This window comes from Lutra lutra, chromosome 16, assembly GCF_902655055.1.
Source record: "Lutra lutra chromosome 16, mLutLut1.2, whole genome shotgun sequence".
Lineage (NCBI taxonomy): Eukaryota > Metazoa > Chordata > Mammalia > Carnivora > Mustelidae > Lutra > Lutra lutra.
In genome coordinates, this window is record NC_062293.1 from 48,336,217 (window position 1) to 48,406,552 (window position 70,336).

At 54.9% G+C, this 70,336-nt stretch overlaps 1 protein-coding gene and 1 long non-coding RNA gene across 2 annotated transcripts; one reads left to right on the forward strand and one right to left on the reverse strand.

Moving 5' to 3' along the window:
* Window positions 1-28,005: 28,005 nt before the first annotated feature.
* Window positions 28,006-56,843, reverse strand: MAP2K3 (mitogen-activated protein kinase kinase 3). The gene is made up of 12 exons (XM_047707841.1): window positions 56,618-56,843; window positions 41,708-41,774; window positions 41,247-41,295; window positions 40,124-40,237; window positions 39,805-39,924; window positions 38,361-38,477; window positions 37,070-37,121; window positions 35,541-35,668; window positions 34,964-35,041; window positions 30,552-30,691; window positions 29,769-29,814; window positions 28,006-29,145 (listed from the first exon to the last, which is right to left on the reverse strand). Exons 1-12 carry the CDS (start codon window positions 56,664-56,666, stop codon window positions 29,062-29,064), a joined length of 1,044 nt encoding a protein of 347 aa, XP_047563797.1. The 5' UTR covers window positions 56,667-56,843; the 3' UTR covers window positions 28,006-29,061.
* Window positions 29,571-48,067, forward strand: LOC125087474 (uncharacterized). The gene is made up of 3 exons (XR_007123443.1): window positions 29,571-29,696; window positions 29,875-29,884; window positions 48,053-48,067. It is a non-coding gene; the product is annotated as an uncharacterized LOC125087474 (long non-coding RNA).
* Window positions 56,844-70,336: the final 13,493 nt, after the last annotated feature.

Sequence of the window (70,336 nt, forward strand, 5' to 3'; positions counted from 1 at the left end):
GGCCCTGGCCAAAGCTTCGTGCATTATCCTTCTTGCCTTGAACACCCAGAGCCGCCACCAGTGGGGGCCACGACGTTGGCAAGCGGTCTAAGTGACAAGCCTGGCTGCCCAGGGTGGGTGAGGCTCCGGGGTTGTGCCTGGCTGTGTCAGGGGCCACACACCCACTCCCAGTGGGTAGGAGCAGAGCCAGAGCAGACCCCTGTCTGTGTCCGTGGCCAGCTCATGTCTCCTCCCTGGGCCTTGCCTACAGATCTGGGAGGGAGATAGGCATCAGTGTTCTAGGAAGCTTCTAGCTGTAGAATCTCCAGGGGAAAGCTATAATCTACATGGAGAGAGACCGGAGGTTAAGGGGTGGCTGCTGGTACCCCCTGCCTGGGGTTCAGTTTCCAGGCCTGCAGCTCTCCAGCTATGGGACTCTGCCTCCCCTCAGATGGAGAGGGAGGCAGGCTCATGCACTGGGTCCGAGGCGGTGATAAAGGGGCAGGCAAGGGTTTGGATCTCCACTCCGCCACTTTGCAGCCCTCCACCCCTCAGGCCCTGGTTGCCTCAGCCAGCCAGCCTCTCTGCCTCAGTCTCCCCATCTATGAAATTCAAATAATCATCACAACTCTTTTGTGGGGTGTTGTGACTGAGTGAGTCCATTAGAGCAGTGCCTGGCCCTGCTGTGTCTGCTTCTTACAACAACCCATTCCTCAGGTGAGGAAACAGAAGGGCTGGCTGGAATGTGGAAGGGGGTGGGGGTGGATAGCACAGACTGTAGGCCACCTGAGCTCAGCCCAGGGTCCCCCAGGAGTGGAAAGTCAGGCCAGCAGGGCCAGGAGGGACGGTGGCTGAGGGAGCGAGCCGGAGAGGGAGCTGCCCTCCCACCACACAGGAAGACGGGAGAGGGGAGTGGGGAGTGGGGCAGGGGGGCCTGCGCCAAGCGCAGATTCAGCCTACCAGCCACACTTTATAAATTTTGCATCATCTGGGCTATGAATAGCTTCCTCCACAGCAAGACAGACAGTTCAAAGGGAAAAGAAGGGCTTGAGGCAGGGTGGGGGAGGGGTAAGAGGCACCCCAAATCCGTAACTCCAGTTCCGGAGACCTGGTGGATAGGAAGGCCCAGATAAGGGTGTCAGAGGATGGGCAAGGTCTCCCACCACATCCCACAGGGATCAGGTGAGTTTCCAAGTGCAGCAGCTGAGGCCACCCACAGGTCCCTCCGGAGCCCTGGCAGCCCCTTGAAGGCTGCCAAGTCTGGGCCCAGGAGGATTCGGCCGGGGGCAGGGAGGAGGCCCAGAGCCTGAAGGGGTACCTGAGTCCACCTCGAGATTTCCCCAGCCTCCTCCAGTCCTGTGAGGCTGCAAGGCCATTTCTCAGAAAGGTGCCCCAAGGCCGGAGGAGGTCACCCTCCACCAAAGGTCACACACATTGGCCTGGGCCTGAGGTGAATTTGAGAAGTGGTTGGCGGAACTGAGAGGGAGGGATAAGTAGACCAACTAGAGGGGCATGGGCTGGGCCCCAGGGAGTGAGGGCCAGTGGGGTGCAGAGAGGGGACTTGGGGAGACCATGGCGAGGCTGAGGGTGTCATGGCGACTTCAACAGCCTCTGTGGCCAGAGAGCCCAGGTTCACATGTCAGCGTCAGCCCTTCCTGGCTGGGTGGCCTTGTGTAAGACACACAGCCCCCACACTGCTCTGTGCCTGCTTCCCCAATAATAAATGTATAATAAAATAATAGAGGGGGCGCCTGGGTGGCTCAGATGGTTAAGCGTCTGCCTTTGGCTCAGGTTATGATCCCAGGGTCCTGGGATCGAGTCCCGCATTGGGCTTCCTGCTCAGCGGGGAGCCTGCTTCTCCCTCTCCCTCTACCTGGGCTCTCCCTGCTTATGCTCCCTCTCTCTTTCTCCCTCTCAAGTGAATAAATAAAATCTTAAAAAAAAAAAAAAATAGAAGAACCCGCCTCATAGCCTAGGGGTTTAAGATGTGGCCTCTGAGCCCCTCCGTATGAGTTCAAGGCCGAATCCTGCTGCTGACCAGCTGTGGAAATTTGTCTCCCAGGTCAGTTTTCCCATCTGCAGAATGGGCTGATGCTGGCCCCTTCCCTGTGTGGTTGGAAGAGCGCTGGGTGAGTGTACACAGCACTTAGAACAAGCCTGATACAGCCCAAGGGCCATGCAAGACTTCATCCCCATTGTGAAGTTTTGGTCAGTGAAACAGGGAAGATCCCTCACCCACAAAGAGAAAATCACTACAGGGCAGTCTCCACTTGCCACCAGGGGGCACCCCAAAGTGTCCAAGGCACAAGTGCAGTCCCCGCCAGGTTGCTAGGAAAGGACATTCCCCTGCTGGTACCGGCCCCAGTGGGTGAGCACCAGGCACTTGGTCTTGGCTGCCCCCTCTGACATGGGGGAGGGAGGCCGACTATGTCACGTCCTCCTGGGGCTGGCGGGGCTGGGGGGAGCTCGGGCCACCTCTCTAACCCTGTGCCTGGGTGCTGGTCTGTGAACCAAAGAGAGTGGAAAAGAGCCTAGCAGGCGTGTCATTGGGCTGTAGCAAGAACACATCCCTGACAGTTACGACTGCAGTCGTGACAGTCAGCTTTACCGAGCCCTGACCATGTGCTGGGCACATACTGTTCTAAATACTTTACCTGTGTTCACTCAGTCCTCAATGTCATCCTCGGAGGCCGGTGCATCCCATTTTAGACAGGAAAACTGAGGCCTGGGGAGGTGAAGGAACTTGCTCAGGATGTGGGGCCTCATCCTTGTCTCTCCATCATCATCGGCACCTGGAGTTTTGGTCCTGTCTCTTCCACTCAAGCACCAAGAGACAAGGGTGAGATCTCGCTTCTTCTCAGGCCTCAGTTTCCCCAGCAATAATGGGCCTGAGGTAAAGAGAACAAGGTCCTCATGAGATCCCCAGCCAGCCCCTAGCTACCTGGGGAGGTGAGTCCTTGACATGCTCTGCCTCTGTTCTCTTGTCAGTAAAATGGGAGCAGAGGCCGGTCATGCCCTCCGGGCTCAGGGAGGCCCATGGCACCCAGCTCTCAGCACAGCAGCGGGCACTCGGGACGTGCTTGGGACATGACCGGCATGGTATTAGTTCTGGGTCGTGGCTATGACAAGGGGTCTCTAAGACCCCTCCTTGCCTGGAGACCCCAGACAAGAGGACAGGGGGGTTCCAGGCAGATGGGGCCCCTCGGAGTAGACAGGAGACTGTCTGTCTGCCTCCTGTCTGCCAGGACCCTACCTCATGCGAGCTTTTCTCTTCCCTGCCACTAGGTCAGAGGGGACCCCAGGGAAGCAAAAATTAAGGAGCAAATTTTCCCCAAAGGGAATGGTGGCCTCACCAGTCCCTTAGTGCTCTGCTCCCCGAGAAGCAGCTGGTCCTGTGCCCTGAAGCCTTGGGCGCTCCTAGTGCGGGGCTCCTGTCCAGGACTCCGAGGGCCACCTGCTCTGGACTGATGCCTGGCTCTGCCACTTCACAGCTGTGTGACCTTGGGCCGGTCGCTGTCCCCATGTCAGAGCTGGCTTTGGAAGCCCAGGGCCGTGACACACACAGAGCCGCTGGCTGGGACCCCCTGGGCCCAACGTCCCGGCTCCTGCAGCCGGTCAGCTTCGTGGGAATGAGCCCGGGCCCTGGAGCTGGATGTTCCCCAGTCCCCACCTTGACTTACTCTGTGACCTTGGGCAAGCCACTTCTTCTCTCTGTGCCTTGCTTTCCTCATCCGCAAAACACATTTCATGACACTTAGCCGGGATGTTGTCAGGAGAACGAGATGAGGTCAGCCCAAGACAGCACTCAGCAGACAATGCTCGTGACTAATATTGCTGCCGCTGTCACTGTCCCCACTGTCCACCGCCCAGCAAACACCGGCAGCCCATCCAAGCCTCTCTCTGGGGTAGGCCCCAGCCTGAGCCACACAGGACCTTGGAGTTCTCCTCAGAGGGAAGCTTCCTCCCCAGGTGAAAAGGAGCAACCCATCATCGACGCCGCCTATGCCCCTGGGCACGTGACAAACATATCAGAAAGGGAAGGAGGGTCGTGAGACAAACAGAGAGCTTAGTGGTAAAATGGGGCAGAGCAGGGTTGAGGGATCAGGTAGTTCCCAAAGCAGGTCCTGCTTGGGGCCCCAGGGTGTGACTCCTGGATGCTCTCTCCCTGTCCAGACTCTATGTCCAAATCCCCAGCCTCCTGCCTCCGGCCATACCTGCATCCACACCAGCCTTGCTGGCTTACCCGGGAATGTCTCAGCCACCGAATCACTGGGTCAAACAAAGCCAGTTGGGCTGGGACAAGTGCAAAAAGCCAGGCACACTTCGATTCCGATCCCAGACCAACCTCGGCCTATGTGACCTCACTTGCTGTGGGCCTCAGCAGTAATGCAACGTCAAACAACCCAGAGGTCCCCAGAGCATCCCTGGTAAATCAAGGCAAAACCAATGGCAGCTCTCGTCCCCACACCACAGGGCGCTGCGTAGCTGCCAGAAGCCATCAGAGTTCATTCCTCACGTCCCACCTCCATGATCTCATTTCTGTGTTAGGCTAAACCTTCCACTGACTTCTAGCACCTTGGATGCCCCAACCACACAATCTGACTATGTAGACTTCCGACAAACCAGAGGCAGCTACAGAACAGAAACTGAGTCTGGTTTCTTTTTGTGGCTCCAGGGACACCCACCATAAGCTCCCATCTTAACTGATCGAATGCCTGACTCCTGCTTGCTGGTATAAATCGCACACATGGCTCCAAATTATTTGCAGCCACTTCTGTGGAGAGAAAGAATCCATCTCCTGTCCCTTGCATCATGGGAGCTGCAGTGCCAGTAAGGTAAGGCAGACTTGAGGCCAGACCTGGTCTTGGCCTGGGTCTCGGGAAGCCCTGCAGCTTCCAGGCAGGACTGGAGACCCTTCCGCCACGAGGGTGAGGCGAGGCGGGGCCGGCCAGCTGGAGGCCGGGACCTTTTGGGGAGGAAGGCCTAGCTGTCCCAGGTGAGGTTGCATGCAGTGAGCAAACCCAGTGGAGCACAATGGAGCCCAACCCGACCACCAATCCACAGAATTGTCAGCTAAATAAAATGATGGTTGTTTTGCACGTGTGAGTGTAAGAGGCGTTTGTCAGGGTGTCCCAGCTGGTGGCGACACTCCTCAGCCCCGCTTTATCGTGGTCTACTGGGCCACAGCTGCAGGCCTGCCCTCCGTCTGCAAAGGGACACACTGCCCACTCTCCTCTGGAGAGGGAATCAGGGAGGCAGCAGGAGTGGATGAGAAGGCACGCCCAGGGGACAGGCGGCCACGACCGCTCCTGCCAGCCGTTTGGGTCGCATCATTAAAGGCGTCATTAATAAAGATGCATTGTGGAAGATAAAGCTCGTGCCTTCTAATTGCTCCTGACAATTTTGCACCGGCTGCTCATTGACTGAGTGGGTAGCGGCCCCTGCCAGAGAGAATAAAAGAGCTAGCATCAGCCTCCTCCCTATTGACTTGGGGGCCACAAGGAGGGGGCTTCTCCTCTGGGAAGTCAGCTGTGCTCTGAATGGTGGCAGAGGGGAGGAGAGGAGAAGGACTCGGGAACAGCATGGCTCCCCACTGGCTGGCAGGGACTGCCCCACGTGCCGGCAGCCCGGGGACACGGTCAGCAGTGGCTGCACCCAGCACATCTTTGCAACTGCCCTTCCTTCTGCCTGGCACGCCCTTTCCTCTTTCCTTGCTAGAACGTGGCCGACTCGTGTGCAATCCTCAAGGCCCAGACACGTGCATTTCTGTTGGGGCCCTGCTCACCAGCCTGTGGTTTCTGGTAGGATCCACCTCTCTGTGACCCCTTGGTCCCCAGTGCTGACCTAAAACCATCAGTCCAGCACCATCTCTCCTGCCACTGTGGGAGTCTCTGGAGGGCAGAACCCGTGCTCCTTGACCACAGTTAGATTTGCCTGGACCCAAATTAAAGTCGATCACCAGGAAATCAAACTCAGGCACCATCTCTCATGGCACTCATCCCCGAAAACATGTTTCTGAGTGTCTCTTCCTACCCCCTCAAACCCCGCTGTGGGTGGGAGTCACTGGTTGAGTCCAGGGGGATGGGATTCGTAAAAACTCCTGGACCGTGGGCCCCACCTCGAACCTAAAATCCACCTCCACCGGGATGGGGCTCTGGAATGTGTACTGTAAGAAGCCTTGCCCTCTCCCCATGCCCGTGACCCCCAAATGAGGCCGGGGCTGGGACTGGCTGGGCTGGAACAAGGGTGGCCTGTCTCACTCAGCCACACTCATCTCTCTCCAGGCCTCCAGGAGACCCTGCTTGTACCTCACCTCCCCGCAGGCCAGTGCCCACGGCCCTGCCAGGATCACGGGCCCCGTGCTCATCGCGTGCCCCACTCCTTCTCATTCCTGAAGCTTGGATCCAGTGTCACCTCCTATGAGAGACCTCCTGCACAGCACGGCTGCAGGCTGGAGAGCTGCCCCTACCCTCTTCCCACCCCACGTGCACGTCTGTAGGGCTGTGTCATGATGACTATTTATGTCTTCGATGTCTGTCCACTACCCGGGGCAGGCGGGGCTCAGTGCCGTGTCCACGGTCTGTTCTCAGCAGGGCCGGAGGGGATGTGCCAAAGAGGTAAGTGAATCAGTGACTGAACGGCCGAACTGAGAAGCCCCCGAGATTGCAAGCAGGAGTGGAGGCCTCGGAGCGGAGGCTGAGACCAGTGAGATTTGGGGGGCGGGGGGGAAGCGCTCAGCGGGAGCCAGGAGCCAGGCCCGAGGGAAACAGCAGTGCCAGGAAAGTTGCTCTAGAACCAGCCTGACCTGAAGGGTCATGGTTAGGAGCTCAGGTAGTGATGCAAAACTGCCCGGGCTTGGATCTTTACCCCGTGCCATCCCGGCGTGGGAGGCATCAGACCAGGGTCTCGCCTCCCGACAGCGGCAGCCTGGGCTGTGGTTCTGGAACTGCGGCCCTCTGTGGAGGGCGCTCAGCACACATCTGGCCGCACACAGGTCACAGTGGGTGTGAGTGGCGGCCACACGCAGCGGCAAGCTCGCCCCCACCCCTGGACAGAGGGCTATGGCACCATTTTGGAGATGAGGAGACTGAGGCACCAAGAAGTAAAGTAACTGGTCAGACTCCCATCTCGGGCCAGAAGTGGAACCCGAGCGCTTCCCCGCCATAAGGCAGGAGGGCACTGGAGTCTGGCGGATATTCAGCTTGCAGCTCTGCCCCGCGCACACGCACTCCCACACACGCACCATGGGACCTTGGCCATGTCATACCTTCCAAGCCTCAATTTTCCATCATCAAGTCATGGCTCTCTGCCCTGCACTGACTCCCTGGGAAGGCCTGGCCAGCCAGCGGCCTCTGCCCACCACCTCGCCCATTTATCCTCCCTGATGTCATGGGGCAGCGCCGTCCTCTCCACTCACAGCCAGCGAGGTTAAAAATACACCCAAACGATGCTTCCATTGACTTTCCCCTGAGTTATGGGCTGAGGCCTGTGGCTGCCTCTGGCTCTGACTCTGACTCCAGAGGCCACAGAGGAGACTGTGCACAGCCTGAGTGAGCCCGACCAGCCCATGGGGACGACCTCACCTTTCCTACCTGTGGAATGGGCTGACGACGCCCCTCCCCGAAGGCGGCTCACGTCTGCGTGTCTCTGGATGACGCATCTGCAGTTGGCTCCTCCGGTCCTGTCTGGTCCACCAGGCAAAGGCAAGTTACGAAGTGTGACTCAGGACAGGATAAAGGACGTTAGGAATTCTGCCGCTGTGTCACTTCCTCGATGTTCTTCAGGGCTTCAGCCGGAGAGACCCGAAGAGGAGCTGCAACATTTAGTAGAAGCAGTAAAACACAGCCAGAGGGTCCTCAGAGATGCTGGAGAGGAAATTGTGCCTTCTATAATGCCCAGGCGGGGCTGAAGCTCTTGGAAATGTGAGGCCAGCGCACCTGCCAACACGTGAGGTGGGTGTCCCCCTCACTCCCATCCTGAGAAAATAATCGGGAGTGTGTGAGGCCACACCAGCCTCCATAATGCCTCTACCCCGCCTCCCCCAACACACACACCCCCTCGGTGACCCTCTCATCAGCTGCCTCCCTCCTCCCCGGATAAACCAACCCAGACCTTATTCAGCCAAGGGCAAAGTGCCCAGACTCCAGGGCTCTGCTGTCCTAATATTACGATAGCCATTTACATTTCAATTAACTGAAATTGAATTTAATAAAAATGCAGTTCCTCAGTCTCCCTAGCTGCATGCAGTTCCGGTGCTGGGGAGCCACACGTGCCTAGTGACTCCCATCTTGGACGGCAGGGCTCTCTAGAGGACGAATCGTGATTGGCCTGAACCGGCCACGGAATCCCGCTCCCCATTGCCAGCGGTTGGGCTGTGGCTGTCACGTGACTTCTCAACAGTGAGGTGTGCGGGCAGCCTGGGCAAGATGGGCCTCTGGGTACAAAGGGAGAGACCTGGGAGGAGCAGACTCTTCAGATGGTCACCACCCGCTTGCCTCCAGCCTTTGCAGGCTAGTGTGAAAGGCTGCGGTGGCCAAAGCCAAGGTGACCGTCTTGCAGCTCTCAGACAATAAGCCTGAGAACACAAGCCAGCACACTGATCGGGGCCAAACTGAGGGATGGAAAGACATGCGGCTCCACTGAGCTCTTGAACCAGCTGCCTCTGAACTTTCCTTTATATGAACATTCGAGCCACTGTCGTTGGGGATTCCTGTCACCTGCCACTAAACACTTTCTGAGTGACAAAGTAGGAAATGATAGTTGCATTATATTTTCAAGCCTCTGGCTAAGTTGTTCCCTCTATGCCTCTCTTCACATCCATCATGAAGCTGGAAGTGACCACTCTCTCCTCTGATCCCACACTCATCCCTGTTTGCCAGCCCTTGGCACCAGGCACTGGCAGAGTGAGGGCAGGGTCTATAGCCATCTTCACGGAGTGGTACCCCCGGCCCTACAAGAGTACCTGGCAAGTAGCAGGCACTTGATTCATACGTGATGAATAAAAGAACAGATGCTTTATTTTAGCATCCCTACATGGTGAAGTTTACACTAAAGGCTTGCAAAATGAAGGAGTGCATTTCTCAAAGTTCTCAGAACTCGAGAAATTCAGAGCAGGCTGCCTACCCCTACCTCACACCATACACCCAAACACATTCCTAGTAAATGATAGCCAAATGCAGAAGCAAAGAGTTGACATTTGTATTTATTTCTTTACAATTCTACGTGGAGTCCATTGACGGATGAATGGATAAATAAAATGTGGTGTATTCATACGATAGAATATTATTTCACCTTAGAAGGGAAGCAACTTCTGATGCAGCATCCTTCTGATGCTACAACATGGGTAAACCTTGAGGACTTATTATACTAAATGGAATAAGCCAGTCAGGAAAAGACAAATTATATGATTCCACTTATATAAAGCACCTAGAGTAGTCAAAGTCATAGAGACAGAAAATAGAATGGCTGTTGCCAGGGGCTGGGGGGAAGTGGGGGTGGGGAGTTGTCTAATGGGGACAGAGTTTCAGTTTTGCAGGATGAAAAGAGTTCTGGAGATCGGTTGCACAACAGTGTGAACATACCTAACTGTACAGAACTGTATACTTAAATTTTTGGTAAATTGTTCCATGATCAAAAAATGTTTAAATGACATGGAATATATACCCGAAAGGGTATATAAAATGACTGTGTCCAGTTTAAACCAGAATGCTAAGATGAACCAGTGGGAGCACCAGCCATCTGAAGAAACAGCACCTGAGACCTCTGACGTCCTGGGTGTCCCTGCCTGGTGTCACCCCGCCCTCCCCTGTAGAAGAAATGGCCCTTTAGAACGCTGTTCATTTCCTTGCTTCCTCTTATGGTTTTGCTTAAACAATATAGAGCTCAGGTTTGCTCAATTTTAACGCTACATAAATGAAACAAAAAAGCAAATGCTGTATCTCTTCTGTCACTTCCTCTTCTCCCCGAATATTTTTGGGGTGAGGATTTTTACTGTTACGATTTGTTAAGCTTGCATATGTGTCACAGACTCTTTGGTACGCCTCATAAATTTCACAGTTACAAAATACAAACACAAAGCGCTAAATGTGAAGATTGAAGTTCTTTAAAAAATAAAGAAATCTAGGTGACTATTTTTGTCATCTTCAGATGAGGAAGGCCTTTCCAAGCATAACACCAAAGACAGAAATCACAAAAGAATCAGTTGACATGTTGGATGACAAAACAGTTTAAAACGTCTGTGGATAAGAACGCCCTGAGCAGAGTTACAAAGGCAAAACACAAACTGTGAACACTTATTAACAATACGGAAGACACAGAAAAGACCAATATCCCCATCGTATGAAGGGGTCTTTCAGATTACATAAGAAAGGGCTGAACACGCTCCCGCAATGCTGGTCCGAATAGTGAGCGGGTTGGTGAGCGGGCGACATATGGCAGTATGTACCCAAAGTCTGAAGACGAGTGTGTACCCTTTACCCTGGAGTAGCCGCTGTAGGAGTTTCACTGGAGGGAACAGGCAGAGACGTACAGTACAATTCGTGTACGAGATGTCCTTCACAATCGTTTCTACAATCACGGGAAAATGCAAGTGACCTAAATGTCAAACAACAGGGAATGGTTTGAACGATCAAAACCGCTGAAGTCCTGTCTCGGAAAAATGTCTCCCTTCAGCAGGGCGATACCAGTTGAGATAAAAAGCAGGTTATACTCTGATAGACGGATGACTGGAATGCAAAATGGGACACCCAAGTGGGAACACGGTGGACGGTGTCTTCTATCCAACACGGAAATGATACTCTTAGACATTTACCCAAGAGAAATGAAAACATGACCACAAAAGCTTGGGTACACGTGTTCATGAGTTTTATTTTCAACAGTCAAAAACTGGAACTAACCCAAATGTCCATCACGTGACGCGCAGATAAATGCAGTGTACCCATACAATGGAGTACTGGTGCACAGTAACGAGGAACAGACTTTTGGCTGAATCTCAGAGACATCACGTTAAATGAATGAGTCAAGACACCAAAGGCTAGCTACGGTATAATTGCATCTCTATGGCAGACTGGGACAGGCACATCTATACTGACGGAAAACAAATCGGTGTTTGTCAGGAGCTGGGGGTGAGCATGGAGGTCAATTGCAAATTAGTAAGAGCAAATTGGGGGGATGAAGGAAGTGTCCTACGTCTTGATTGTGGTGGTGGTTTATCAAACTCATCAAAATGTCACTTAAAATTGGTGGATTTTATTGTCTATAAACTATTATATTTAGAGACAAATATTTTATTGTCTATAAGTTATACCTCAACAAAGCTGATATTTACCAGTTTTTCTGAGTGTGTTGTTAATAACATGGTTGGTAGGGTTTCAGTCTTGTGTAAAAAAATAGTACGCTTCTCCTAGTCTCAGGAAAGACTAAGATACGCTGTGGTAAGAGCTCCCCACAATCGCAACCAAACTGAGGTTTGTCTCATTCTCCCGTCCCAGTGTCCCATACATTGGAGGACTATGCAAGGCGGGTCTCCTCCACATGGTACACCCAGCATCCAGCCAGCCGCCATCTTGTGGCTCCATCATCGGGACACGTGACTTCCACAATTACCATCAACAGGGGAAAGAGGTGGAAAGAGAGTTGCAGTTCTTACCTGTGTCACCCTGAAATTAACCCAGATCGCATCTGCTAGTAGTCTGAGGCCAGACCAGTCACATGATCCCACCGCAATGGCAAGGAAGACTGGAAACGTGGATCTTCAGTGAGTGCTATTTGTTTCTGCCCTAATATTCCAATTTCCCCTTTTTCTCTCCTCCCTACACAGAACACGCACCCCTTCCTTAAGGGAAAACACCGATGTCCCGCCCCACCATTGCCTCCAGCTGACAGCGTAGGATCTGTGGGCAGCATGCACTCGTCATCCTCTGTGTGGGGCTCCTCTTTGTCCAGAGCCTTTTGAACTAAAACCACAAGTCATATACCCCTTTCCACATATACTCCGTATCCTCCCAGTGCAATAGGGATCAGATAATTAAAATAAGCATTCCCATCTGGAGTTCATCAAGACATTTCAAAATTCATCTAGAATTTCTAAGAAAAAAAAAACTTTGAGAATTTCAGAAAGCATGGCAACCTTGAGAACCTGCCAGGCACACTGTGCAGCCCCTACCTTGAGGGTGAGAAGATTCTCGACTTAAGCCCTGAGTCCTCTCTCTGACAAAATCTCCATGTCCAGGTTCCTCCACAGCCCCTCACTGTACCTTTTGGGGCTCTTTGTCCCCCCACCCCCCTCACTCTATTTGATCTTCCTTCTTGGCCATATCCGGAGTGAGCTTTCTCACTTTCTTGTCTGCTTCCTTTCTCCTAGAAGGGGTGAGAACTCAAACGTTATTTCATTCCATCTGTCAGATCATCAAAGGCTTTTGTAGGCCAGGCCTGGGATTTCATTGGAATTATATTCCCTTTAAAAGCCTAGCAGGTGGGGCACACCTGGGTGGGTGACTCAGTCGGTTAAGCATCTGAACCTTGATTTCTGCTCAGGTCATGATCCCAAGGTCCCGGGACCAAGCCCACATCGGGATCCATGCTGGGCACGGAGCCTGCTTGAGATTCTCTCTCTTCCCCTCCCCTCCCTCGCTTGTGCATATGTGTGCACGCACGTTCTCTCTCCCCCTCTAAAAACTTATTTCTTGGGGCACCTGGGTGGCTCAGTTGGTTAAGCATCTGCCTTCAGCTCAGGTTATGATTCTAGGGTCCTGGGATCGAGCCCCACATTGTGTTCCCTATACAGTGGGGACCCTGCTTTTCTCTGTGTGTGTGCCTTCCGTGCCCCCTGCTTGTGCTCTCTCTGTCTCTGTCTGGCAAATGAATAAACAATCTCTTTTTAAAAAAAAAATTAATTAATTCTTAAAATTAATTAATTAATTTAAACCCCAGCAGGCATCTGTTCTATCTGCCCCAGGTGTGTTCTATGTGCTGAACTTCTTAACAAGAAATAATTCTCACCTATATGCCTTTGCTTTATCACCTCTGGCCTTATTTCTCTCAGTGGGATGGTTGACTCTCTCAGACACAAGAGGTGGGAAGGCCACGTCCTACTGTAATATTGCCCCTCAGTCGCCTTAAGCAAAGGAGAGGTGTTGCGGGTTTTCGGGTCCAAAGCCCTTTAAACACCACCTCTGGCTGTTGGGCCTGGAGAAGCACCCAGAGTGTTACATCAGCCCGACTCTGTCCTGAACTTCAGATTTATCCTGACTCCTGTCCATTCCTCTTGAGCTGATCTCTTCCTCGTAATCCTTGCCAAATGCAGCCAACAATAGCAAAGAAACGTTACCTGCATCTTCTGTTCCAACCTCTTCCCCTAGAACCATAAATCCAGGAGTTCCTTGTTCCTTCCAAATTGTCATTGGAGACAGGTTTGTGAAATACTTAACACAGATCTCCATCTTTCCAGTATCCCATATCAGACTCCTTACTCACTGCCCCCCCCCCCAACAGAGCCCCCTCTTTCAGGCCTTTGCAATGGCGGTATTTCTCCCTCATATCACTTTCTGTGTGAGTCAGAATAGGAGAGGCTGTGTTAATAACCTCCCAAAGTCCAATGGCTTACCACTATAAAGGTTACTGTTTGCTCACGTTTGGTCTGATATGGACGGGTGGGGGAATCCGGGATTCAGGGGTCCAGCCCCTTCCATCTTCGCTGAAGCTGTGTCTTCCAAGATGACCACAGCAGTGAATGAAAGAGACAGAAGGGCATGAATGAATGAAAGAGACAGAAAGAGACGGTCTTGGCTGCTTCAGCCTGGAAGTGATCAGAAGTGACCCATGCCTTGTGGAAGCTGGGAGGACTCACCACGCACTCCCTAGAGCATGTGAGCACAAGTGGCCACAGAAAGATCTGAAGGGAGCAGAGCAGGCCCTGTGAACTCCCAGTACTGATAAGCTAAAAGTCCCTTTCAGGGGAGGACCACACCGAGAAGGATCTGCTGAAAGGAGAAGGTACATTGGGCATAACAGCGACAATAGGAATCACAAAATAGAAGCAAGAAAAAGAGAGAGAGAGAGAGAGAGAGAGAGTGTGTGTGTGTGTGTGTGTGTGTGTGAAAGAGAGAGAGAGAGAAAGGGGAAAGAGAAGGTCTACATAGAGGGGAAGAGGGGTTACAAGACCTTTTTTTTTTTTTTTAACATTTCATAGACACAACGGAAGAGGGAACTCTAGAGCTACGAAGCTTAAAAACAGATTCTGACTCCTCCCTCTTCTGGAAAGTTCAGAAAACTCCTTTCATATAAAAATGAAAATCAGAAAAAGATTGTCATTTAATTCCATACAAAGTTACCTTCGTGAAAATGGAATAACGGGCAATGTCATCACGGGTAATGAGGGCACCCCTAAAATGTGTGCCCATAGAACACACACTCGAGAACATAAAAAACATATCCTAACATTTAAAATGAGTCAACAGAAATTTTCAAAGGAATAAAAGACACAAAAGAATAACAAATAACAAATCAAAATGGAAAGACCGCGGAAAAGATGTGCTAGGACTGAGGGGAAAATTACAAATAAAAGGAAGTCCTCATTAGAGAATGAAGCCCAAATTGAGAAGAATACGAGAGCAAAGAAGCACACCAGAGTCACCTAAGGAAGATAAGTTGTGGGGCGTCAGGAAAAAGGGGAGCGATAACTAGGATTCAAGAAAAAGTATGTAAGCATAGAACAGGCAGAGAGAGCTAACATATGTATAATAGAAGTCGCTGAAGAAAGTAATCAAAGCTGAACTCAAAGTCCACACACTATAATTTAAAAAACAAAAACAAAAGAACAAACCAACAACAACAATAAAATCCTTTTCCTAAAATAACTACCTTGAAACAATGCTGGATACCTAGGAAGATTGGCCCAGAGTATCCACAGAGAGACATATTGTACGGATGCCTTTGGGAATCCAGGCAAGGAAGACACAGTCACTTATCAGGAAGTTCAGGTCATCAGACTGACCTCCATCAACACTTCCTGCCAGAAGCAACTAGAAGGCTTATTTACAAGGAGGGAACCACAGCATGAGCCAAGGAAGGTAGATCCAGGTAAACTGATTCCCAAATATAAAGGTTAGAAATGGTCACTAACAAGCAAGGACCCAAGCCTACTGCTCCTGTGGACACCTTTTGAGAACGCTCCCAGGAAAGAAGCTCAGACAACTGAAATGACCAGACAGACACGAACAAAAGTCAGGCGAGTGGTACACAGACAGACCACGTGGTTCCTTGGACAGCAAAGACCAAAAAATGGTTCTAAGAGCTCCAGGATGGTCTGAAGCAATACAGCCAGCAGATATTTGAGGGAGCACGAGAAGAGCGTGTAAAAGCTGGCATGAGCTCACCGACTGTCCTGCAGTTCATGCCAGCCTGTACAAAGTAGTAATTCAGATCAGATGCTGTGGGAGGAGGATCAGAACAGATTTCAATATCACTCGTAGTGGAGAACCAAGAGACAAAATAGAGGGGACGGAAAGTATTTCATACCGAGCTGAGTAATAAAGGTAACAACAGGAGCAGATATGGGAACTTTCCTAAGGACCAAAAAGATAAAACCAAAGAGAGGCAGAAAATAAAAATCATACTGAAAGACAATTTGTTTAAAAAAAAAAAACTCAAAAAAAACTCAAAAAAAAAAAAAACTCACATAGGTCTAAATGTATCATAAAACAATATGACAGAACTGAGGCTAAATGTATTGACTATATGGTCTTAGCTCACCTATTAATAGAACAAAGGTTTTTAGGTTGGCTAAGAAAGGAAACTCCAATACTATGCTCGAAATCTCTCTGGAGTGCTGGCCAGAACATGTTGTCTAGTGAGGGCCTATGAGGTGGGGGAGAGTGTGGAACGCGCCATTGATCTAATCCAGAGGACTATACGCGCAGATAGGAGCCAGCTTATGTGAGAGAGACAAAAGGAAGAGTGTTCCAATTATCCGTTGTTCCATTACCACCCCTACATTAGGCCTAGAGAGTCATTTTATTATTACATGATTTCATGGGTCAGGAATTGAGGGCGGGTGGGCTGGGTGGCTCGTGTATTTCCCCCTGGGGCTGGTGCAGCTCTCTCACTGGCATCCGGTTGGAGGTGAGCTGGTTGGGAAGATCCAGGATGCCTTTGCCCACGTGACTTGGGTTTGGTGGGGCAGCTGAGAGGTTGAGCATGGCGGGGACTGTGGGTTGCTGGGCTACACGTGGCCTCTCCAGCCAAGGGTCTGGGAGCAGCGAGGGATCCAAGCAACAGGGTGTTGAGTGAGTTGGGTATAGACTCTGTGGTCTTGTACAACCCAGCTCAGAAGGTCCTGAACATCACTTGTCCCCCACTCTGCTGGGGTATGAAGCAGTCGCAAGTCACACAGAGCCAAGGAGGAATACAGAGACCACACCTCTCAAAGGCACGGATGTCCCAAAATTTCTAGCCATGTTTTCCAACTGCCACTGAGGATAAACCATATATTGTTTTAATGACGACCTACAGGGGAGAAACCCTCAGTAAGGGTCATTATCACAATCTCTTGAAACATATGAAGGATCTTTGAATTCATGAGCTCATAATTATGTTTTTAATCCATACTGGACCACCATTAGAAGACCAGAGTGATTAACTATGGCAGGGAATATGCAAGCATGGGAATACTCTACCTTTCCTTTATAAACCATACCACCAGGGAGTCAAATAGTAGAGGAAGCTGAGTTTCTCTCCATAGTAACATAGAAATAAATGAAGTAGTCACAACAGAGTGAGAGCTCACCAGTTAGCAACCACTAATCCTTTAGCAATCCGTCACTGACCGTCAGCAGCTGCTCACACCCCAGAGCCAGTGGGACGCAATGCCTCCTGCGAGAGGAACACAGAGCTCTCTACCAAGAGTTCTTGCCAAAATAAATCCAACCTGAGTCTGACCGAGTGTCCAGACCCAGCTCCCAATCTGCAGGAAGTACACAAACCATGGGACACTCTGCAGGCCTTTCAATCCAGGTTCTTCGATAAATGAATTACCAGGAAAAACACATGGCAGGGCAAGCTGGGGATGAAACAGACTTGGGAGATCTGTCAGCCCGTGTGACGTGGGGACCTCATTCAGATCCTGATTCAACCAGGTTTTGATGCATTTTGATATGTCTGAGACGATTCTAAGTTTAAACAGAGACCGGACATGTGCTGATATTAACCAATGATTGTTGCAGGTGAGGTATTAAATAATGATATTAAGACTATTATTTAGGGACTAATTGTTCATAAGGACACTCTGGAATATTTAGGGATGAAATTATATGATGTCTGAGATGAATGGGGTGACTGCCCCAATAATTTGGGAGGTAAAGAGGTACAACGTTAGAGACAAGACCGGGCATGCACTAAGCACTCTTGAAACTGGGTGCTCAGTACCTGGTTGCTCATTACTTGCTCTAATTTTATCTATGTTTGAACTTTTCATAATAAAAGGCTCTGTGTGGGGGAGCCTGGGTAGCTGTTGGTGAAGCGTCTGCCTTTGGCTCAGGTCATGATCCCGGGGTCCTGGGATCAGGCTCCTGCTCAGCAGTGAGCCTGCTTCTCCCTCTCCTTCTGCTAGTGCTCTCTCGCTCTCTCTCAAATAAATAAATAAAATCTTTTTAAAAAATAGAAGGCTTACGTGTGCAAATTTTTGTACCATAAAAAATTTTATATAGAAAAAAAGGTTGGAAAGATATACATCAAAATGCTAACTGTATACGGAAACTCACACAGTGTTCTGTGTCAAGTATGTCTCAATAGAAATAAATTCTAAAAAATACGAATCATAAATTGTTCTGGCAGACAGCATTATAGGCAAGTTTTCTTTTTAAATTGTTCAATAGCTTCTAAAATGTGTACAATGAACACACAGCACTTCAAAAATCCGGGAAAGGAAAATTAAACCAAAGCAGCACACTCTTCCCAGGGGGTGAAGCTTTCTCTCGGGCTCCGCAGGTGTGCGGGTAACTTGGCAGAACCGGGCCAGGAAGCCATTTGGCTGCACACACTGGGGCCCTTACAGGCAAATGTGCTTCCCTTTGCCCCACTTCTCTTCTGGGAATCGTGCCCAGGGAAATCATCTAAACTCTGAACCGCCAACCAAGCTGCCGGCTCAAGGATGTCCACGCCGGCGTTAGTCTCTTGGAGCGGACTCTTGGAGTCAGAAGCCACATCCAACGACAAGGGATTGTCTCAGGAAAGGGCAGTACATCATGACGATGGAATGCTAGGAAGCCCTCAAAATGGTGATTATTGGTCTGAAAGCCTCGGACTGAATGCTGAGTGATCCAAGGATGCACGTGGGTAAGTCTGTCGCAATTCTAGTTTTGCAAACATTCATGGAAAATGAATAGAACCCAGCGATCAGCCTCACAGAACAGCCCATCATATTTTATTTTAAATGCCTTTGCTCCTGATAAGGGAGACTTGGTTTTCTCGGAGCTCCTCTGGAAACCCTCCGGAGGCCGATGGCTCCCTTAGACCCAACTTGTTCCAGTACCCTGTGTCTCTCACACTATCAGTCTAGCTTTGTCTCTTGCAACCATTCCCACTGCCTATCTAGTGAGACTTTCATGGACACCGTTTCCTTTCCCTCCATCAGCAACCCCCCACCCCAGGCTCCCATGTGTGTCACAGCGTAACTGAAAAGTGGAGAAGCTTGAGGGTTTCCTCACTACTGGCAGCTCCCCTCTGGCCACTTCTTGTCTCTTCCTCCACAACTCCTGACCCTAGGAGGCCCTGGTGCACCGCACATCTCCAGAAAACCTCAAAGCATCCTACAGCCCACCCCCCAGGGCCATGCCTCCTTCCCTGACAGGTCCCGTTCACACATCCACACAGTCCTCAGCAAATTTTCTTCAAGGCCATTCTCGCTGAAAGATGAATGTTGTGCCAGCTTCAAAGTACTATTTGTGCCCTTATTTGTGGTGGGACTTGATAGATTTCCCCCATCTCTACTCCCCCTCCTTCTACAGTCATAGATCCCTGGGGGTCTAGGTAGGGCCCTGGTTGCCTGTACAAAAACTACATTTCCCAGCATCCCTTGCAACTACAGATGACCATGTGACTGAAATATGGCCAATGAGATGTGAATCAATGCTGTACCATTTCCAGGTTATGCCCTTCCAGGGAAGGGATTTGCCACCTCTTCATCTCTTCCCCATCCCTGCCACCCAGAACGTGGACTTGGAGCACAGTTACCATCCTGGGTCATAAGGACAAAGGCAGCAAACACCACTGGAAGAGCAGAGCAACAAGATGGAAGGAACCCAGGCCCTGACACCATGAAGCCGCTTCTGTTGCCACAGTTCACTGTCCCTCGAGCTATTATAGGAGAGGAAAGTAATCATCTGTCTGGTTTCAAGCACCATCAGTTTGGTTTTGCTGTTGTTGTTGTTAATAAGCAGCCAAACCTGGATCCTACCTGATACACTTGCTCTATTACATGCCCCCAAGACAACCAGGCCAGCAAGCTCTCTTATGACAGCTTCTCCCGGAAACGGAGTCCGAGACGAGGACTCAGCGGCAGGTGCTCCATGAAGGAAGTGTTCCGAAAAGCCAGTAAGGGAATGAGGGAAGCAGGAGCAAGCAGGAGAAGCCCAGCAAGGGTGCATTTCCATCCTGGCCAGAGCCTGATCCCAGGGAGCTTTGGAGTGCCCATTATACCTCTCAGCCTGCACTGCCTTCAGGGGCTGGGCTTTCCTGCTGCCGGAATTGGCTGAGGCGACCCAGGGAGGAGGGCATCGACTCTCTCATACTTCCCCTTCACCGTACGGGTTGAAGAAGGCCCACGGGCCATTCTCTGAAACAGGCTGGAGATGTGAGTGGTCAGCCAGAGAGCCCAGAGCCCAGACCCCGCAGAGGGGATCGGGTATATGGTTCCCATAAGGAGGTCTGCAGGCTCTAGTCAGACGCCAACAGTGTGCTCCATGCGTGGGGAGGTGAAGCCTTCCAGAACCTCTGTGATTCCCACCCCGTCGACCTCTTCCCCCGGCCTCCTCACACAGTGGCCCCAGCGGAGATTAACACCAACAACCCCAAAGATACTGCCCTGGGACCCCTCGCCGGGAGTGCCGGTAGACGACAGGAGCCATATAATTCAGTTGCCCAGGAAACCATGCCAGCATTTTTCCCAGAAAAAGCAGCAGGTGCCAGCATGTGGGCCTCAGAATGTGGCGAATCTGAGAGGGGCAGCGACTTGCCCGAGGCCGCCCAGCTGAAGTGCAGGGACTGAGGTGGGTGGGTGAAGGGAGGAGCAATGCTACAGAAAAGCCCAAAGCTGTGAGAACCTGGAGAAGTAGACTCCAGGCTCTGTGGGGAGCCACGAGAGCTTCTGGGGGCAGGATGGCCTCACAGCGGGTAGGGACAATGCCTGGAAGGACTTGGGGTTTCATTCACTGAGCACTTCTATGGACTAAAGCCCCGGCCTCTGTTAGCTTCTGCGTCCCTCAGTGTACTTCACGGGGGCACCCTCTCTCCTTAGGTCCACCCAGTAGCGAACATGGAGCTAGGAATTCCTTGGGAGCAAGGATTCCCAAGGAATCCTGGGAAATAGCCACAGGGAAATGAGACCCAAGCCAGAAGGAGCCACTACGGGTTGTGTTCTCACCACAGTGCCCCCGGGGGCTCCTGGAGCTCTGTCCAGCTGGGGAGGCCCAAGACAGCACTAACCCGTATCGTAACCTGGGCAGAGCTGCGGAGCAGGGGCAAGGGCAGGCACAACAGCCGTGGCTGCAGGCAGGTGACCTCCTCATACCATGGAGACATGAGGGGCTGCTCTTGGCCATGCTGCTGGAGGCACTGCCACCCAGGTCCCTGTGACCCAAGCTGCAGGATCTTCCCACTCTTTCCAGCTCTTTCTCCCTCTAAAAATAGTGCTTGCCAATGTTTGGAGAACTCTGTGCTTTCTTTATTCTTACAACTTCAAGAATTGAATGACACGGAGCTTTTTATTTAGACATTGGCATTATATTTACTGGGCTCCATTAACCCAGTCTGGGGGGAAGGGAGGTCCTCAAACGCCTGAGAGGGGAAGAGCAGGCAAGTGGCGGCCAGATCCCATCCTGAATGAGAGCTGGACCCTCCCAGGCCTTGGACCCAGGCTACCTAGCTTGGGATCCCAAGCCCGCCTTTCACCCACCGTGTGATCTTGGACAAATTGCCTAGCATCTTCTGTGCCTCGGTGTCATCCGCTATAGAATGGGAAAGGCAACAGAACCCACTTCCAAGAGCTGTTGTGAAAATTCAATGCGATAACCTGCGCACAGTGCATGGAACAGTGTGTGGCAGAGGGTAAGTGGTCACTAACTGCCAGGTCAGCCTCTGCTTCAAGGGAGTGAAGTCTGGCACTGTAAGCAAGTGTGGACATGGACACGCCACCCAGTGTGATTGGGTTTGGGTAGAGGGAAGCAAGGGGCTATAGGAACCCCGAGAAATGAGTGACAAATACAGGAAAACCACACAAAGGCAGAGCTGGAGGAAATGGGTTTTGATGGATGAATAGGAATTCACAGGCTGAAGAGGTAAGGCATAGTGAGTATCTGCATCTGGGTGGGCTGGCCGTCCGGCATCCAAACCTCTTCTGAACGGGAGCAGCTCCTGTAGAGCGTCTCAGGCCAGCAGTGTCCTGTGTCTTCCTGCAGAGTCTGAAAGGACCAGATTTTGGTTTGGTCATTAGACCACCCCTGCCTGGGACTTGGAAGCTTAATATTGGATAAGGGTCACCGCAGAGTCCCAACCAGGCTGGCGTGGAGGCCCGGGCCCCTGTATCTTCTCCCTTCCACTCAGTAAGCCCTAAGACTGAGGTAAATCCCACTCAGTAAGCCCTAAGACTGAGGTAAATCCCCCCTTTACCTCGGGTGAACAATCACATTTCTGTTGCTTGCAACCAAGAATTCTGAAGGGAATTTCCGGCAGAAAGCCCAAAATGAGCAGGAAATGCAAGGGAGGGCCTGCTCCAGTGATCCTGGCCCTTGCTCCCCAACCAAAAGGCCCAGCACTGAAGCCTGCCCCTCCTCCGCGCTTTCCTCTTCAACACACAGAGATCATACAAGGAGGCAGGCTGCCTTTCTGCTCCATCGCACAACCAACAACACAGCCCTGAGAAGTGGTGATTTGCTGAAAGTTGTCCATAGACGGGAGGGACCAAGGAGGCTCTGACATCAGGTCAGACACCTGGCCAAGCTCTGCACTGCTGCACTCAGGAGGCCCCCAGAAGCCCAGAAAGGGAGGTCTGTCCCCATTCACCATCGCAGCCTGTGAAATGTTCCAGACCCAGGACAGAGGATGAGACCAAGGCTTAAAACGCAGCCCCAGCTCTGCCATCCTGGCGGGACTACAGGGAGTGAAGTTAGGGTTTTAAGGCAACTATGAGAAGAAGAATGAATCTGGAGCCCAAGGAACACAGTGCCTGGTGCTCAGCATTCCGTGGCTGGACCTGGAACAGCACAAGAGGGGTGGCTAAGAGCAGGAACCAGAGGGACCAGAGGGACTGAGCACCCACTGTGCGCTAACCCTGTAATGGGCCTCCAGGGCCTCACGGAAACCATGTCAGCAAGAATAGTGGCCAGAGAAGGACACTGAGTCTCAGAGAGGTACTGTGACATGTTCAAGGCCACACAGCCTGGGGTGACAGAGTCAAGGGAGGGCTGTATGACCCAAGAGTGGGGATGGAGGGTAGATAAACCTTCAGGGAGGTCGGGGCATGGAGCAGGGCTTGGAAATCAAAAGGCATTACATAGCAGAGATGATGACATCTCAGAAAGGTGTTAATATTGTTCTCAGTGTAAGTCTGACTGCATCTCTCCTCTGCTTAAAACCCTCCAGCGACTCCCAGTATGCTGTGAAAATGAAATCTGGAGTCTTTGACATGTCCTACAGGACCCCACACGATCTGCCCCCAACCCTTGATTCTCTTCAGTGGCACCAAGTCCCCTTCCATCTCAGGACCTTTGCACAGGCTGTTCCTGGCATGCTCTCTCCACTCCTCACCTACTTCTTTCCTCCTCCTCCTGCTGGTCCCCTTACATGGAGTCTTCTGAGGCTGTGGGTTCTCCCATGGCCAGGACCCATAAGGGTCCCACTCCCACCTGTCCCCTTTTCTGTCATAACACTGAGTGTGGTTTATAGTACTCTTAGCCATACATTTGGCAAAAGTTGGCTCTTGGGGGAGTAAAAAAGAGTCTCGATGGTACAATAATCTGTGACCCCACATGACAAAGTCGTATTCCTTAGTACCATATCTCTCGTTCAGGAGAAAGTAAATTTAAATAATTAACCTCATGAATCAAACTACTTAATTATAATTAAGTTTAATGAACATAAATGATGTAATTAATTAATTTATTGTGGTGTTTCTCCTCAGGGAGCAATAATGGAAAAGAAGTGGGAAATGCTGCTTTAAGCATCTGTGAGTTCTCTCCTTCACGCTCCGGTGCCCTCGCTGAGCTCACTGAGGGCAGGTCCCAGTCAGCCTGGGCCCCACTGGAGCTCCAGCTCTGGAAGTCTCCCTGGCATACAGTGGGCGCTCAGATAATACCTTCCGTGGCCAAGCCCCACAGTGAGCAATCCAGATAAGGCTCTGCCATGGAGAGTACCCGCTCGGTGTCCTTTGCCTCCCCCCGGCAATGGGGAGCCACGGAAAGGAAGGACTTCCTGGGCTGGTGCACCCCAAGCATCTTCCCACCCCAGTCTCGCGGCAAGGCTGGCCCAGGACAAGAATAGAGCAGCCCACAGCTTCAGCGAGCCTGGAGGGGGTGGAGGCAGCTAAACCTGGCTTGGCAGGTGGCTCACTCGGGGTAGGGCAAAGCTTGGGCTGGGGGTGGGGGATGGGGCAGGATGCTCGGGTTTCTGGGTTCACCCAGCTCTGCTTCACTGTCTGGGGGGGGCTGCGGGCAGGGCCAGACCCTCCCTGGACCTTTGTAACCTCCAGGAGACCCCGAGTCCCCAGGCATGAGGATGCACGAGCCACGATAAACATAGCACAGCAGATGTATATATAGACCCTCCCACCTGGTTTCCAAAAGGGTTCCGAATGGCTTTCACAAGAGGCAAAGAAATGAACACTTACAGCGTGCCAGGGTTTACACATGAGGCCCTCACGTCACAGGCCTCAGGGAGTAGAACCAGGACAAGGAGAACCTCTGATCCCTCCAGGAAGTCTAAAGGAGAATGAGTTCCCCATCGGGGGAGGTGTCCAAGCAGAGGCCACAGACTCCGGGTGGGAGGGCTTGGCGGGGAAGGGATCAGTCCATCCCTGGAGGGCCGGGCCAGATGCTAGGTCCCTGCCAGGAGAGGAAAGACAGCCGCCCTGCGGGCTCAGTCACCACCCCTGCCACAGGCAGCTGTGGAGCGGGCCCAAGATAATGCCGGGGGCTGGGAGCCACTTGCCAGCCACCCCCTCCCCGCCCTCCCCTGGGGCCAGAGTTACCCAAACAGTCTTCAGAACTGCGAGTAAGCCTTAATCACGGTTCTCGGTTCTTGGTTCTTGGGAGGGCTGTGCTCAAGTCCGCAGCATGGCAGGGAGCCCTGCCCTCAGAGCCCCAGCCAGGTGGTGGACGGCTGATGCGCAGGACACGCCCACGGAGCGGAGCGCGGCGCCCAGCTTTGGTGCCGCTCGCTGTGTGGCCTTGAGCTGTTTGCTCCCATTTTCGGAGGTGCACCGCCGCACCCAGTGCATTGAAGGATTACCTTGCTCCTGGGGAGCCCTCCCAGGATGACGCCCTAAAATGAATAGAACCACAGCACCTCCCGCAGCTGCCGCCCAAACCTTGGCGCAGTTCTGAGGGCGCTGGGCTCCCGGCCCGCTGCCTTGGTTCTAGGTTCAGCCTTGAAGTCAGACGGCACCTTCCCTGCACCTGTCACCTCCTGTCAGTGCCAGAGCCCCCTCCATTCTGGGTACCCGTATGAGAGTTCCTGGTGCAGTGGGAAGAAAATATGCTAGGGTGAGGGGTAGAGTGACAGGGAGCCTGGGAGGCCTCTGTCATGAGGCTGCATGTAAACAGAGACATCTGAGCCAGCCAGGAGGACATCTTGGGAGAGTGTTCTGGGCAGAGACAACAGCCAGTGCAAAGGCCCTGAGGTGGGTCTAGGCTTAGCATGGTTGAGCACATGGTGTGTCTGAAGCGCAGATAAGAAGTAGGAGAGTGGTGAGATGGCCAGCCAGCTGGTGTGGGCGCTGTGGGCCATCAGGAGGCTTGGACGAGTGGAGGTGGGATCCACAGCGTGGTTCTGAGGAGACAAGGGACTGGGCTGGTATTTAACAAGAGAGACTACCTTCCCTGGCCTTTCCCTGGCCTCTGGAGGGGAAGTGGCCTCATCTTCCCTCTAAGACTGCCTTCCCACTCCTGACCAGGCCTGAATGCTGCCTGATGAGGATGCTCTCACTACTGTCATTCCAACAGAAAGTCCACGTGCCTCTGCCATCCATCTATCGGTCCAGAGAGACTCCTTAGCCCCAGGGATAGGCACCCCCGCCCCACCACCCAGAATGTGCTGCCTGGAGAGGAATGGAGACATCCAGCCCTGGCAAAGGGCCTCTGACCTCTACCTCACAGCCTGGGGACAGGGAAGAGGAGACCTGGCCACTTTCAGTGAGGAGCAAAGCCTTCACAGAGGTCATAGGTTATATGAACTGTCAACGGCCTGGGGCCTGAGCATGTCTTTTGTAAATGTCAAATTATCTGCACACTGGCACCCCCACTTGGATGCCTGGACACCATTTGTAAAATCTGAAGGGTTCTATAAATAGTAAAGGAACCTGTAAACAACCTCTGTTTGAACTATGTGCAGAGGAATCTGCCTGCAAACCCTAAAGGGCTTCCTAATGGGGCCAGCACTTGATAAACTATAAACTACTTGGGAAACTACAAAGCGCTTTATAATTCAGTACAGGGCTCTGCAAACGTAAATTACTTTGCACACTGTGCTGTAAAGAGCCCCGAGCTTTGCAAAGTGCAAAGTCCTTTGTAAACTGTGTTGCTCTTTGTAAACTGGAGAGCGATCTGCCAGCTCTCGGGGCGGGGGGGGGGGGGGGGGGGGGGGGGGGTTGCTGTGCACCCATGAGGTTCCATAGATGAGTCAGGCCTCTGCCCTGTCACTCTGCATCAGCCTGAGCTCCCCACTCGGCCCGTGCACACAGGGAGAGGACTGGCTGAGCACAGGCGGGCCTAGGATGCAGAGACCGAGAACTGGGTGGAGAGGTTCGGAGCCCCAGCGTGGGCCCCCCGCCGGCCCCAACCCACCCGGTCGCTCCGCTCTAAAACATCTAGTGCGGGTGAGGGGTGGGGAGCAGAGTGGGTGGGCAGGGAGCTCGGAGCCTGGGCGGGGCTCCGCGGACACGAGGTCAAAGTCGGGGCTCTGCCGCCTCCTGGTGGCGGCAGGAGGAACGACTGGGGCCACGCCCCTGGGACTCGGGTCCTGCCCGTCCTGTGCACGCACACATACATACACGAGCGCGCACGCGCCTGCGAGCCGACCCGCGCACGCGCATACGTCCACGCGCGCACCTACACACAAGGCTTCGGAATTCATTCACGCCCTCATCCTTCCCTTCGTGTATTCATTCATTCGCGTTTTCATTCAACGAACGTTGACTGAATGCTTGCTAGATGTCAGCATGGGGACACAACAGTGGCAGATCTACCCAGATAACGCTGATAAAGATGAGCTAGCCCGGCTGGACCAGATGGGGGAGGGCTCTCTGAGGCAGGGACACCGCAGACTCACAAGGCGGTGGAGGTGCGGGTGGACACAGTGGACCCGGAACGCAGCTACAGGAAGATGGGGAGGGGCACGCCAGGCAGAGCCCATAGTCCGGGCAGAGGCCAGAGGTGAGAAGCTGCCTTCATGAGGGACAGAGAGAGGGGCACAAAGTGCCTCGAAATGATTAAGTGCTGTGCTGGGGAAGGGTTAATAGGCAGAAGCCTGTCCCAGACTGAGGACCAACTTGGGGTAAAAAACAGACTTCACTTCTGGCTGAACTGAGGCTGAGAGGAGCGTGCACAGAGATGGGCCCCAAAGGGATCAGTGCCTCCTTCTGGGAACATGACCCAATTTCCCATGGAGGACTAGGAAGGCCCTGCTCTCAGACCTCAAGATGTAGTAGGCTGACTCTCCCCAGTTTGATCCTCCTGGCCTGTGACTGGCAAGATGAGCATGTGACCCCTTCCTAGCTCGGAGAGTCAGCCCCGAGACTTCTGCTGCAGCTCTAAGCTGGTGGGAGCCACTGGCTGCTGACTTGTCCCCATGAGGGAAGTGTGAAACCGAGACAGAGGACACAGAGCTAAGCTGGACACAAGTTCTTCAGGATATTAGCCAGACTCCTGGATCGAACTATGCCTGAAGCCAGTCCTTACATGAGCAAAAAAAAATTCCCTTCTGCTTCCATCTGTTGGAGGAGGGTGTCAGCCCTAGCCCAGGCCTCACAGATCATAGGATCATAGAGTCACTCTGGACCCTGGCAAGGAACCTTCCTTGAGCTCCCCCACGACTCTCCTCAAAGCTCTCCCAGGGGACCCAGGCCTCAGTTTCTTCACCTTCCAAGGTGTGTGGCTTTGAGCAAGTTACTTCAGCTTTCTGGCCTGTTTTCTCTTCTGTAAAGTGGGGATGACAACATAACCGGAGACAATTACTTAATAGCCTGGATGAGGCGGCTATGGTGAGGCTGGGGGCCAGTGCTTGGCACATGCTCATCCCTCTGTGCACCGGGCAGTGTAATCTTCACTGGCGCTGCGCAGGCAGTCCTCCAGTGGGCTGGGCCTGTGTCTGCCACTCTGCCCAGTGACCAGCACCAGGCCTGCAGCCTCAGCTGGGAGCTGCAGTGCCCTCACGTGTGCGAGGGTCTGTTCAGGGCAGGGCCTGAGGGGTTCAGCAGCAGCCCCCCCCCCCAACCCCTGCCTCCCCTGATCATGGTGCTCTGGCCTTGGGTAAGAGCACGTCCTACAGGCCACAGACCTTCACCAAGGAGTGGGGCTCGCCGCTCTGACACACAGTCTCACACAATCTTTGTCCCAGTTGTTTTTGTTTTTTTTTTTTAATTAAAACAACAATCAGGTAACTGCCCCAACCCATCTGGGATAAGACCCTGGGCACAGTCCTTTCTTCAAAAAATATATATTTTCTTTTTTCCTTTTTCTTTTTTAAACAACACCAAAAGCAAATCCACAGCCCCTGTTGAGCCGGTCCCCAAGGAGAGTGAGCTGGACAGCTCCCCTAGCACCTCTCTGAGCAGAGACCTTGGGCCCATCCCCCTAGACCCCAGACTGAACAGAGAGGGGGTCTCCACCTGCTGGTACCTAGGGGGTGGGGAAAAGTGATCGGCTCCACACCATGCAAGAAAAAAAAAACCAGCCAAACCCACAAAGCAAAAGAAAAAAAAAAAAAAATCAAGAGGATAAATTAAAAAAAAAAAGTGAAACAACCCCCCCCCTCCCTAGGCAGTGGCCAGGGGCTGGGTTGAGCCCATGTGCCCTTAGAGGCCCCATTTGCCAGTGCTGGGCTGAAGGTTCACATGGCTCTGTCGTCTCACTCGTGGGGGCGCAGGAGGATTCACGTGGCTCATCCCCCGACCGTGTCCCCCGACACCGCTGCCAGGACAGAGGTGTGGCCACCCTAGGCCAAAGTGTGCAAAGTCCATTCAGTCAAGAGATAAAAAAATATATATATACAACTTGGGTGGCATCCAGGGCTGGGCCCAGGCAGTCTCCCATACTCAGGCACTGGCTGCCCTCTCTGCAAGGGGCAGGAGGGTCTCACGGAGGCCATCTAGGCCCGTCCAAGTTCAGGATCTTAGGGGCTGGTGACTTGGGGTCCGTGGAGCTTCAGGGGCAGAGGCACTGGTGGGGCCCACATGGGCCTGGCTGAAGGCCCCGGTGGTCTGGTTCTTTGGCACTTGGGTGCCAATGGCTTGCTGCCAAGTCCGGCAAGAGCAGCCCCCTCAATTCTTCCCCCAAGCACCCAAGGCTGTGGTGGCAGTAGTTCATGGGTGTGGGCAAGCAGTGCCCCAGCGGAGGGGGTATGGGGCGCTGGAGGGCCAGAGGGAATCCACGGCCCCGCCCCTTACGAGTCCTCCCCCAGGATCTCCTTCACGAAGGCAGCAATGTCCGTCTTCTTGGTTTTGTGCAATGTGAAGAACGGGTGCTCCTGGCAGGACAAGAGAAGCCAGTCACCATGGGTAAGAGCTCGGAGGCCAGGCAGAGATGCCCCCGCCTCCCCAAAGCACCCCTGGCTCCCATGCGCTCCGCCTGCCCAGGGCCCCTGTCTCTCTGCTTGGCGATCTCCTATGCCTCCTTCTAGAACCTCCCTCTCCAGGAAGCCCTCCTAGCTAAGACACAGTGGGTTGGCTTCCTCCCCCTGCCCTCCTGCAGCCACCCTCCCGCCACACTGAACTCCCTCCACCCCACCCCTACCAGGCCTCAGGCCAAGTGGAATGCCCTTCCCATCAGCACCGAAGTCCTTATTCATTCTTCCAAGCCCACTTCAAATAGCACCTCCTCTGTGAGGCCTTCTCCGATAGCCTTCGGAGGAAATGGCTTCCCTCCCCCTACCATCTCCCACCCTAGCCCTCAGCACCAGCTGTCAGAGCACCGCTGAAGCCCCTCCAAGGGGCCTGGTGTGGAGGAGGGGGAGGGAGCCGGGGTATGTCTGAGCACACCCTGAGGCACAACTGAGTAGCTGAATGATTCAGGACAGAGGTGAGGGCTCTGTGCACAGGAAGGCCCTCTCCGCAGAGCCCCACCACGTGGCCGCTCACGCCCTGCACTCACCATCAGCTCCAAGTAGCTCATGCGCTCCGCAGGGTTCTTCCTCAAGCTAGGAGAGAACGGGGCAGGCTGAAGCCAGACTGGCACGGAGGAGGGAGGTCCAGGCCAGCCAAGCCAGGGTGGGCTCACCCCTAAGTGGGCAGTGAGGACACACATGTCCTCCTGGGGCCCTGGGAGGAAGGACTGGGACTGTTCTGGGGGGCTCCGGAGGATGGAGTGGGATCTGGGGGTACACATTACAGAGACTTAGACCAAGTTGCTTTGCCTCTTGGGATATTTGTTTTCTTATCTCCAGAGTGATCCAGAGAATTCTCAACGATCCAGTACCAAATGACAGTGAAACAGAGTCGTTAACAATCACAGAACAGACATGGTATCCTTCATCAGGAGGGAAACCTTATCCCGGCTCCAGGGACCAGGGACACCCAGGTGTGAAGGGGCAAGGTGACCAGTGACCTCTGCCTGCCAAGCTCATTTGTCTGCAGTCTTTCTTATTTTCCCATAACAGAAAATAAAGGATACACATTTTCCTCTGAGTATCTCTTTGCCCACAATACAAAGATATGTCCATATGTTCTTTCACTTCTGAATACCTTGTGGTCTTTCAGATCTCTTTCAAAATCCAAAGACCATCATTTGCCAGCTCCTCGTTGTGCTCTCTTTCTGCCCTGCATATTTTGATGCTATGTCATGTGGGCATTTATTTGCTCAAGGAGAAAGGGACCAGGCACGGGGCGACAAAGCTGGAGTCGGGACAAGGCAGGGCTTGGGAGGCTGCAGACTCACCACTGTGCAGTGAAGTCCACAAACTCGGGAGAGAAACGGTCAGCTGGGAGCTGGGGAGACGGCTCTTCCACCACCTGCTTCAGCTGCTGGAAAGGAGTCCCCCAGGATTCGTACGGAAAGCGGAGGATGGCCATCTCGATCTGCGGGGAGGTAGGAGCGCGGGTCAGAGGCCCGCACACCTGGCCCCTGGAGGCAGGCCGTGCGGGGAACCTGCCTGGCCTGGCCTGCCACCCAAAGCTGGGCCACAGGAGGGTTGAGGGGCAGACGCATGACATCAGAACAAAGATCAAAGCTGGGGGAACAGCGGTAGTCGGTTCCTCTGACCCAGTCGGCACAGACTACGGCTCACGAAGCAAATCAAGCCCAGGGTGGTGACTGGTGGGACTGTCATCGGGCTTTGAAACCACCTAAATTCAGAAGGCTTTATGTAAAAACCCAAGTTCCAGCTCATCTGGAAGAATCAGAGGCGCTGCAGCCCTGGGACACCTTCCCACAAGGCAGCGGTTGGTGAAGGCACGTGGGGTAGGCACTGGCCTCCCCGCTCGCCACAGGCCACCCTCCGACAGTCTTCACAGGGTCTTAAGGATCTGCTGCCCTTTATTTGGGCAGTTGTTGCTATGAGAGAGCAGGCAAATGGGAAATGAAATTATCCTCCCCAGTCTGTCTCTCCCCGAAGCTGTAGACAGAGAGGCCTGCGTTCGGTCAGCTCTGGCCACAGCCCCCCGGGGCCCATCAGCAACTGAAGTTTGCAGCTGCTCCTTCCCCTTCTCCCCACACCCCTATCCACATAGCATCGTCCTGCAGGACCCCTCTGCAAGGCCTCCTCCTCCGGGAAGACGTCCCCCTCCCTGCTGACCTCCTGAACACACAGTCACCACCGAGGCCTTGTCAGTCCTACTGAACCTGGAGCTCCCTGCAGGTGACACAGAGGCCACCTGGCCTCTGTATCCGCGCCAGGCCCCTCGCCACATGCCTCGCCTGCAGTTGGCGGGAAGTCATTTGTGGAAAAGACCAGCTATCTTGAGACAAACTCTGGGTTCTGATTTTGACTGCTGAATTAAAAAAAAAAAATCAGGTCAGCCCAGGCCCCCGCCTGGAATAGCACAGAGACTTCTCACTGACAGGCCATAATCACCATAATGAACACAAGAGACCTCAGCTCAAACAAATGCTTCATGTTGGCGACTGCCGCCTGAACAGCTCACTAATTATTGTGCTAAGAAAGGGCCTTCCCATTAGGCTAAAGGCCCCTTTCCAGCCAAGACATAAACACACCCCACAGATGGAGGGTCTGCAAACCACAGCGGGCAGGATTGTGAGCTGGTGTGTACTTTCACAGGACTAATTCAGGGTGCTTTTTCCTAGAATGTTCACCGATGCCAAGTAGCAGAAGTGAGGGTCCTGTGTGGTTTTCCACGGAAGGATCCAGTGGTCTGCCAGAGTTACAATTAGAAAAACAGAAAACTCTCCAGACTCTTCACCTCCTAACCCTTTCCCCCAACCCCCTGTAATTTTTTCTAGAGTTCAAAATATGCAAAACAAAACAAAACAGCCTCTGGGCACAAAATGCATGGTATGGTGTGATTAGTAACAGAGTATTAAGAGGCAGTCAAAACAGCACCAGGGACTGGCCTGCTGCAGGGCAGCTGACCCTCACCGTGACCATGACCGTGAGGGCCACACTCCATGATACCCCATTCACTGTTTACCTGCTCAGTACCTGCTCAGCACCTGTTATGGCCAAGAGACTTCCCAATCTCATCCCACGTCTGTATGTTCCGTGGCTATGCCCACGTGCCCACAGACGGCTACCCAGGGCGGGCTCCGAGGCCTGGAGGGAAGCCCCCTATGGGGCAGGCCCGGCACCCAGGGTTTCGCCGGTCCCTCCCTCGGGGTCAGCCAGGGACTTTGAAAGGAAAGAGAAATCCGGAAACCAATGAAACAGCCCCCATTAGACACTGGCTGGGGAGATGGGGGCAGATGGTGTGGGGTCTCTCAAGGGGATGCCCACAGGGGGTCCTCACAACCTCAGGAAACATGAGTGATGTCGTGCTAATGGAAAAAACCCAAATAAAAATCAGAGAAAACATCTAGAAGGAAATGCGCAATGTTGGCAGTGGACAGCAGGGAGAAGGGGCTATGTCTCTTTGATGATTTTTTCACTTTTGATCTTTTTTTTTTTTGGTCTTCTTTGTTTTGCTTTTTATTTTTCATCTTTTTTTTATCTGTCATCTTTTTTTACTTTTTGTCTGTTTTTTGGTTTTGTTTTTACTGTTTTTAGATGGCGTTTCTACGACTTTCTTAACTTCTGGGGGCAAACCTAACCTGTACTGGAGCAGCTGGGTGCCTAAGCTGCCAGCGCAGCTTTTCCCATGTGTGCAAGCTAGTCCCCACTCCAGACACAGACGCTATTTCCCCTTGACCCTGGCCTGGCCTGGGACGCTCTGAGCAACAGAATGAGGCAAAAGGGACACGGTGCCCATCCTGGGACAGGCAGGACAGAGTCTCTCTCTCGTGGAAGCCGGCCACCACAAAAGACATCAGCTACCCTGGAACCCAGCAAGCAGATGGCAGGAGGCAGTCACATAGTGGCCCTACGTCTGTTAAGCCTTCCCGGACCTTCCAGCCCAGCCCTGACCCCAGCCAGAGCCAGGTGGCATGGAAGCACTGCCCAGCTAGTCCAGCCCACGCTGTAGAAGCCTGGGAAACAATGAACCATCGTCGGTTTCTGGCACTAGGTTCTGGAGCACTTAGTGACGCAGCCCTTGCTACCTGAAATATGCGCTTAGCACACCTTGCCCGACTTCCACCAACACCTGAGACCCTCACTGGGATGTGTTGGGTCCCCAGTCATGACGGACAGACGGATGGATGGGAGGAAGGGATGGAGGGGTACAAGGGTGTGTATGTGTCAAGCGGTCATGAGTGCGGGGGTCTCTAACATCCAACCAGCCCTCTGTCGTCTAGAAATCCAGCCAGAATTTGCTCTGATTTTTTAACTGAGGAGTTGGGAGACTCTTATCTGCAGGTAGACCGCGCACCTCTAGCCTTCGAACATTCCTCTCCGCTTCAAAAAGAAAACCATTTACTTGAAAAAGGATTGAGTTCGCAGCATTAAGAAAAATGGAAGGTATCTCCCAATTCCGAGTCTCTGACAATATGATTTTGTTTTGGGTCCTTTCCCAGTCAGTACGTACAGATGCTGCTTACAGGGTTACAGTCACACAATGAGGAGGGCAGTGAGGATAATGAAACCCATTATCAGTAAGATCCCAAACATCTACGTTGACCCGAAACTGCCACATCCTTCTCTGACCTCCTCTTGAGTCTGACTCTCCAGGCTCACTCTAGGCACCACCCCCCACCTCAGGGCCTTTACCCCCAAAGTCCTGCAGGGCCCTCCCCTACTGCTTCAGAAGCTTGTGCTGCTCTCCTGCCACCCCTGAGTCTCTCCTCTCCACACCCCTTCCCACTAGGTGTGGTACTGGTTTGGTTTTGGATTACTGATTGTGCCCCACCGCCAATACCGGAGGCCCAGGGGGCCTGGGACAGGGAGGATGATGACCATGGAAACAACCACGCTGTGGACACTTCCCATTAGCGCCAATGGTTGGGATGGGGATGGAGGCCGATGACGCCCCAGCCAGCTCAGTGCACACTGAGGCCACTATGACAGCAACGTTTTCCCAGGTACCTGGGTGGGGGGAACCTGCATTCTGGTCTCCACATGGGTACCAGAATAGGCTTTCTATATTGGTATCTAAATAAACCTTGACCCAGACCTGAGCCAAGCCCTGACTCAGGCAGAAACAGGCGTTCACTGGGCAATTCTAGAAAGAACAAGAGGCAAAATGGCCCAACCCTCCTCCTGGACCTCAAATGTAGCCAACCCAGCTGAGCTAAGGGCTGGGGACTCACCCTCACCCCTCCTATCCCCACAGCCCCAGGACTGAAAACCCACCCACCCCATCCCACCACACGCAAGGAAATGCACCAGGACCTCATAAGCAACAAACTTTTTGCTGTGAGAAAACACAATTTCCTTAAGAATTTTGCCATTTTGCTTTTTAAATCATTTGCGTACCAGGAGCTCACTTAATTCGGAATTGGCTGTGATTTCTCAACAAGCGCCACGAGCTCTGGGGAAAGTCTGATAGGCACGTTACCACAAGCTGTCGCAAACTTTTATGAAGGACACCGCTCCACACTGGGAAGGGCTAACATCACTGCAGATATGCCCCTAGATATACGATAATTTTTGATGGCATGTTCTCTTCTCAGATTGTGAAGCCAACCCTTTTTTCCAGGCCTAAACTATTGGATGGGCCCACCAAAAGCTCCCGGACTGCCTTGGCACCCCCAGCCTCCCCCCCAAAGCCCAGCAAAGGTGGGGCCCAGCTGCAAGCAGTTACCATGGTGATGCCGAGGCTCCAGACATCGGACTTGACATTGTAGCCCTTCTGGTTCAGCTCCGGATTGATTCTCTCAGGCTGTAAGGAACCAGTGAGGCCTGAATACCCACCTCACGGTGACGGGCCGGAGTAGGGGACACCCAAGGCTCCCTCAGCTAGGTCCTCCCTCCCCCACCCCAACCAGAAGGGTCAGTGCTAATCCTTCCCTCCCACCCCCCACAGAGCAGGGGAGAAAACTGAGGCCAGCGAGGGCTAGGGTCTTACGACAAAGGTCCAAACCTTATGCCTCACAGCCACCCCTGCCCCGGGAAGGGGGGACACCCTCAGGACTGTGGGACGGGCTGGGACCTACACAAATCCCACAGGTCACTGAAACTTATCATCTAAATGGGCATCTGGGACACCGCTAATACCAGGGGTAAAGCGGGGCTGCTGCCCAGGCTGGGTAACAGATCACCCCTGCTGTGGCAGGAAATGCAGGGCCTCAGGAAGGCCCTGTCCCCAAGGGACAGAGGACACGGACCCAACCCTGATCTTGCAGGCACCTCCCTCCTGAACCTCTAGGGGGAGCACTCACGGCCATGTAGGGTTTGCAGCCAGCGTCCAGCGTCTTAGCCACAGAATCCACCAAGTAGCCACTAATCCCAAAGTCACACATCTTCACATGACCCTCCTTGTTGATGAGGACATTGGACGGCTTCACATCTGCCAGGGATAGAACACCCCTTTTTCATCTTCTGGGGTTGTGGGGCACTGCCAGAGGCCAACAGGCTTCTCCAACGCCCCAAGCACCCACAGGGCAGATGATACCAGGGCCCAGGAAATGGATGAGGGACGAGGCTCCAAGAGGTGCTGTTCCAGCCCAAGGCCACAAAGATGGGAGCAGCACAGCCAGAACATGCCCTAGCCACCAGTGACAAGGGGGGAAGAAAGTGAGTTTCTACCAGGACCTCATTTTTGCACCCACCGTCAGCACTCAGGACACAATGTCCAAAGGGGGCACCTGGCCTGTTTCCTGGCAGAATCTCCAGCTCCGGGGTGCTCCCATGCTGGGGCTCTGGCGGGGGATGGTGCCACTGACCGGTGCCACTGAGAACCCAGAAGCCAGCCAGCATCCACGCTGAGAGGACGGGAGGTTCGGCCAGGAGGTACAGGGTAGAAGCATAAATACAGGACAGGGGTCCATGCTGAGTAGGATACAGGCCACACAGCAGGGAATCTTCCAGCAAAAGCACACACAGCACACATGCAACCTCCATGCTTTCCTACAGGGACATGCAGAAGCACAGAAATGCACAGGAAAAGGACCAGCAGGTTCCACACTGAGTTGCCAACAGTAGTTGGGGGCGTGGGGGGCAGGGGCTGGGGAAGCCGCCAAGGAGTCAAAGCGGGCTTTGAGAGAAGCAGGACATCCGGGTAAGTAAACTACTCAGAATGAAAAAGAAGGAACTACGACCTACACAACCCCGCTGAGCCTCACAAACATTAGGCTGAGTGCCAGAGGCTGGAGAAAGGCCACGTGAATCTATTTACATGAAGTTCAAGAACAAGTAAAACCCATGTACTATGGGGGAAAACCAGATGAGACAAAGGGGGGATGTAGGGCAGGGACTGACCAAGAAAGGCCCAGAGAACTTTCTGGAGCGGGGTAGAAGGTGCAAACATCCTGCATCTTGAAAAGGGCCAGGTTATGTGGACATAAATTCTGAACAGACTCATCAGATGTTAACTACGGATCTGTGCATTTCACGATATGTCAATGCTATGTCAAAACAAATCCCGTCAGTGTTCCCAGGACCGAAGTCCAATTCTTGCTCCGAGCACCAGCAAACCTAAGGGCCTGGAGGAGTGGACAGGGGGCGTGCAGCTGGGCCCAGTGTGGTGGGACCGGAAGACAATGGCTTGGAGAAGTGACAGTGGCCTGGACTGGGAAGCAGGCTCAATCGGGACCCCAAAGGGCACCTCGCTACCTATCACCTCAGGCAGCTCATCTGCAGAAAGGGGAGAGGTCCCCACTCTTGCAGGACTGGGCGAGCCCGTGCCTCTGAGCAGTCCGCAGGCGCCCCCCCCCACCCTACCCCCGGTGGGGCAGTGGCAGAGACTGACCTCTGTGGATCACGGACAGCTTGCTGTGCAGATGCTCCAGCGCCCTCACGATCTGGGGGCAGGAGGAGGAAAGACAAGGCTGCTGTGACTCCTGTTTGTCAACCACGACACAGCAGTAAGACCCCCTACTCATGTCCACCTGTCTCCCTCTGCCACAGATGCACCCCAGCCCTCCCCCGCCTGCTGTCCCAGGCTCTCGCCCGCGCCCCAGCTTTGACCCTGGGGTCGTGGCCACCCCAGTGCAGGCAGACCTGGCCTCCTGTTTTTCTCCCTCCCACCCGAGTGCGCCAGGGTCTCAGGCCCAAGCCTTTACCAGGGAAATGATGTACCCAAGATCTTGTAGAGTCCCAGGCTTATGAGCCCTCCAAGGGGCTGTCACTACCCCTAGCAGGCTCTTCGGTAAACCCCAGCCCTTCCGCGGCATCCCTGGTTCCTCTCCTTCAGCAGAGCCAGAGGCCCGTGTGCTTGAGCCGTTCCCCTCCGGAACACGGAGTGGGGAACCCTTGACGACTACCCCAAAGACCCTGACTCGATACTCTGGCATGGTGTGTTTTCAATGCTCCACGTAGAGTGAGGACTCAGAGGCACCACTATAACTGATTCCGTTTCCTTTTTCCCTTTGGCTGCCAGACGCTCAAGCCCAGCATGGCAACTTTCCTCCAGACACACCTGACCTCAAGCTGCGGATGCTAAGCTTCCCCCCCAGTTTAGCTTGTACTTCCGTGAGCTGTCTCAGGGCATTTCTGGCATAAGGAAGTTTTAAGTACTAAGTCTTTTTTTAAAAAAATGGTGTAGAAAGCTCTGGACTGGGCACACAAAAACTAGAAGCCTGGGCGCCTGGGTGGCTCAGTTGGTTGAGCGAGTGCCTTCAGCTCAAGTCATGATCCTGGAGTCCCGGGATCAAGTCCCGCATCGGGCTCCCTGCTCAGCATGGGGTCTGCTTCTCCCTCGACCTTCCCCCTCTCATGCGTGCTCTCTCTCATTTTCTCTCTCTCTCTCTCAAATATATAAATAAAATCTTAAAAAAAAAAAAAAAAAAAACAACTAGAAACCTAAGATCTGCCAAATCTGTGTGGTTCTGGGAGCCCCAGGCTCTAGGGTTCCCTTAGCAAGAAGGCTCTGGGAGAACTGGGTCCCTTGAGGGCAGTCACCCAGGTTCAGGGCCCCACTGGGGACCCAGCTCTGCCCAAGCTCTCACCATGAGGCTGGCTTTGTGCCTGCTGGCACAGGGCTGGGGCCCCTGGTTATGGACCTGAATCCCCCAACCCCTCCCAAGACCAAGGTCACTTACAGACACAGCAATTTCCCCCAGAATGTCCTCTGGAATGGTCATGTTTTTTTCGAGCACCTTCCGGTAGAACTTGTCCAGGGATGTGTCCATGAGCTCCATGCAGATCCACACATCTCCCTGTGGAAGGACAGTTGGAGGTGAGCCCAGGTCAGCGTGAGATGGTGCCGGTATCTGGATACCCTGAGCTAGGGCCATGTCAGCAACGGGCCTGACCCTCTGGCGCTGCTCAGGCCTCCCCAAAGACACACCTGCCTGCTCCCAGCTCTTCCTATTCTGCAATCTTTCAACTTCTGCTTCTCCACCTTCCCTGCCTGTCTATCCTAGTGGGTGGTATGCCAGCCAGCCTCACCAGCTCTGCTGCCTCTGGTCTCCTCCCTCTGATCCTGAAGTCCATGGCAGTTTCCAGAAAGAAGTAACTAAAACACAAACCCAATTGTGTCCCTCCGCATGGGGGCTCTTAGGCCCAGCTGCAGCTCAGCTCCATGCCCCAGCCCTGCAGACCCACCTGACCTCAGCCGCTACGGCCCCCAACATGCACAGGTCATCCTAGCTCTAGCCTTGAAGGATGCTTCCCTTCTTCTCCTGCAAAGCCCAGCCTCCCCCACTGCCAGCTCCGCCACAAACACTTATCCTTCAGGACAGTCTTCTATGAAGGCTGGGTACAGCATCTCCGTGGGGTACCTGTAGGCCCACATGCCTCCCTGCCGACTCTGACCCAGCATGCAGTGAGGCGCAGGTGTGTGTCTTGCCCCCGCCCCCCACCCCGCAGCAAGGGGACCGGCAGCCTGCCCTGGCATACAACAGGCGCTTAGCACATGAGCCAAGGGTGAGGAGGCGCTGGCGCGGCACACTTGGGGACCTGGTAGATGCTCAAGGAGCATCCAGCAGAAGGCCGTCCTTCAGTTGCAGCAAGCCACACTCCCTGGCATCACCCCCGATTGCTCTCTCATCCTACAACCAGTGCTGCCCACAGACCAAGAACCAGACCCTCGCACGCCTCCTTGGCTGCCCCTGCTCAGAACCCCACCGTGCCAGCTGGACGCCAGGAAAGCAAGCAGGTGTCCCCCGAGACCAACTGAGTGCCCGGCCCTGGGTCACATCATTGTATCTTCACGCGACCTTGGGAGGTGGATACGATCACTGGCCTCATTTCATAGACGAGAAAACCGGGGCAGGAAGCAAGGGCACCAGGCAGCCTGGGTCCTGGGAAAAAGCTCTCAAGAACCCTGCATGTGTGGTCTCACTCCCTCGGTGCCCAGCACCTGGCGCACGGCGGCGCTCGGCAAACGTTTGCTGGGGGCCCCGACTGAGCAACAGCAGACAGTGGGGCAGTCAGACTGAGGGGGGCAGGTGTGCAGAGGGAAGGTGGGGTGGGGCAGCCTGTGCTCCTCCCTGCAGCCCAGCCCCCACCTCCCACCCTCCCACGCACGCAGCAGGGCCGCACCTCTCTGAAGAGGGCCCCGTAGAAGGTGACGGTGTAGAAGCAGTCAACTGTACGCATGCTGATGTCCAAGTCCATGAGCAGACGCTTCTGCTCCTGGGAGTTCACGGTGGCCCGGATCCGCTGCAGAACAGAGGGCTACGGTCAGGGGCCATGCGGCAGAGGGCGACCACCCCTATCCCTCGCAGGAGGACTAGGAGATCCAAGGGGTACCCACGGGCCGTACCACAGGCTCGGCCCCCATGCCTCCTCCAGCAAGTGTCACAAGTGTCCCCAAGCTCCAGGGCTGTGTGGGGCGGGGCGAGGCGGAGCCCTTGTGTACCTTGACAGCCATGATGGTGCCACTCTGGGCGTGCCGCACCTTCTCCACCACCCCATAGGCTCCGCGGCCCAGCTCTGAGATGGTCACCAGGTCATCGGCCTCCACCTCGAAGTTCTTGGGGAACAGAAAAAAGAGAGGCCACAAATCAGGACAGCGCAGGGGCAGCAGAGAGGAAACAGTCAATCAGTTAGATCTGAGCTCAAATCTTACACCAACCACCCTCTGTTGTGTGACCTGGGCCAAGTCACACCACCTCTCAGACTCACACCGCTCTCCGTAAAATGGGCACAGCCCAGCGTTCAAGACTATCACATGGCATAAATACAACCACCTACAAAACGCCCCCAGTTGGCACAGGGAGCTCCAGAGAGGCCCTGTCCCTCGTGCCCCCAACTCCATTCGGTGGTTGGGACAGAATCATTCATTTACCCAGTATTTGTGGAGTCCCCACTACGTGCGCGTTCCTATTTCAGGCACTAGAGACAGACAGAACAGAACGAGGCTCTTGCTTTCACAGCGGGCAGTATGGCCCCGGGCCTCCTACTCTCCCTCATCCCCTCTGCTGTCCGGCAGACAAGAAAGCTGGACACCGCCCACTGACAAGTGTCAGGAAGGAATGAGCCTGGGAGGGGCGGTCAGCCACGGAAAGGCCTCCACAGTGGGTCTCTGCCTGTGGGGGAAGCACAGTCCCCCAGCCAGGATCCCAATTGCTGGGGAGCAAGCCATCAGCAGGTACGTGTGCAAGGCAAGTTCCCAGGTGCTGCTTCTGAGGCTAGAGCCAGGAGTCCCCATGTTTGATGCACCATTCCCACAGGTGACGTGGGTACTGGTAGCCCTAGGACCCAAACTCTGAGATCAGGAAACTTCATGCCAGCTCTGGCTCTCCAGCCCCATGAGGCAGGCCAACTCTCCCCATTCCAGGTGAGAGGGTCTAAGGGTGGGCAGCCCAGGGCCACACAGCCAACGTCTGGGGAGTGAGGTTCCTCTCCAAAGCCCAGCTCTTCCCACCGCCCACAGCCTCCTCCCAGTGCCCTACAAGGTCAGCTTGGGCCCTCTTATCAGATGAAAACGCTGAGGTTCCAACCCACGAAGGCCCCGCCCCAGGTGTGCAGCCGGCACCTACCCTGTCTCCGATGGTGATGAAGGTCCGGGAGTCAAGGTTCCGGGGGGGTCTGTGGGGGGAAAAGCAGGACCCCGTGAGCCTCAGAAAGCAGCATATCCTTGCCCGAGAGAAGCAAACCAGCCTGGCCTAGGAGCCCAAGACGCGTGCTGTCCCCGGGAGGCAGCTTGCGGGCAGTGGTGTTGCTCACGGCACCCAGTCTGTCATCAAGCACCCACGGTGTCACATACAAGGCGTGGTCACACAGACATGGCCAGAGCTCACCCTTCCATCTCCAAGATGGGTGAGAAGGGGACGCAGAATGGACGTGTGACACCTGTGAGCCCCCGTGGCCATGCCCCCTAGGGCCCAGTTCATAGGAGGTGCTCTCTGGGACACCCCGTCCCCTGCCTGCTCCCCTCCTTTCGACCCCCTCCGGGAAGCCTCTCCAGGTTGAGCCAGGGGAGAAACTGAGATAGACTCACGTGGGGTTGGGCACGAGTGGCTTGGACATGCAGGATATCCGTAAGTCCTTCTTCCTTTTGGCTTTCCCTAAAACGAAGAGGTGAGGCACCTGGTCAACACTCAGTCTGTCAACATCCCCTGGGGACAGAGATGACTCAGGCCCCCTGCCCTCGGGAGCCCCGAGCACAGTTACAGATGCTGAGGGTCAGTCAGTGCGGGCAATGATCTGAGGGGGCTGGTGTCTCTGGGCACAGGGACATCTCCGGCTCCAGCCCCACAGGGCCTCCCGGAAGCTGGCCTCAGGCAGTCACCCGACAGCCTCCCAAGATGTCTCCAGAGCACACCTCCAAGGAAGGTCACTCCATCGCAGATCTGCCCCCATGGGGCACACATCAGGCTACCACTGGGCACCCCCCGAGGGAGTAGGGCCACGTCCCAGCAGCCAAAGTGCTCACCAGGGCCTGTGCTCCCACCCCCTGCAGAAGCCCTGTGTCCCAAGCGCCTGGTAAGGGCTGAACTGTGCCCCTAGAAACCCCACGTTCTGAAGTCCTAAGCCCCGGTACCTCAGGGTGTTACCCTGTTTGGAGATGGGTTCTTTACAGAGACGATCAAGTTAAAAATGAGGTCATGAGGATGGGCTCTAGCCCAGCAGGACTGGTGGCTTTAGAAAAGGAGAAAGCTGGACACAGAGACAGATACGCACAGATGGAGGAGAATGTGAGGAGACACAGGGGAAGATGGCCATCTGCAAGCCAGGGAGTCCCTAAGGAATCCAGAAGCTAGGAGAAAGGCCTGGAACAGGCCCCTCCGTCACAGCCTCAGAGGGAACCAGCCCACTAGCACCTTGAGGGAACTTCTGGCCTCTGGGACCATCAGGCAGGAAGCGTCTGGGAGCCCCTAGCCCGAGGTGCTAGCAAACTGACCCGGCTCCTGCTCCCACTTGTGGCGCTAACCTAGCTGGGGGGCCTCGGAGGCAGACAGAGCTCCTCTCAGGTCCCAGCTCTGCTGCTGGCCCCTCTTCTGAGCTTCCCTTTCCCCATCTGTCACCGGGACCACAGAGGCCCCACTCAGGGGCAGCTGGGAAGTCTGGACCAGATGCGGGCTGGGGAGCTGCTGACCAAAGCGTGCTGCCTAATGCTCGCCCCCCCCGGCAAAGTTCTAGCCTTTGCCACCCCTTCCAGGAGCACCGCGGGAAGGCACTTCCCTCCCCAGGGCACCAGCCAGTGTCCTAAGGACGGAAGAGGGGCTGCGCCTCTCTGAGACCACATGCCCACGGCTCCTAGGCTGGCTGAGAGCGGCGGCCAGGAGCCCAGCGTGCGGCAGTGCTAGCGGAGAGTGCGCATTCCAGAGTGCTGGACACAGCGGCGCTGGGCACAGCAGAGGGAGCTTCCATGGGGGCTGCCCTCCGGAGAAGCCACCACGGCACCTCATAGGCAGGAGAGCAAGAGTGGGACATATCCAGGCCCACGGGGGAAGACCGAGGCCGCCTTGAGTCCATGGCCCCCGCTCCTAGCCACTGGGACTGGAGCTCCACTGTCCAGAGGAGGAACTGATTTTCCCAGGTCACTGAGAATGCAGGTGGCAGAGGTGGGACCTGACCCTGAGTCCCCAAAGCCACAGAGACCACTTGCCAACTCCTGTGGGAGTGTCCTTCCCACCTCCCAGGCAGAGCCCTGCTATGTGCTCTGCCCTCCCTGCCTACCACACACACCGCCCCGATGAAGCACCAGCCACCCGGGGAAGTGGGAGCTGCCCGGGGCCCCGCACCACCGGCCATGAGCGTGCACAGCACACTGTGGGACACGAGCCCCGGAAGCCAACTCTGAACTGGGTTCAGATCCAGCTTCCACCACATCCCACTGCGTGGCCTCAGTGCCCCATGTGTCCCTGGCCTGGAGGCCCGCTTACTTGGACCCAGCAGCCAGGCAGGGCCTGACACCACTGTCAGGGGATGGGATAGGGTTGTTATTGCTGCTGGGGAGATGAGGCCTGGCCCCAGCTGTCCTCAGAGCTAGATGACTTGCCACAGAACAGAAAGCCCTGGTGGGAAGAGAGTCCCGGATCTGCATCGGGGTGTGTGGGCTGAGCACTGGGGCTGGTGTAGGCAGGCACCTCCTTCCCACGGAAGCCGCCCAAGGCCCCAGATGCTTGCTCTGAGGGAGGTCTGCCTAGCCCTTGGCAGCCAAAGGGCCTGACCCAGGTGGCCCCATGCCCACTGCTAAGTCAGGGCCACGACGGCACCATCCTCGACCCCAGAGCCAGTGGGAGCCCTGCTCTCCCCACGCTGGCCCCAGCTCTTGGAGTACCTCTGTCACCGAATCATGCGCTTTCTCTGTCCCAAATTCAAATCCCACCTTTGCCCCTTAGAGGCCGGGTGCCCTTCAGCAAGTCCCCATTCTTCTCTGAGCCCCCGTATCCTCAACCAGACAAAGACAAATGATCACTACCTACGTGGTAGTGATCTTTAGAGAACTTAGAACAGCACCCTGCTGGCATCAGGACAACTTGCCCCCAAGCCCAGGCCTGTCCGGGAACAACCCAGGGGCCGCACGAAACAAGTTTCTACACATAATACCCACTGGGTGCCACCATCATTCACCCAGCGCCAGGGCAGACCAGCTGCCTAATCATGAGCTCCCGTGTGAGGCATGTGGCCATCGTTTGGATTTTTAAAGAGTTATTTATTTGAAAGAGAGAGAGCGCGCGCACACAAGGTGGGGACGAGCAGAATGAGAGAGAGAGAGAGAATCCCAAGCACTACTGAGCGCAAAGCCGACCCGGGGCTCAATCTCACAACCCCAAGATCGTGACCTGAGCTGAAAGCAAGAGTCAAACGCTTAACCGACCACACCACTCAGGTGCCCTCGTGTGAAGTGTTTTCATCCCATTTTACAGATGAGACAACGTGGCCAGCTGTCAGGGGCCAAGTGGGTCTCTCTCTCGTCCAGCAACAGCCTGCTGGCCACACAAATGGCCCTTCCCATCTATTCCAGATGTTCCAACAACCCTGGAGGGAGGAATTCTTAGCCTTACTTTACTGGAGGGAACTAAGATGCTGCATGGTGACTTAGGGGGAGCTGCTCCCAGATCTGGTGACTCGGAGACCACACTGGGCCAGGCCAGCCATTCCCAGCACCCTCTCCTGCTGGGAGCTTCTCCCTGTAGGAGAAGGGACCGGCCTCCTGTACTCCCCACAGAGAGCTCTGTGACATCTGTTGAACAGAGACCCAGACGCTTCCCTGGGTTTCCCAGGGCCCAGCACATTCTACATGGCAAGAGGAAAACAGAAAAGGCAAGGTATCCAGGCCCGTGGCTTCCTAAGGCCACATCCGTGCTGCCGCTGGGTCAGACTAAGTCATCACTGACCCCTGGCAGCAGGGGCAGGGGCCCTGGGCTGCAGGCCCCAAGGCCTGAGGAGGCCACTGGCCAGGCCAGCATTGCTAATGCTGCATGTGACATGCAGCAGCCTGAGAGAGTCCAGCTCTGACCCCTGATGAGACCTGGCATCGTACCCTTCTCTTGGCACCTCAAGTCCTCTATCCTCGAAGCAGGGCTCTGATAAGCACATGCCGCCCTACAGGGTGGGATCATCTACTAGGTGCTCAGCACAGGCTTGGGGCACAGCAGGTCACTACAGTTATCACAAGCCTCTGCACAAAGCTAGAAAAAAGCCACCCTATGTAATGAGAATTATGGGGAGCTTTTACTCTTCACTTGAAGCTTTTTGTAACCAGAAAGCAAAATATTTTATGCTAAAAAATAAACAATCCAGGAGTGCCTGGGTGGCTCAGTCGTTAAGCGTCTGCCTTCGGCTCAGGTCATGATCCCAGGGTCTTGGGATCGAGCCCCAAATCGGGCTCCCTGCTCAGCAGGCAGCCTGCTTCTCCCTCTCCCTGTGCTGCTCCCACTGCATGTGCGGTCATGTGATCTCTCTCCTTCTCTCTGTCAAATAAATAAAACCCGGAAAAAAAAAAAAAAAGAACAATCCCCTAGGGGGTCTCCTGGGGCTCAAAGCACATCCCCCCGTACTACCTGCTCTTGGCCTTCCCTAACCTTTCTCTGGTCCTAACCTGCACACCCATCTCCCACCCTGGGATCTGCAAATGTCATGAGATGGGCCCCTTTTCACCAGGCCTCAGTTTCCCTAGTAGTCAAGAGAGCCTCTATGCGCCAGGTGGGTGAAAGAGGAACAGGGCCCTCAGTACATGAGAGCTCCCACATGCCCCACCTTCTGGGCTTGGGGCAGGACACAGGCTGCTCCAAGCACATGGGCTGGGTGGGAAGAAGGAGTAGGATCCTGGCCTTCTCACCTATCTGCCCGCCAGGGACATGGGCTCTGTGCAGCATCTCCCTAGCTGTCAGAGGGAGTGGGTGAGGCCATCTTGTAGACAGCTCAGAAACAGGCCACAGGCCACCAGCCACCGCCACTGTCTGCCATTCACGTCAGTGCCGGGCCCAGATGGCCAGGCGGCCCAGGGCTGCCCAGGTGTGGGCCCGATATGACGACCGTCACCACAACAAACAGAGGTTCACAGGCAGCCACCAGCAAACCACAACAAGCCTGCCAGCCTCAGCCTGCGGGGCCTCTGGCACCGGTGGGCACAGTGCCAGGCTTCTGTGTGTCTTTGGCCCTCTCCAGCTTCTCAACACCACCACAGGCAGAGAATAAGGAATTCAGCTACTGACGGACAGGACAAGACCACAAGAGAGGCACCCCGGACTCCCACAACTCCTACCTCTGCCTGGCCCTGCTCTCATCTCCTCCCACTCACCATTCCTTAAATGAGCCGCCTTTTCTTCCATCACAATGCCTTTGCACATTCTGTTCCCTCTGCCTAGAGCGCTCTTCCCTGCAGCTCTGCCCCTGCTGGTATATGATCCTCACCTTTCGCCTAGTCAGAGCAGCTTTCCTGATCACTCCAGCTAAGCTCCCTTGTCCCTGCCTCTCACTGTGTCCCACTGGCTTCGCTCCTGTCACGTCTCACAAGTCATGGTTCTATAGTCACTACTTCAGGGGCAGCTAGGAAAACGCTTATGGGCACTGACTCGAGTCAGGCAGCCTGGGTTCAAATTGCAGCTCTGCCTCTTCCTAGCCATATGCCCTCAAGCAAGTGCTTTAACTTCTCTGGGCGTCAGAGATCAACTGTGCAATGGGGATAACGGACCCACGGTGAGCCTCGGGTTACCAGGCGTGTCCTCCGAAGTTATCAGGGCCACGCTGCGATGGTGCCTGACAGGTGAAGATTAGAGGGAGCCATCTGGAAACCTGCAGGACCCCAAGTAACACTAGGCCCTCAGCCCCAGACAGTCGCTCTGTACAGGAAAGTGTTTTCTTGTACCTGTGGTACCAAGGGAATCAGAGAAGAGGTGTGGCTTGACCACGGTGACACAGTGAGTGTCTGGCAGGGAGCAGACACAAAGGTCTGTGTAGCTCCAAAGACCAAACATCAACAGCAAGCCTGAGAGAGGGTCTCCCCACCCCCTGCGTCACCCCTGCCCTGAGGCCTCGGGGAGAGGGGAAACAGACTGGACAGTACCACCCGCTCTCAGGGTCCGTCCACGGTAGGAGGGAAGAGGTGGAGCGTCCCTCACCATGGACGCTGCGGGGGCCTCCACACACACAGGGAGCCCCCCACATGTCGTCATGTTGGGTCACATTGACAAAAGCAACACCGACTGCTCCCAATTTATTACCCCCACACACACCTTTGGGGTATTTTGGGTGCTTCCTGAGCTGTCCACTGGAGAAGTCCTAGGCCCTGAGTGTCTGGGCAAGCCCTGCAGATGTGGGAGGCCAGATGGCCCCAGGCCGCCATGCTCCCTCCCAGCCCCTGCCGCACTTGGCTCGTCACCTCTATCCTATGCAGGTCCCTCAGAGAAAGATCAACTGGGCCAACCTACTCCTGCCACTAAGGCAGCTAACACACAGGTGGTGTCAGGGGCTTTCATGAGCCAAAGCCCACACCTCCACTTGACCGCAGTGATCTCCGCTCACTGCAGACCTCACACCAGCCCCCGCTACTGCTCTGTGCGCAAGTCCGGGGGAAGCGCTCAGGGCACCCAATTCACAGACAGTAAGTACCATTGAGGCTCGGAGATGGTGAGCCGAACGGCAGGGCCGGGTGCTCAGGCCCACATGTCTGAGGCTGGAGTCTCCACACCGTGGCATCCCTCCCACAGGAGGCCCTTGGGGAGCTTTCAGGGGCCACCGCCACCAAGTGTTGGCAGGGAACGAGGACAGACCTGGCTCCCCCAGGCAGGGGGCCAGCTGGATACCTAGCACTGTGGCGCCCTGTCCTCAAGGTCCTAGAGCAGATGAAGGGTTCTGTCACTTACTGAACACCATACATGTGGCACCTGCCAAGGGCGCTGTGGGCTCTACCCCACAGGTGAGCGACAGGTTACAGGTGGGGGCCCCTCAACGCCCCGGCCCTGCCCTCTCTCCGGCTGAGTGCTGGACCCCGGGCAGGCCCTGGCGTCTGAGGCCCTTGGCAACCCCTTCCCTCCACCTCTCAGGGCCTTCGTCATCCACAGTGCAGGCGGGGAAGACTCTGTGCCTGCCCCCCTCCCAGAGCCTGCCCCTTTGGCAATGAGCAGCCGGGCCCCTGCCCCCCCTACCCCACCGTTAGGCTCCAACCACAGACAAGTGGCAAGGACTGTTGGCAGTGCCGCTGGCACCCAGGAGGCCCGGGCCAGAGATGCTGCTCCACAGCTCCCAGCGCTCCCCCAGCCCCAACAGCCGAGAATGCACCAGCCCAAGACGGCAACTGCGCCAGGGCCGAACCCGGGGCTGATGGGAGAGCCAGGACCACAGGCAACAGCAACTAACAGACAAAGCCAGTATGTGTATTGTTTATAAGCCAGGGACGGGGACCTTTCTGAGGTAGGATTTGAGCTGAGGCTGACACACAGTGGGCGAGGAGGAGGAAAGTTCTAGCGCCAAGAGGGTCAGGCGCAGGGGAGAAGCACACAGGGCGGGGGGGGTGCTGGAGGGTGTAGGGAGGGAGGACCACTCTTAGCTGGGGTGCAGGACCCCGAGGGCACAGAGTCTGGCCCCGCGGGGCCAGTGCTTGTGTGAGCTCACAGGGCCACCAACGTGAAAGGCAACTCAGCCCTATCGAAGCACCCACCAACCCAGGAAGCCCACCTAGGGGAACTCCTGCCCCAGAGAGAGAACACAGCGCCACCAATATCTGTGAGCACCTGTCATGTGTCTGGCCAGTGCTAGGCCTCGGATCCTGTCTCCGTGGACCCCTGCAATAGCCCCAGGCGGCGGGGACGAACAGGCTCTCCACTCTCCAGAGGACGGCACTGAGGCGGGGTTTGTAAAATGAAGAGACGGGCCCAGGGAACCGGCAAGGGTCCAGCGGGCCCCTGGGCAGGATGACGTGCTGAGCGCTCTCCATGCAGGAGGTGGGGTGCAGATTTCAAGAGAGAGAGAACATCGGTCTCTTCACAGAGGAGTCCAAGGAGCAACAGACCACCTTCCTGCACCTTTGAGATTTTCCTAACCACATGCAGTGTCAGCTGGTTCCATGGAAGGAATTTAAATGCAAGAATAAGGAAGAAAGAAGCCCTGTGGAAACTTGTGCCTGGGGCCGCTACAGGTCTGGGCCTCGGGCTCCTCCTCCCCATGAAACAGGAGCCAGGCTCGCTGGCATCCCTCCTGGGGGCGCTCAGCAGGATTTGCTCAGCCCTGGATGGTGCCCCAGAGGCCAGCCACTGCAGACTTGGGGGCCAGGGACCTGGAGACTTGCACAGGGTCCCATGCCGCCACTCAAACACAGACCCCAACCTCCCAGGCCCCCTGATCCTGCTCCACATACCTCATCTGCAGCCACGAGACCATTTGCCACACCACAGTGGTAGAGGCCAATAGGCAGTGAGTGCAGAAGGACAGGCTGTGACACGAGGAGACCTGAGCTGCTGAGCTGCTGTGTGACCACCGGCTAGCACACCTCCTCCCTGAGCCTGTTTCCTCCCAGATGCCCTGGGGAGTTCAATGGCCTTGATCTCCAGGACAGTTGAGCCCGAGTCAGGGGTTGTTAAGACAGACCTCAGACAGACCTGTGTGACCTTGGGCAAGTCACTCCCAGCTCGAGGCCAATATACTTGTCAGACTTAGAGCTGACAACACCCCATGTTGCTGGGTAACCACAACAGCTGAATGAGACATTGCGCATGAAGTGTCTGGCACAAAACGGGTCCGGATCAGTGGCCACCCTGGCCTCAAGGCCTTCTATTGCCAAGGTGGGCCCCAGACTGCCAAGTGAACCCCCAGACTGCAGATCCAGGGCTTCAAGAGCCTATGACTAGGGAGGGACATTCCCAGAGCGACATCTGACCCAGGTAGATGGGCCAGAGCACGCTGTGCCACTAGTATGGAGGCAGGAGGTGAAGTGGAAGACCAAGACACAGACACTGAAGGACAGGGAGGGCAGGGAACACCCCCCCCCCCCCCGCCCCACACCCACAGCAGTCTCGGGCAGGCCTCCGACCACCAGCCCCTACTTAGTGGTGCACAGAAATGCTCCTCAGCTCTCCACATCTCCCCTAACACCCAAGGCCCCTCACAGGTCACCTCCCACCCAACTGGCTTGCACGATCCTGAGGACGCACCACAGAAGCTGGTGGCAATAGCACAGTGACACGGAGGAGCAAAGTCAAGAGCTGTTACACAGGCTGAGCCCCGCACAGTCAGCCAGGGAGTTTCAGACCCACTTGAAGCAACAAGGACAGCTGTCCACACTCAGCCACACTAGCTCTGGGCCAGCCCCACACTCAGCACTTGCATACACCAGTGCACGGAGGCCTCGTCGTGACCCTGCCGTTTAGGTTCTATGATCGTCCCCATGGTACAGACTGAGGCCCCACAGCTCATGAGTGCAGGAGATGGCCATGAACCCAGCCAGCTGGCTGCAGCCTCTCCCAGCCACCACGGCAGTGTAGGCCCCCTTCTGAAGGATGGTGAGCTTCACTATGCCCCTCGTACATTAGAACTCAATTTCAAAAAACAATAAAGAAGTGATTAATACAGGGGCGCCTGGGTGGCTCAGTTGGTGAAGACTCTGCCTTCGGCTCAGGTCATGGTCCCAGGGTCCTGGGATCGAATCCCACATCGGCCTCTCTGCTCAGCAGGGAGTCAGCCTCTTCCTCTCCCTTTGCTCCTTCCCTGTGCTTGTGCTTTCTCACTCTCCTCACTCCCCCTATCTCAAATAAAATCTTAAAAAAAAAGTTTAATACAAAAGTCAGGGCAGTTGTTAGGGAGGCACAATTCTGGGAGGGGCTTTGGGGTACAGTAATGTCCGATTTCTTTAGCTGGGTATTGGGTACACAGATTTCATTTTATTTTTACTCATTAAAATACAGAGGTACATTTTATATATGCTTTTGGGGTCTGTGATATACTTCAATTGAAAAGTTTAAAAGGAATGGAAGACCCCACCTGCCAGGTTGGGGTCCAGCCCGGAGGCGTCAACAGGGTCAATGCTGAGCCGCCCAGGAGCAGGGCACCAGTTGGAAGAAGGGCAGAGAAGCCAGGACAGCCCCTGGAATGCCAGCTCAGCCATGACACCCCAGAAAGGAACCCTTAGGGCAGGGAGAGGGTGACAGGGACCTCTCAGGAGGGAAAGGGGGACAAAAGCCCTTCAGGGTGAGAATGTTGACCCTCTCCCAAGTTGGACACAGCTCCCAGGCTTGCTGTCTGTGAGCTGCAGGCAACCTACCAGGCTGCCACTGCCCAGCCCTGTAAGTTCTTCATGCCTTTTATATGAAGCTTTTTGGGGTTTCCATGCTCAGTGCTAGGGAGGGCATGGACAGAAGCAGCCGGGCAAGCAAGCCTGACTCATGTGGGCCATGTGGAGAAGGATGGTCCTCAGAGGGCTATAAGCCCCAACCTCAGGAGCTGAGCTCAAGGCAGGGCTGCCTCATCACCCCATCTGGCCAGGATAGGGCTCTTTGCACGGCGTCTTCTGTGCCACCCCCCAGAGTACTTCCTCTGGGACAAACAGGGACACAAAGTGCCCCTCCTGAGACCTGACAATACTCTGCAGGGCCACCAAGGCCCTGCACCCAGCCTGGCCCCAGGGCCCAACTGCTCCCTCTCACACTGACCCCCATCCACGGACACACCTGGCCTTGGATCTGGATTCCAACGCCTCTTCCTTTTCCTTACGCAGGGCTCTTTGAGAGTCAGGGTGCTCCTCGCTCACCCCAATATCCCCACAGCCAGTACCGTACCTGGCACGTGAAGTTCTACCAACTGAGGGGCTGGCCTGTCCTCCTGATTCCCCACCCCACACTTCCCTGTGCTCAGGAGAGCAGATCTGCAAAGAGGCCTGCCCCAGTCCCCTCTGTTCACCACAGGCCCTCCCCAGGAAGGTCCAAGAGGCAATGGGAGGCCCCAGCTCCAGCTGTGGACCAGTGGGGAAAGAGCCTGGTACCTTGTAGCTAGCATTACAGGACCCTGCAGCCAGCATCAGAGTCCTCATGTCAGGACTTACGAGCCTATCTCCAGAGTCCAGGGTTCTATTTACTCACCCATCGCCAAATACCAGCCATGACCATAACAATAAGAACATAATAACAGATGCCACACATTAGACAGACACTGTCTCCAATCTCTACCACCACCCTGCAAGGGAGGAGTGTTCACTCCCACGTTACAGAAAAGGAAACCAAAGGTCAGAGAGGGCACAAGAGGAAGTCAGGAAGCGGTGAAGTGAGTCAAAATTTGAACACAGGCCTGTCTACTCCCTGAGCCCAAGCTCTGCACCTCCTTCCTGTCTAGCTGAGGTTCTTTGGGGACTGAGGCCAGTCTAGCTGGCCCACTACCTAACACTTAGCAAGACTGGAAGGAGGCTGTCTGCATCCATCCTTGTGGCTGCCAGCCAGACAGGCAGGAAAAGTCCCTATTCCCAGTCTGCAGATGAGGAAGCTGAGGCCTCTCATGGGATAGGTGGGCCATGCCCAGGGCACTGCAGTCATTCACGGGGCGCAGTGAATGTAACTTTGCCAACATCACACAGCAAAAGAGCCTGCCCTGACATTGGACCATGGTCGCCTCTCCACCCCAGGAGCTCAGGCCGACCCCATACCACCTCTCCTCCCCAGCCTCCCAGAGCCCCCAGCAGACCAGAGGATTCCCTGGGCAAGGTCGGTGCATGGCCACTGCCACCTGCTTGTGTTCTGTGAGCAAGAGGAAGCAGGGCTCTTGCCTAACAGAGGAAGTTCCTGGGCGGGGCGGGAGCAGAGCCGGGAGGGCCTGCCCAAAGGTCCCAACCTAGTCTGAGGTCCAGGAAGGGGCCACCTCTGATGCCCATCTGAGGACTCGATGCTGACCTGCAAGGCTGGGGCTCACAGCCCCCCTCCCAACCCACCAGCCAGCAGTCATCGCCCCTTTAAGCAGCAGCCAGTTGGGCTGGCATACCCGGAGGGTGAGTCAGCACCCAGTGCCCGCTGACTCACCCACCGGAAGCCTCCCGCTGCCCCAGCCTTCTCCCCACACAGGCAACTGAGAACTTTGCTCCTTTCAGGCCTGGAGCCATGGGCTGGCTGATAGAGAGTTTCCTGTGCGTCACACCAGGGGTGGGGGAAGTCCCCAAGGTGTCACCCTCCAGTCTTTCCGACAGCAGGAACGGGACTGGACAGGGGGTTGAGGGGGGGACAGTGGCCACGGCAGGCAGGGCCAGGACACAGACAGTGCTCCTGAAGCCTCAGTGTCCCCACTGGGCAGCCTGGAGCCATGCGAAGATCAACCATGACGCGCTTGCATGGGCGGCACTCACAGTGCAGTGCGAGCGGTGACAGGATGCATACGATACCCCCAAGGACACATGTGGCTTGAAGCAGCAAACCCAAACCACGCCAAGCAAATGTGCCCCTGACCACTGGCCCCAGAGCCAGCTGCCGTTGGCCTCTGACTCCAGCCAAAGATGGCATGTGGGCAAGGAGGCTGGGGGAAACCTGCAGGGCTGAGGGACCTGGGGCCTCATGGACTCATGGAAAACTCCCCAGGCCTGTGGCATGGAGCACAGAGCAGGACACCAGCTTCGAGGCAGGAAGCTCAAAGCTGAAGCTCAAAGGTAAATCTCCTTAAGGTCAAGTACCAACCACGCCCTGTTTTGTTCAGATTCCTGGGAGAAGGTGGAGAAGAGCACAATGCTGGAAGGCCCTGTGCCCAGGATGGGGAGGGCCCTGCTGAGAATCCCAGCTCTGTGGACTCAGTCTAGCCACTCCCCCTGTCTGGCCCCAGTTTTTCATCTGTCAGATGGGTCAGGCTGAGTGAATATAAAATGTCCCAACTGTAAAGGGCTGTGCACACAAGAGGCATCACCTCCAGCTCTGGCCCTGCTCCAGGTCAGGCTAGCCCTGGAGAGGACCCAGATTCAAGGCATAACAGAGCGTCCCAACAGCTAGGATGATGGGGTGCGGGTAGGGTGGGTCCCACCAGCTCAGCACAGAATGGAACATAAAGGAGCACTGGGGAGACCTTTGGAGATATACAGTCCTGGACAGAGCTCTAGCTGCACCTGTCACAACTGTATGAGCCCTAGGCAAGGCACTAACACCTCCGAGCCTCAATTTCCACATCTATAAATGGGGCTGGGAGGAATGAATGGGAGAGAACATGGAACATGAAAAAAAGCTTGATAAGTGACAAGTCTCAGGATTTGGGTGAGAGGGTATTATGGCTCCTCACTATATCCTTCCACAGACCCCAAAGAGGCAGACGAGGTCCCTGAACCTTGCAGAGGCTCCTGAACCTCCATCTAACCCACCAGCACCATCTATTACCTGGACCCACAAACTGGAAATTCACCTTGGTTCTCTCTCTGCAGAGAGGCTCAGAGAGGGCAACACCAGGACTCAAGTCACACAGCACGTGGGAATCAAACAGTGCCTCCCCAAATTCCCTTTTCCCTTCACACCTCGGACCCCTCTCCCTTCACAACTCTACAACTCCAACTTTTATTGGGGTGAGGTATTGCCTGCCTGGAAAAGCTGAAAGAGCATTCGAAGACAAACATCGCTTCCATCCTCTTCCTTCTGCCCGTGAAAACACTGTGGCCCAGGGAAGCTGAGGGACCTGCCCTAAGTCCCACAGCACTGACCAAGCCAGGCACAGACCCCAAGCTAGAGAAAAGAAGTGTCTGATTTCCTGGTTCTCCAGAATGGAGAAGCATATGATTTCCCAGCTCCCAAGCTCCACGAGGTCTGTGCAATATAAGTCCCTCCCCAGCCACCTCCCCCCTTGAGTGCCTCCTGAGTTACTCACAGTGGTTGGGCAATGGTCAGGGATCCGGCCTCCCACTTACGTAAGACGTAATTACCCTGCCCACCGGGCCGGCCAGGCTCTGGCCCCCAGCCACCGCAGCTGCTGGCTGCAGGGGCAGAGATGGACCCATACCCTCCCCAGGACCCCACAGGCCCTCCTGGTGCCTGGGTCCCTCCAGAGAAAGAGAGGTAGGATCAGCCCCTGAGCAGAGGCCCACTGAGTGACATCTGTTACCTTTCTCCACCTCACTATGCAGCTGTAACCCAGACAGAGGCAAGGCCTTGACCCCACATGCTGAGGCCTTCCCAACAAGGAAAACGGTAACAAGGTGTGGGCAACTGTGCCTGCCTCAGCACCTACTGTGTGCCAGGCACCCTGCTGCGCTCCTCCCCTCCTCACCCAAGCTCTTCAGGATTTGCTGCCTCGTATCATACCCAGAAAACCACACAAGGTGTGTGTGATTACTCCCATTTTACAGACAAGGAAACTGAGGTCCAGAGATACTCCTGCTGCCAGCGTGAGGCAGCAGCAGGTTTGGAGAGCAAGGAGGCAGCCCATTCATTACAGCTATGTCCAGTCTGGAAATCTCACACAGCCTAGCCTGCTGAGGCTTGAACATGCCAAAAACATCCTTTCCTCTTCCGTGCGCGCCCGCATACACACACACACACACACACACACACACACAAAATCCCCCTTTCACCCTCCAAGTTTCACCCCCCCACCCCCGCCCCGCATGACAAATCCTGCTGTCTTGCCGCCGCAGCCGCCACCTCACAAAAATTTCCAGGAAGGCCGGCTACTTGGAGAAGACAAGAGTAAGCCCATTGCACAGCCAGCACCCTGGCCTAGCGGCTGGCCCAGAACCCAGAGGCAGCAGGGACAAGCCCGGTACAGATCAACCCTGGAGATACAGGGGAGCAAAAGGCGGTGAGCTCTCCAAGTGCAGAGAGAAGCTTGCAAGTCATGACAAGGAGCTGATGGAGAGGGGGGCCGTGTGTTAGGGTGGGGTGGGAGGCCAAGAGAGGTTCCTGGGGACCAGGCTGCAGGGCCGCAGGCCCGCCAGGGAAGGAGCAATGAGGGGCCTACAAGGATGGACAGAGTTGGGGGAGAGGAGCGAGTTCTTAGCTGGAGTATAGCCAGGGCACCCACATGGAGGGGAGGAGGGGGTTACAGTGAGATTCCCCAGCAGGGCAGCACTGCTGGGGCTCAGATGGGGAGTACTTTAAATCCCAGAATGGATACAGCCTGGGACCAGGGAGGGAAGTGGGGGCGGGGTGCAGATAAGAGTGAATCCCACCTGGATCAAACTGAGGGACCCAGGTTGGGAGAGTTCCTGTTCTAGGGGCAGTTAAGGCCTAAATGAGGAGGTGAGAGTGAGGTTTCTGATCTGGAGCGGGGTCATCCCAACGAGATCCTAGCCTGAATGCGGGCCCGAGAGCAGTTCCGAGGCCTAAACTGGGGTCCAGGTGAGGTCTAAGCTGAGACGGAGACCCGAAGAGGGAAGGATTCTGGACCGGAATGCTGCCTCCGTCCGGGACGGGCTGGAATGGGATCACACAGACGGAAGTCGCGGTCCGCAGTCCGGGCCCGAAGGGGCGCGGGGCGGCGGGGGCTGGGGGATCAAGCTGCGCTCCCTATCAGGAGTTCCTACCTTTGGTCTGGGGCATGCCGGCGGGCTGACTGGAGGCGGGCGATTCCATGGTAAAGGCGGGTCCAGGGGCGGCGGCAGAACTAATCTAGAGGTCGGCGGGCTCTACCCGGGCGGAGAGCGCTCATGGCTGCGGGCAGGGGGCCCGGGCGCGGCGGCGGAGCTGAGGCGGCGGCGGCGGCAAACACGCGTCCAGGACGGGCGGTGCCGGAGCCAGACTGGGCAGCGCCGCGGGGGCCCCGGCCGGACGGCGCCGACGTAAGCCCCGCCCCTGCACGCCGACTGGCCCGTCCGTCTCCGGGGCCCGTCCCCTGCCTATCAAACACCGACCTGCCCTGCCTGTCAAGCACAAGCCTCGCCCCTGCTGGCCCCAAATCCGGCTCCTCCCCTGTCTGTCAAGCCCCGCCTTCCACCCGGGAAACCCGGGCCCACTCCGGCTGGGTCCCCTCCAGGCCAGAGCCGGGTCCCTCCCGCCGCCTGTCCAGACGCAAGCCCCTCCCACTGCCCGGGACTCGCGGAGCCCTCCTCGCGCCTGTCAGGCACTAGGCCCCGCCCCCGCGCTCTCCCAGCCCCGCGGCGCCCCCCCCTCCAATGCGCTCTGTGCGCCGGCCTGGAGTGCGTAACCTGGGAAAATCCCAAGTATCCTGGGGTGGCGGGAGCGGGAAGGCGGGGTCGCCTGAGGGGTTACAGTGCGCCCCCGGGCCGAGACCTGGGTTCAGATCTCTACGTGGCTGCTTTCCAGAAGCGGTGATCTTGGGCAAGTCTGGTGACCCCTGAGCCTCAGTTTTCGCCTCTGTGAAAAAGCAACCGTGACAGCCCTTCCTTCCCGGCGCTGTGCAAGAGGTCGGGACCCGGGCTTTAGCAGATGGTCCATCCTGGCTGACCAAACGTTGTACAAGCCTTAAGCACAATGCCCGGCGTGCACACACTTGTTCCCTGCTCTGCAACATCCACTGAACTCCCGCCACCGTGTGTAGGGCACCGGGAACCGGTGGGTCACTGGTGGTGAGCTTTGTGGCTCCTAGTAAGACGTCAGGAAACGTGGCTGTTCGTGGTGGTGGGTGTCTTTACTGCCTCTCCTTCCCCACACGGTGAAACTGAGTCTTGGAGGCTGTAAAGTGGACCTTTGGTTATCTTCTCCTCTGCTCTTGGGACCTCCATCTGTGTATATAGACTGTCTAAAGTATATAATGGCCACATAGGCCAGTCCTCTCTTCTGCTCCCACGTGGAGCTAGGGGGATTTTAGGAGCCACTGACCAATCTGGCCCCGAGATCAGGTGACTCAGATGGAAAGCTGAGGGCTAGGGAGGGCTAGGGAGGGCGGGAAGGGCCTGGCAAAGGTCAAGGGGTCAACCCTTCGCCTCTGGGCAGGCATGAGTGTGCGGTCTGCCAGGGACCTCACATGAGGGAAGCAGATTCCACCTCCTGCTAGAAATGCTTGGAGCGGGGTGCTGACCTCTGCTTGCCCATTTGTAAAAAGGGGTGATCCCTGCAGGGCCCCACCCACGCAATGATGGAGAGGGACTGATGAGATAAGAAAGGGGGATATGTTATTTATATTATCATTTTTCTCTTCCTGCGTCTCTGGCTCACCCTTTCCAGGCAGTGGGTGGAAAGTCATGATCTATGGACTCAGACAGGTATGGGTTCAAATGCCAGCTCTGCCACTTACTAGAAGTCATGGAGCAGCTCCATGCCTCAGTTTATTGACCTGTCCCATGGGGACAGCGAGGCCTCTCTGAAATTAGCTCGTGAGCTCGGGCTTGGGAGTCCCTAGCTTAGGGCCTGGCACTTCCCAAATGCCCAGGGAGTATTTGCAAATACCCTGCAGGCCACCTCCTCCAGGAAGCCATCTCAGCCTTACCACTCCTGGGTGGGTGGAGTGCTCTGTTCCCGATGGGGCATGTGACCATGGGCTAGTCATTTCACCTCAGGACCTGCTGCTTATCCATCTGTAAAATGGGCACCCAGCAGCAGCTACCTCCCAACCAGGAATGTAATACTGATCCTGCAGGTTTTCTAGGCTCAGACTCCTGCCATCCGCTCGGACTTCCACGCTTCCACACGCCCCCTCGCCCTCTCCATTCCTTGCTATGTTTGAGGGTCTCAGTGCTGCCCCTTGAACAGTGTCAATACCCATCCTGCCTCGGGCCCTCCACCCTCACTGTTTCCTCTGCCTGGAACCCCTTTCCTCCCAGGATTCCTGTGGCAGTTCCCTTCCAGCCTGCAGGCCTCCACTTAAATGGACTCCTCTAAAAGGCCTTCCTGGTCATGTCCCCAAATCAGTTTTAATTCTCTGCCCAGAACTCATGACACCGATGCCTTTCCTATCTGTTCTGTTTTTTTATCCAGCTCTCCCTCTACACCGTCAGTCCTTCCCAGGCAGGAATCTTGCCAGCTCAGTCCCTGCTGCAGTCCTGATACACAGCCCAGGGCCTGGTGCATAGTAGGTGCCTCATAAATATGTGAGGAATAAACAAAGGAAGCATGAAAAGCATGCCACAGACATCGATGGAGTGACTCTAGTCTCGTGCCAGCCTCCCAGGCACCCCCGTGACTCAGACAAGGCCCTTCAGTTGGAGGAGTTGTCGGTTAGGTAGGGAGCCTGACAGACAGCCCAAGAATCACAAAACTCCATGTGGGGTGCTATAAATAGCTTCATGAGCAAGAGCCTCAGGAAGGAACCAGACACCACCTGCATGAGCTCAGGGAAGGCTCCTCAGAGGAAGTGACTTTGAGACTGGCCCTTGAAGAATCAGTAGGAGCTGGTCAGTAGAAAAGCAGAGAGGGTCTCCCTGCAAAGGGCTGGAGGTGCGAAAGGGGACCCTGTGAGGGCCAGGCTGGAATGCAAGGCTGCCTTGCTGCCCGGGGAGGAAGCCCCACCCCGGAGCCTCTCTTTCTCCTCCGAGCGAGGTGCAGCAGCGTCTGCTGGCCACCTTCTGCCTCTCTGGAGCACGGGACAGCTGAGCAACTCCATCATCTCTCAGAAACCGGAAGGGGAGTTTGATGGGGTCCCCACAGCTTGCCCGGACTCTGAGAAGGAACGTCGGTTAACACCCCTCTCTGTAGACTCGGGGAAACTGAGACACAAGGAGGAAGAGGGTGTGGTCAAAGTTTGGATGTGGATGTGAGCCGAGGTGGGAGGGAGCCGGGGTGACAGAGGACTGGAAAGAGAGGATGGTCAGAACCCAGGATTGGGGAAGCTCATTCATTCATTCATTCATTCAACAACTATTTGTTGAGCATTTACTGTGTGCCTGGCACCAAGAGTGCAAGACTGAACAAGACAGACACAACACCCTCAGGGAAATGATGGTCTGGTGGGCAAGCCAGGCAAACAAAATGTGTAGGTTACATCATTATACTCTGTCAGAAGGTAAGTGCTATGGGACAAAGGATGGACGGGGACTGGGAGTATGTCTGGGTGTGGGGACTATACTTTTAAAGATGGAGGTCAAGAAAAGGCTCACTGGAAGGTGACTTAAGCACAGAGCTGGGGAGGTGAGGAAGGAGTCAAGAAGATATGTGGTGGAAGAGCATGAAGGCAGAGGGAACAGCATGTGCAAAGGCCCTGAGGTAGGTGGCTTCTAGTGGAATAACTGTGGCTGGAGTAGTGGGAGATGGTGGGGGGGCTGTTCTCACCTATATGTACCTCTGGCACATCTCCAACAGACCCACCTTCATGATCAAAACCCCACAAGCCCCCTTTCACACCGTTGTAAGTCCATGGAGCCCAAATACATATGTGCACATGAACACAGCAGGGTGCACAAGTGTGAACACACACGTGGAATGGGCAGACGGTGTAGGGACATTCACAGACTCAGTCCACGTGCACAGCTGTGTCCGCACAGCACCCTGACACTGGCAGGGACCTCCGTGGCTTGCTGACACACAACGCCCTCTGGTGACCATCTCTGGCATGGTGGCTGGACGTGAGCGGCTACAGTTTAGGCCTGGGCAGAATCAGCCATCCCCTCTTCTCCTTCCCCCTCCTCTCTCTGCTTCCTGCCCCCAGTTCCTCCACACTGCAGCCAGAGAGAGCCTTCCAAAATACAGCACTGGCCACGCTCCAAACCCTGCCAGGGCTCCCTAAGCAGGGAACTTCCCCAGGCGCCATCCCACTGCAGCCACTCCCAGCCCAAGCTTTTCTCCCTGAACCTTTGTTTGCAAAGGCCATTCCCTTAGCCAGGAATGCCCTTCCTGCCTTCTCCACCTGACTCAGTAATAGCCTCCTTCAAGGCCCAGTTCTGAAATAAAATGGGAAGGCTTTCCCTGACAATCCCAACTCTTCCACCCCAGCACTCTCATGGAGGACCCCGGCTCTGCTGGCGGCTGCACCCCCATCTGCCTCTCCGTCTAACTTGTACTTCTGCAAAGCCAGAGCTGGAGCTGGTTTCTTCGAGCCCAGCACTGGACCGGCAGGAAGCCATGGACCGAGGCTACAGGAAGGCACGCGGGGAAGAGTACAGCAGCCAGTGGGCGCCTCCTCCTCAGGCTCAGGCTCCGAGGGCGTGGTGTGCAGAGGTGAAAACCAAGAGGGAAGGCGGGGCTCGCCTGCCTTACTTAAATTGCCACCATTCTCAAGTATAAAGGGTGAATTCATACAAGCTTGACGACTCTGCCAGCAAAGCAGGGCACCTACTCTAAACACCTCATCTTGGGGATTCCCTGTGATACAAGGTGCATGAGGAAGGTAACCACTTTGTCCCTGCAGTGTCCCCAGCACTCCACAGTTGTGAAGTGGAGAAAGGCTCAAGACAGCCCAGCAAGAGGCATAACAATATTACCGTGTCCATTTAACAGAGAAGAAAACTGAGGCCCAAAAAGATGTCTAAAGCAGCGAATCATGGCAGAACTATTGTCAAAACTGTCAGATGGAGACAGAGTTTTCCCTGCCTTTTTCTGTGGAGCTTCCATTAAATGATCTGCAACATCCTTCCCCTGAGCAGAACAAGCTGTCCTTGTGCTCCCGCCACTGCTTTCTGGAACAATGCCAAGCCCTTGTTTCGGACAGAGCCTCTGGGTCTCCCCAGCCCAATATTCTGCAAGGATATGCTCAGAAACCCTGAGGCTGCCCCAGGAACACATCCAGGGGCCCAGTCCAGAGGCTGTCTGTCCCCAGGTCTTCACACATGGTCCTGCCTGCCCAGGAGGCAGGGATGGGTGTTGATTGACACCTGTCACACTCCAAGGTTGAGACTTCACATGACCCAGTCAGGTCAGCATGGTCAGACCCTCATCTCATGGACAAGGAAACTGAGGCCCAAGCCAAGTTCTCACTGCCAGGAAGAATGAAACCAGAGTGTTAACCCACATCATCAGAACAGCCTACTGTGTATCAAGTAGTTCACTAAAGGGCTCACGCTTGTCATCATGAATCCAGGACCTCAGATTTGTCCTTATCACCGTCATATGGTGTTTGCACCAAGTGCAATGACAGAGACAAACAAGTCGCCCAGCCAGACCACGGAGAAGAGAGGCGGAAGGGCATCAAGATCGCGCTGACTCCGCGACCAGAGCTCACCCCGATACCGGCCTGCAAAGAGCTGTTTTCGGATCGAAAGGCGACCTGGCTTCCCTAGGAAGTAGCAGAGTAACCTGGAGCCAAGGCCTCGGAGATTCCCGCATCTGTTCTCTTAGGTGCTTCTATACCCTTTCAGCCATCCCCAAGCCTCAACTTCCATCCTTCCCATGATAAGGGTCTCATTCCCTCACTAGAAGAGTCTTCCATTCCCAGGGAACTCTGACCATTACCAGCTTCTTCCTGAGGTCATGCTGAAGCTTGCCTCTTGGAGATCCCAAGCTCAAATCCAACCGTCCATTCAACGTTTATTTCCTGAGCATCTACTTTGGCCTGACTCCGTGTTAAGTACTGAGGAACAAGGTCTCTGCCTTATGGAGCAAACCTCTGGGGGAGGTTGAGAAGGAAGGCAATACATCCATGAAGTAAATCTATAGAATACTTTTGAAAATGGCAGGACTATGAACAAAAGTAAAGTACGGTGATGTGGCAGACAGGCACCATTAAACAGGGTAGTCAAGGAGGCCTTCCTGGAGGAAGTATCGTCTGAGCTCAGATTTGGGTGAAAAAAAAGATTCATGTGAAAGGGGGTAGGAGCTGACCTAAAATAGTCCATGGTACACAATAGATGCTCAGAGGAAAACGTAAAGGGGACTTGGAGTAACCATGAACTGAATGGGGACATTGTGCCATGGGACTTCCCTCCCAAAACCCCTCTAAAATGACATAAATAAAATAAATCTTTAGGACACACACAAGGACAAAAAGACAAGGACAGAATAAGAGGAATCCACAACACAATAAGCTAGCAAATCAGCAGACAAACTGTGACCAACTTAGAGAGTAGAGAAAGGTGAAATCAGGTCTGGAAGAGGAGGAATCAACCCCAGGCCAGACCACTGACCTGACAGACCCTTAGAAACACTCAGCTGGGAGGCACCAGGTCCCCCAAGAGAGTGGGACAGGTGGGCATGGAAACAAAATGAGTTAAGAGTTTGTAAAAGGAGCAGTGAGCTATACCTCCCAACTTCCCAGAGACAAAGGTCATGAGCCTCCAGCTTGAAAGGATCCCCTGAGTGCCCACCTTGACACAAAAAGACAAAAGTCAGTAGTTAACCCCCCCACAAAACAAAACACACACAATAGAGAACGTAGTCATAAGGTACTGAGCAGCTCGGCTGGAAAGAGCATTTCCATAATCACAATATTGTAAACACCAAAGACTGATGTAGCCCCACAGTTTGGGTCCATGACATTGGGCTCCTGGGGGAGGAGAGCCACAGAGGTCCACGTGTAAGAGAACTGAACCCTCATCTTCCAGCCTGGGAAGCTATCAGATACTGTCTAAAACCGAAAAGAAAGACAGAAATGGCCATCAAAACATGTGATAGAGAAATAAGGAAGAAAGAGCTAAAGGGGTTGCAGGCAGTCCCACTAGAATCTCAACTGTGGGGACAAGGGGGGACTTGCTATTTTGAGGACATTGTGGCGTCCCCAGTGCCCAGAACAGAGCCCAACACACACCAGATGCTCGATTCCTGTTTGTGCCCAGGGGTGGGAACAGGGGGCTACTGGGATGTCCTTGTATTTCTTGCAGGCCTCATCGTGCTGTTTGCCTTTCCACACTGGGGACGTGCATGGCTCTAAGAAGAATTAAAAGTCGACTTGAGGGGGAAATAAACAGCAGGAGGAGCGGAGAGGAGAGGAAGGACATGAGGTTAGAGTGTCAGAAGGCCCAAGTCGTGGAAGGCCATGATGGAAACGGTGTCAAGGACCCTCAGCCATTCCAGGACACTCTGGCCAGCCCACCACACACTCCCCAGAAAAGCCACACGTCCCTCTGCAGAGCCCTGTCCTTGCAGACCCCACGGGGCCTCGGGGGCCTCGGGGGCCTCGGGGGCTGGGTCCGTGCTGCAGCCATGCCCACCGCTGAAGAGCCCAGCGCCGCTGTTCTCCCGCTGCCTGTGCTCAGTGAGTCCACGCCGGCCGTCTGCTGGGCTGTGCCCTGGTCTGCCGCCCAGGGCAGGCTGGGGTACCAGGGGCTGGTGGTGTCTGGTGTCTCCAGGGGAGGTGGCTCTACCCCTGAGGCAGGGGATGCTTTGGAGAGACTCCAGGCCAGGGTGAGCTGCAGGGCAGGCCAGAAAGGGACACAGGTGCCCACCCAGGGGACCCTGGGTGGGAGAGGCCAGTGTGCGGGTGTCCTGCCAGGAGGAAACTGGAGCAGTACAGCCGTCCTGCCCAAAGGCAGGCCCGAGATCTCTCCCGGCCAGCACCCACATGGCACTGAGCATTGCCCACCATGCCACAGAGAGGCCCCAGGAGAAGCCTCCTCCGGCCCAGCTGTGCCCTGTCCAGGCCTAGAGCCAGGGCACTGCCCACAGCCCTGCGCTGGGAAAGCTCTCCTGCATGAAATGCCCTTGGCTGTCACCCCCAGCCTGCTCCTGCTCAGAGTCAAAGGCTCAGCCATCCCATCCTTCGAAATGTTCTGTGGGCAGACCCTGTCCAGCAACCACAGATTTTTCTGCTATAAGGGGAGAAAGGGTGTTCAGGTTATCCGTCTTGGGGAAACTGTCATTTGGAGGGTTGCAAACATTCTTGGGTGGAGAGAATCCGTCCTGGGGGGAGGCCCCAGAAAAGGACTGAGATTGATTCAGGCATCTGATGGGCAGGCAGCCATGATGCCCCCAGCTTGCTTAGACAAGTAGCTGTCTCTGCCCCCCTCCCAGGGATAGATTTCCACTGCCCTGGCCCTGGAGGTTATTCCTTGTGCTTGGGGATCAGAAAGCCAAGAAGTAGTGGGAAGGAGCTTCCGCCTCACACACTCAGAGGGGCCCCCCCACCACCACATGGTGTTGTTCCGTGAATGACTCAGATCTGGGGCCACTGCAGGGGGTGCTGCTGTGATGACCTTGTCCTTAGGGGCTGTGCAGGGGCAGGGAAGGAGGACACCGAGCCACATGCTCCAAATATGGCCTCTTCTGTTATGGTGGCAACCGTCCCTTCAGCCAGCTGGTCTCTGCCTTTCTTGAACCATGGAGAAATTTTGCTAAAAGTGGCTGCCTAGACCAAGATGCTTGATGAGAATGTAGGAAATACTCCCAACAGGTCAGCCAGGGTGATTTCTGGGCAAAGAGACCACAAGGAATGTGTTTGTCTTCTTTATGCTTTTCTGTCAAACGTTTCTTTCTGTAAGAACCATGTGTTATTTTTAATATATATTAAATATGTAGTAGTTTGGTATGTTAATAAAGCCCAGTGTTATAATTACTGTTTATTTTATTTTTTAAAAAATTTTTAGAGAGAGAGCATGAGAGCAGAAGGGAGGCTGGTGGTGCAGACAGAAAGGAAGGGAGAGTCTTAAGCGGAGGCTGACGCGGGGCTTGATCTCACAACATGGGATCGTGACCTGAGCCGAACTCAAGCGTCGAACACTTAACCAAGTGAGCCACCCAGGCGCCCCTATTTGCCATTTTAATGTAAACAAACAAAATGTCATCGTTATTTTTAACTCCGCCTCTTCTTTACATCTCACTCTTGCCTCCTCTGGGCAGTCTTCCTCAAATATCAAAGCTGAGAGACTCACGGGACTTGACACCATCCAGTGACTCAAAACTCCAGGCTCCAGGGGTGTCAGGGGCTGGGGTGTGTACAGTGGTTTGGGGGAGGCAGGGAGCCCAAGTTCCCTGGTTCTAACCTGGTCCGGCTATTTCACAGAGGAGGGGTAAACAGCACCTCTAGGGTCTGACCCTGGGCCGAGGTCCTCCATAGCCCCTCGCCCCTCCTAGGTCCCAGCAGATACGCATTGAGAAAAGAATGATAGTCTGAGACAGGGAAAGTCACAAAATCCACCCCCCACCTTGATTCTTGCTGAGTTTCGAACCCCCCTAAACTCAGGAGGGTAAAAGAACTATTTCGTCATGCTCACAGCAGGGGCGGCCTGGCTCTGACCCAGGACATCTGCAGCTTCAGCTGGAGTCACCTGGAGACCCCTTCATTCAGTGTTGAGTCCCGGGACCCAGAGGACCGCCGGGCTGGGCGCAGCTGGGTCTGTGGACTGGGGCACCTGTTCACAGCCTCTGCCTGTGGCCTGGGCTTCCTCAGTCTGGCAAGAGGAGAACAGGGTGGAAGCTCCCTGGCCCTTTCTGATGCGATGTCAGAAGTCATGCGGTATCACTTCTGCCTTACTCAATTGGTCAAAGCAACCCACCCAGTTTTCAGGACAGGAGACAGACTGCCTCACAACGGGAAGAACGTTGGAGAACTTGCAACCATTTCTTTAAAAGCTCTACAGTCCTTCGGCAATTCCTCGTGGACAGGGGCCCTTCGAAGAGCCACCTCCCCTACTTCCCAGGGTGTCAGCATCTCTTAGAGCAGGGTCCCTGCTGGGGCCTTCCCCCTCCAGTGAGGAGGCTGAGACAAATCCAGATGGGATAAGACTGAGGAACGTGGTGGCAGGACCTCAGAAAGATTCAGAGCCTTCATGGCTGGTGGGAAGGGGGTGGAGGCCGAGGGAGAAGGCCAGAGGGATGAGGTTTCAAGCCTCCCATGGGTTCAGGAGAAGAGTGCCAATCACGAAGATAAAACCGGGCCAGGCAGTAGGTGTGGGGAGAAAAGATAGTGAGCTTGCTGGGGAACTTGTGGAGTGGAAGGGTTGGACAGCCCCCTCATCCTTCTAGGCGGAGTGCCACACCATGTCCCCCAAGAAGCTCTCCCTGCTGCTCCGGTAGAGTTACTGGTCCCCACTGTGGGTTCCTGAAAACCCTGTGCTGCTGTCGTCAAGCTAGATGGGAACCCACAAGCCCAGACCTAACACATCTCTGGGTCCCCAGCCTCATCCGAGGGCAAGAGAAAGGCCCTTCCAGGCGGAGCAGCCTCCCAGCGTGTGGGAAAAACAAAGACGGCCCATATCCCTCAAAGGGCTGCCAAGAGCTTCTGGGATGGAATTCTGCCTCCTCTGTTACTAGTGCATGACACCAGGCGGGTTACAGGATTTCGTAACTGCTCCGAAAGCCTCAGTTTGCTCCTGTATAAAGACGAGGTGTCACTGGTACTTTAAAAAGGGAGGTCTAGAATGTGCTTAGCACACAGTTAGAGCTCAACCAGGGCTTGGCCATGAAATCAGCCCCCTCCTGAGGCCTTGGGGCAGGAGGAGGCCTCAGGATCTGCGCCAACTCAGTGGCCTCCTGGGTCTTGAGCTAGATGCGGGAGCTCCCCTGAAGGAGATGCCTCACCCAGGTCCTTCCTTCAGGGGCACCCAGTCTGACCCAAAGACAGACAAGCGATGGCAGGTGGAAGGTGCCTCCCAGGGGCTGTCCGGAAGCCAGATGTAGAGAAGGGCGGAGCCTATCCCTGACCTCTAAGTTACTCCTTAGAGTAACACCTGGGGTGGCGGAATCAGAGGTAGCTTCACAGAGGAGGAAATTTCAGTTCCACAGTGAAAAGTGACAAGGTATGAGACGAAAAAATGTCCCACCCCACCCCCCACCGGCCACCTTGGTGCCCACCCAGGACTCAGCCCCTTGTGTGTCCTAGGAAGGATAAGGCCACACCCACTCTTTTCACACCGCCCTACACATACCTTCGTCACTTAACACCGCATTAAGACCCAGCGAGCCCTCTCATCTCAGCATGGGGAGGGCATCTGCATCCTTTCTGCACCTCCGAACAATCCCAGCGACTCTGCCATCAGGATTTAGCAGGTCCCCTGTTGCGAGGCAGTTGCGTGTATTTCGCGTCTACAGTGAATATTCCGGGGCAAACTCCTTCCCCACCGTGCCAGGGGATTTGAAGAAGGGAGTCTCAGAAGGGGGAGGGCCGGGGCGAAGGGGCCCCGCATCCGAACGTAGCCAGGTCCCGCCATAGGGCCCTCCCCACGCTGTCTGAGCCAGCCTGTTCCCGCCAGGAAGGCTTTAATGAATGAGGGCGACGCGTGGGTGCGAGAGGGCAGTCAGAGAAGCAGCTGCGAATGGAAAAGGGTGCAGAGATGGAGAGGCAGCGAGCTTGTTTGAAGGGAGAGGGGAAGGGGCCTGGGACAGGTGAAGTGGGGAGGGCATGACGGACTCCCCAGCGGCACTGCGGCGGTCGGTGAGGCTGCACACACACTGCGCCTGGGAGCACGCAACAGCTGGCCCCACAGGTTGGGCAGGCCTCGCGGAAGGGACAAAGGCTGTGGGCCCGGTGTGGCAGGGTGGTCAAGCACCTGGTCTGAGAAGACGGCGTTCCTGGCGTCCAAAGCGTGCTCTGCCACTACCGCATCGAGTGAGTCACTGGGTCTCTGCAAGCCTCAGTTTTCTCATCTGTAAAATGGGACAATTTTACAGCTACTCCCCTGAGCGGCATAACTCTTGCGGGCCCAGTGCTTGGCACGAAGGAGGCGCTCTGTACACGGTCGCTGTTTGCCTCCTGTTGTCCTGCGTTCAGCCCCGCCTAGGGCACCAGCTGGGCTGTGCTCCAGAGCGTGTGCGCATGCGCCCAGGGCACTCAGGAGAAACCCGCCATTCCCCTTCGGAGCCATAGTTCGTGGTACTTGGGGTGGCCAGATGGGCTCTCCAAGCCTCCGGCGTCTCTTCCGGCAAACGGAAATCAAATCCTGAGTGCTGCGGTGAGGCTCAAAGGAAAGAGCACGTCCATGCATGCCCAGCACGCCAGAGTCAGGGCTGTGAGCCGGGCGATGGTGAGGGATGTGGCTTTGCCCGGGGGGCAGGGCAGGAAGGGCGAGCTGTATCTGAGGTGTCCTCTGGGCCAGCCTCCCCTCCCAGCAGCAGCCCAGCCGAGCAGCCTGGGCCAGCTGGTTTGTTTTGATAAGTGAATATTAGAAATGACAAACAACACAGAGATATCCTGGGCTCCAGAGAAGGCTGTGGCTCCCTCAGGGAGTTCCAGCCTGGGGGGACCTGGGTATCTGGCTTGGAGGTGCAGGGGAGCCTCTGTTGGCAGGTGCCACTAGGAGTTCTGGACTCAGAGGCATGAAGTTTTGTTCTACTCACAAAGACAAAACAGAGTAATAATGCAAGAGCAGTAATGAGAATAATAACGATAAAAACACCCATTTATTGAACATTTATGATGTTATTGAATCCTCAAAACAAGCCCAAAGGAAAATATTTGCAAAACACATCTCTGATAAAGGGCTTGTACCCAGAATATACACAGAAATCTTACAACGCAAAAATAAGAAAACAAACAACCCAATATAAAATGTGCAAAAGATCTGAACAGACAGCTCACCAAGAAAATATACAAACGGCAAATAAGCACGTGAAAAGACAATCAGCATCATTAGTCATTAGAGGAATGCCAATTAAAACCACGAGGTTTACTACACACCTATTAGGATGACTAAAATTTCAAAGACTGACAATTCCAAGTGTTGGCCAGGAGATGGAGAAATCTTGCTGGTGGGAATGCAAAATGGTATGACCAGTCTGGGAAAGAGCTTGGCCGTCTCTTATAAAATTATACACCTGTCTACGATCCATTCCACTCCCAAGAGAAGTGAAAACCTGTGTTTACACACACACACACACACACACACACAACATCTCTGTAGGGGCACTGGATGGCTCGGTTGGTTAAGTGTCCGGCTGTTGATCTCAGCTCAGGTCTTGATTGTGGGGTCATGAGTTTCAGCCCAATGTTGGGCTCCACACTGGGAATGGAGCCTACTTTAAAAAAAGAAGAAGAAAAGTATGCAAATATTAATAGTAGTTTTTTTCATTAGACCTAAAACCAGAAAAGAGCCCAAATGTCCATGAACTTATGAATAGAAAAAAAATTTTGGTATATCTGTCCATGGACTACTACTCGGCAATGAAAAAGGGATGAGCTGCAGATCCAGGCAACACCACGGATGACTCTCAGGTGCCTTATGCTGAGTCACAGAAGCCACACTAAAAAAGGTGACATTAGATATGATTCCCTTTGCATGCCATCTGGAAAAGCCAAAACTACAGTGGCACAAAGAGATTGGTGGTTGCCAGGGACTTGGGGTGGGAGGATTAATTGCAAAAGAGCACAAGGAAAATTTGGGAGTGAAGAAAATATTCTATAGGATGCTTGTGATGGTGGTTACGGGGCTGTAGACTTGTGTCCAAAGTCATCAAAATCATACTTACCGTGTGAATTTTATGGTATATAAACTCTATCTTAAAAGCTTGGGGAGGAGGAGGGAAGCCAGTTCAATAAAGAGAAAAAAAAA

What these genes read in the sequence shown, in the direction of transcription:
- MAP2K3 (XM_047707841.1), bottom strand. Translation starts at nt 56,666, where the DNA reads ATGGAATCGCCCGCCTCCAGTCAGCCCGCCGGCATGCCCCAGACCAAA. An exon ending in GCACCATCATGGCTGTCAAG is followed by an intron (nt 39,925 to 40,123) that starts GTACACAAGGGC and finishes TCTGTTCTGCAG; the next exon opens with CGGATCCGGGCCACCGTGAA. An exon ending in GCTGCAAACCCTACATGGCC is followed by an intron (nt 35,042 to 35,540) that starts GTGAGTGCTCCC and finishes GGTTCCTTACAG; the next exon opens with CCTGAGAGAATCAATCCGGA.